General features: G+C 41.7%; 2 protein-coding genes across 2 annotated transcripts; both read right to left on the bottom strand.

Moving 5' to 3' along the window:
• Positions 1–17,567: 17,567 nt before the first annotated feature.
• Positions 17,568–21,719, bottom strand: LOC138904960 (uncharacterized). The gene is made up of 2 exons (XM_070193456.1): positions 21,387–21,719; positions 17,568–17,756 (listed from the first exon to the last, which is right to left on the bottom strand). Exons 1-2 carry the CDS (start codon positions 21,717–21,719, stop codon positions 17,568–17,570), a joined length of 522 nt encoding a protein of 173 aa, XP_070049557.1.
• An 81-nt stretch (positions 21,720–21,800) lies between these two features.
• On the bottom strand, positions 21,801–24,110 carry LOC138904959 (uncharacterized). Its single transcript, XM_070193455.1, has 3 exons — positions 23,529–24,110; positions 23,219–23,295; positions 21,801–22,197 (listed from the first exon to the last, which is right to left on the bottom strand). Exons 1-3 carry the CDS (start codon positions 24,108–24,110, stop codon positions 21,801–21,803), a joined length of 1,056 nt encoding a protein of 351 aa, XP_070049556.1.
• Positions 24,111–72,089: the final 47,979 nt, after the last annotated feature.

Raw genomic sequence — 72,089 nt, 5'->3', positions numbered from 1 at the left:
CTCCGATTCTCACCAAATTTGGCAGACAAGTCATAAATATTATAGTGGACCTATACCGGCTCCGGAACCAAAATACGGACCCGAGGTCAATAAATCCAACATCAGAAATTTCTTAAATCATTAAGCTTTCACGCTTTTAATTTTTCTTCAAAATTACATATCTCGGGCTAGGGATCTCAGAATTCGATTTCGGGCATACGCCCAAGTCTCAAATCATGATACGGACCTACCGAAATTATCAAAATACTGATCCGGGTCCGTTTGCTCAAAATATTGACCAAAGTCAAACCAGTTGAGTTTAAATCTCTATTTCATCTTTTAATCCATTTTTCACATAAAAACTTTCCGAAAAATTGTACGGATAACGTACGCATGTCGAGGAATGATAAACGATTCTTTTCGAGGTCTTAGAACACATAATTACTTATTAAATTTAAATATGACATTTTGGGTCATCACAGTCTCGTAGTTCCAAAATAAATATGCAAGGAGAACTCCCGAGGTACCGCCTCGTAGTCACAAAAGTAAATATACAGGGAGAACTCCCGAGGTACCGCCTCGTAGTCTCAAAAGTAAATGTGCAGGGAGAACTCACGAGGTACCGCCTCGTAGTCTCAAAAGTAAATGTGCAGGGAGAACTTCCGAGGAATCGCCTCGTAGTCTCTAAAGTAAACGCACAGCTCAAACCGATAAGTACCACAGTTAACAGCAAGAGTTCTACGGTTAAGACTGATAAAGAACAAGGAAAAGCAGAAAATCAACTAGGCATGCTTCACAGAGTTCAAATAAGCAGTTAAAGCACCTAGACATGCGATATTAGACTAAACGGGATAACTACACATATTGGAATAGCTCAAATAAGAATAAAAATAGACTAATACTCATTAAAAAAATATAACTCAATTTAAAAGGAAAAACAGCTTGATACTCAGTAAAAATTGGGTTTTACAACAATATAGCCCGTGTACGTACTCGTCACCTCACGTGCACGACGCTCACATATCACAACAATACCAAATCCTAAGGGGATTTCCCCCACATAAGGTTAGGCAAGCCACTTACCTCGAACCAAGCTCAATCAATCGGTAACAATTCCTTTTCCACGAATATCTGACTCTGAATGGCCCAAATCTAGCCAAAATCAAATTCATACCATAAATACCACTATAAGAAACTAATCTAATTAATGAAATCAAAGCTAAAGCAAGAAATTAAAAAATCGCCCCAAAAAGTCTCTCTGAGCCCACGTCTCGGAGTCGGGCAAAAGTCACAAAATATGAACACCCATTCACTTAGGAGTTCACTCGTACCAAAATTATCCAAATCCGATGTCAAAATCCTAATCAAAACCCAAAATCTTAGTTGAAGAACTTTTTCCCATTTTCCCCCAATTTTCCCCCAATTTTCAACCCAAATCCGAAATTTAATAATGAAATTAATGATAGATTAGTGGGATATAATTAAAATCAAGTGTAGAATCATTCCCCAATCGATGTTTCTTAAAATCCAACGAAACCTTGTCCAAATCTGAGCTCCCAAACTTAAGTTTTGATAAAAAAAATGGCCAAACCCTCGTTTTTGAATCTTTATATCGGCCTAGTTAATTCCTTCTTCGCGAATGTGGTCAAAGCCTCGCGTTCGCTTTAAACAAAAAATGTTGACCAGAAATTTCTCTTTCGTGAATTCGAGTGACCTCTTGCGAACGAGTACCTTTCACTGGCGGACCATATGCGAACGCGGGAACCTCTTCGCGAACGCGTAGGCCTAAATGCATGAAGCTCCATCTACATGTACCTCTCCGCGAACGCGAGGACCATGCCACGAACGTGTAGCCTCGAGGTTACACATCTTTGTGAACGCGGGAACCATATCGCGAACGCGAAAAGTAACTCAGCTGGCCTTCCCAGATGCCTTACGCGAACGCAAGAACTCCCTCGCGAATGCGATGAAGAAAATGTCTGCAACAAAACACCAGAAAATCTGCTATCTTCCAAAGTCAAAAAGTGATCCGTTAAGCATCTGAAACTTACCCGAGGCCCCCAGGACCTCAACCAAACATACCAACCAATCCTAAAACACCATACAAACTTAGTCGAGCCCTCAAACCACATCAAACAATGCTGAAATCATGAATCGCCCTCCAATTCAAACTTAAAGAACTTGAAACTTCAAATTTCCACAACTGACGCTGAAACCTATCAAACCACGTCCGATTGACCCCAAATTTTGCACACAAGTCATATTCAACATTACAGACCTATTCCAACTTCCGGAATCGGAATCCGACCCCGATATCAAAAATTCCACTACCGTGCAAATCTCTAAAAATTTAACTTTCGCCATTTCAAGCCTAAATAAGCTACGGACCTCCAAAACACAATCCGGACACGCCCCTAAGCCCAAAATCACCCAAAGGAGCTAACGAAATTGACGGAACTCTATTCCGGAGTCATCTTCACATAGTTCTGACTACGATTCAAATCTTAAGAGTTAAGCCTCTGTTTAGGGACTAAGTGTCCCAAAACACTCCAAAAACCAAAACGAAATCTCCCGGCAAGTCACAATAGCAGAAATATATACGGTGGAAGAAATAAATAGGGGTTCAGGGCTATAACTCTCAAAACGACCGGCCGGGTCGTTACATCCTTCCCCTATTAAAACAATCGTTAGTCCCCGAACGAGCATAAAGACATACCTGAAGTGGTGAAAAGATGAGGATAATGGCTGTGAATATCATGCTCGGTCTCCCAAGTCGCCTCCTCGACCGATTGACCCCTCCACTGAACCTTCATGGAAGCAATGTTCTTTGACCTCAGCTTTCAAACCTGCCTGTCCAAAATAACCACTAGCTCCTCGACATAAGATAGATCCTTGTCCAACTGGACTGAGCTGAAATCCAACACATGAGCCGGATCGTCGTGATACTTCTGGAGCATAGAATCATGGAATACTGGATGGACCCCTGCAAGACTGGGAGGCAAGGAAAGCTCATAAGCTACCTCTCCAACGCGTCGCAACACCTCAAATGGGCCGATAAATCATGGGCTCAGCTTGCCCTTCTTCCCGAACCTCATTACGCCCTTCATAGGCTAAACTTGGAGCAAGACCCTCTCTCCCACCATGAATGTAACATTGCGAACCTTTCGGTCCGCATAACTCTTCTGTCTGGACTGGGCTGTGCGAAGTCGATCCTGAATCACCTTCACCTTATTCAGGGCATCCTAAACCAAGTCTGTACCCAATAATTTAGCCTCGCCCGGCTCGAACCAACCCATTGAGACCGATACCGCCTATAATACAGAGCCTCATACGGTGCCATCTGAATGCTCGACTGATAATTGTTGTTGTAGGCAAACTCCGCAAGTGGCAAGAAGTGGTCCCAAGCACCCCCAAAATCTATCACACAAGCACAGAGCATATCCTCTAGTATTTGAATAGTGCGCTGGGACTGTCCATCCGTCTGAGGGTGAAATGCTATGCTCAACTCAACCCGAGTACTCAACTCCTGATGTACAGCCCTCTAGAACCGTGATGTACACTGCGTACCCCGGTCAAAGATGATAGATACCGGTACGCCATGAAGCCTGACGATATCACAGATATAAATTTAAGCCAACTGCTCGGAAAAATAGGTATTCATCACAGCCACATACCCGGCCGCTGAAGCGACCCACCCGACCGCTGATGCTCATACTTCACTTGTTGGCAATTTAGGCCCCGAGCCACATACTCCACCATGTCCTTATTCATTCTCCTCAACCAATAATGCTGCCTCAAGTTCTGATACATCTTCGCAGCACCCGGATGAATGGAGTACCGCGAGCTATGAGTCTCCTGAAGAATCAACTCACGCAAACCATCTACATTAGGCACACATAGCCTTCCCTGCATCCTCAATATGCCGTCATCCCCAATAGTGACCTCCTTAGCATCACCGTGTCCTTAAGGACAAACAGGTGTGGGTCATCATACTGACACTCCTCGATACGATCATAAAGAGAAGACCAAGAGACCACACAAGCCAACACTCGACTCGGATCAGAAATATCCAATCTCACAAACTGGCTGGTTAAGGCCTGAACATCCAATGCTAAGGGTCTCTCTGCTGCTGGAAGATATGCTAAACTACCCAAACTCTCCGCCTGGCGACTCAAAGCAACAACGACCACATTGGCCTTCCCCGGGTGGTACAAAATGGTGATATCATAGTCCTTAAGTAGCTCCAACCACCTCCGCTGACACAAATTAAGATTCTTTACTCCGATGATCGGTGTAAATCTCACAAGGAACAGCGTACAAGTAGTGGCGCCAAATATTCAGGGCATGAACAATAGATGCTAACTCAAGGTCGTGGACAGGATAGTTCTTCTCATGCACCTTCAGCTGTCTGGACGCGTAGGCAATCACCCTACCAGCCTGCATCAATACCATACCAAGACTAATCCGCGACGCATCACAATATACAGTGTAGGACCCTAAACCTGTAGGCAATACCAAAACTGGGGCTGTAGTCAAAGCCATTTTGAGCTTCTGAAAGCTCTCCTCACATTCCTCTGTCCACCTGAACAGAACATCCTTTTGGGTCAGCCTGGTCATAGGTGCTGCAATAGATGAGAAACCCTCTACAAACCGAAGGTAATACCTCGCCAAACCAAGAAAACTCCGGATCTCCATAGCTAGGACGGTCTGGGCCAACTCTGCACTGCTTCTATTTTCTTCGGATCCACCTGGATCCCATCACTCGATACTACATGACCCAAGAATGCCACTGAGTCTAGCCAAAATTCACATTTCGAAAATTTTGCATATAACTTCTTTTCTCTCAAGGTCTGAAGCACAGTCCTGAGGTGCTGCTCATGATCCTCCCGAGTCCGGGAGTACACCAGAATGTCGTTAATAAACACAATGATGAAGGAGTCAAGATAAGGCCTGTGCATCAAGTGCATAAAAGCTGCTGGGGCATTGGTCATCCAAAAGACATCACAAGGAACTCGTAGTGACCATACCGAGTCCTGAAAGAAGTCTTCGGGATATCTGGCTCCCGAATCTTTAACTGATGATAGCCTGAACGTAATTCAATCTTGGAGAACACTCTGGCACCCTGTAACTGATCAAATAAGTCATCAATACGAGGCAATGGATTCATGTTTTTCACTGTAACCTTGTCCAACTAGCGATAATCAATGCACATATGCATAGAACCATCCTTTTTTTCACAAACAAGACAGGAGCACCCCAAGGTGACACACTGGGCCGAATGAAGCCCTTATCAAGTAACTCCTGTAACTGCTCCTTCAACACCTTCAATTCAGGAGGAGCCATATGATATGAAGAAATAGAGATGGGCTGAGTGCCCGGCAACAAATCAATGCCAAAGTCAATATCTCTGTTGGGCGGCATGCCCGGAAGATCAACTGGAAACACATCTGGATAGTCCCTCATTACTGGAACTGACTCAACTGTAGGGTATCAATACTGACATCTCTCACATAATCTAGATACGCGTCACCCCCCTTCTCAACCATTTGTTGATCTTTAAGAAATGAAATGACTCAGCTGGGAGTATACTCTAAGGTACCTCTCCACTCTAAGCGCGGTAAACCTGGCATAGCCAGTGTCACGGTCTTAGCGTGACAATCAAGAATAGCATAATGGGGCGACAACCAGTCCATGCCCAAGATAACATCAAAGCCTACCATGCTGAGTAATAATAATTCGGCTCTGGTCTCAAAACTACTAAGAGAAATCAAACATGACCGATGCGCGTGATCCACAATAAGAGAATCTCCCACAGGAGTAGACACATAAACAGGGGAACTCAAGGAATCCCGAGATACGCCCAAATACGGGGCAAAATAAGAGGACACATAGGGTCAAATAATACCGATGCATCTCTATGACAGACCAGAACAATACCTATAATGATATAGTCGAAAGCAACTGCCTCAGTACGAGCCGGAAGAGCATAATACCTGGCCTGGCCTCCCCATCTAGGGCGACCTCGACCTCCCCGACCTCCACCTCAAGCTGGCTGAGCAGGTGGGGCGGTAGCTGGTGCTGGAATCATAGCCTGAGGACCCGGTGGAGTACGTGGTGGCTGAGAAGTCTGCAGAGGTGCACCCCTCCTAAGTCTAGAGCAATCCCTCACCATATGGCGGGTGTCGCCATACGCAAAACAACCCCTCGGAGGGTGTGGCTGCTGTGACTGACTCGGGCCATGTCTGCTCGACTGCCCGCTAAAAGCACCCCGAGCAGGAGGCACACTTGATACTGGCGATGGATAATAAGGCTCTGGGGCCTATAAGGGGCTGGAACACCACTGGTGGCTGGAAGAGCTGAATGTACGGGGCGACTCACATAACCCCTACCATGGCGAGCTATTGGGGCACGAGCTCCAGAATATGAACTAGTTTCTCGAGACCTCTTGGCCTCTCTATCCTCTCCATCCCGGGAAAGCATGCCTTCCAATCTCCTGGCAATACTCACAACCTACTGATAAAAAATATCCATTTCTAACTCCCTAGCCATATTGATCCGGATACTGGGTGGAGTCCCTCAATAAACCGTCGAACCCTCTCTCGAACTGTGGCAACCAAGGCCGGTGCATGTCGGGCCAAATCACTAAAGCGGACGGCATACTCTGACACACTCGTAACACCCTGGCGCAGTTGCTCAAACTCCGCGCGCTATGAGTCCCTGAGGCTCTGAGGGACATACTCTCTCAAAAATATGTCCGAGAACTGAGTCCATATAAGTGAAGCTGCCTCATCCAGACTACTCAGCTCATAAGCACGCCACCACTGATAGGTTGCTCCTCTAAGCTAGAAGGTGGTAAAAGAAACCCCACTCATCTCTGCTACGCCCATAGTACGGAGAATACGACGACACTCCTCCAGAAAACCATGAGCATCCTCTGTAGCTAATCCTCTAAAGTTAGGTGGGTGGTACTTCTTGTACCTCTCAAGTCTGAGCTGCTCCGCCTCCGAAACGGTTGTCCCGGTCTCATTCTGGACCGGAGCTACCTGCAGCATAGGAATGAACTCTGGGGCCTGATCAACCTGGACCCTCTGCTCAAGAGTACGGGCTGCGGGAGTCTGTGCCTCTCCCCCGGCCTGAGATGCGGCGGGAGCTAATGGAATCAATCTAGCCTGAGCTAAGGTGTTGAACATGCTCATGAACTGGGCTAGAGTCTCCTGGAGGGCTGGTGCATCAATAGGAACCTCCGGTGCCTGCCCTCCAGCTGGAGCTGCTGGGGGATCCTCTGTCGCAGCTCGCGCGGGTGCTCTGGCTGCACCGCATGGTCATCCTCTACCTCGGCCCCGGCCTCTGGCGGCTCTAGCAGGGGACGCAGGTGCCTGGTCATTAGATCCTCCGGTACGGGTTCTCACTATCTATGAGAAAGAATAGATTACAGAAGTTTAGAATTTGTTTTTGATGCCAACAAATTTCGCACGACAAGGAATCAATGAGGCATAATTTTTCCTAACAGTCCCATAGCCTCCCAAGATAAGTACGGACGTCTCCATACCGATCTGCGAGACTCTAATAAACCGACTTATGACTCACGACACCTATGAACCTAATGCTCTGATAGCAGCTTGTCACGACCCAAATTCTCCCTCCGTGAATCGTCGTGACGATGCCTAGTCTCTACGACTAGGTAAGTCAAACACTTGCAGAAAAGAAATGAAAAACATAAAAATTTAACAACTAACAATAACCGATATTTTAATAAGCAATTGAGATGTCGCCCGGCATATGCAATAATCAACTCTCGAAATATACAAAACACTCCCAAGACCCGGAACACCGTAAGTCACAAGCTTTTGTGGAGTTCTAACTATTCTATATATCAGTTTCTATAGAAATAAGAGAAGAATCAATATTTGGGGATAGAGGGGGACTACAAGGATCTACGGACGCAGGCAGATGTACCTTGAAGTTCTCCGAAAACAGCAACGACTGCAACTAAGGACGAGGCTGGTAAGAGAAACCGGGTTCTGCACACAAAGAATATGTGCAGGAAAGGGCGTGAGTACACCACAACGGTACCCAGTAAGTGCCAAGCCTAACCTCGGTAGAGTAGTGACGAGGTCAGGTGTGTTGTACTATTATTTCGCTGTGTTTTCTTTTTGTTAAATTCCAGTATCTTATTATACTATTATATTCTCCTGCTTTATTTATTATATACTAGTGTAACTCCCGAGCTAAAGCCTCGTAGTCTCAAAAGTAAATATACAGGGAGAACTCCCGAGGTATCGCCTCGTAGTCTCAAAAGTAAATGTATAGGGAGAACTCCCGAGGTATCGCCTCGTAGTCTCAAAAGTAAATGTACAGGGAGAACTCCCGAGATACCGCCTCGTAGTCTCAAAAGTAAATGTACATGGAGAACTCCCGAGATACCGCCTCGTAGTCTCAAAAGTAAATGTGCAGGAAGAACTCCCGAGGAACCGCCTCATAGTCTCAAAAGTAAACGCACAGCTCAAACCGATAAGTACCACAGTTAACAACAAGAGTTCTACAGTTAAGACTGATAAAGAATAAGGAAAAGCAGAAAATCAACTAGGCATGCTTCACAGAGTTCAAATAAGCAGTTAAAGCACGTAGACATGTAATATTAGACTAAACGGGATAACTACACATATTGGAATAGCTCAAGTAAGAATAAAAACAGACTAATACTCATTAAAAAAATATAACTCAATTTAAAATGAAAAACAGCTTGATACTCAATAAAAATCGGGTTTTACAACAATATAGCCCGTGTACGTACTCGTCACCTCACATACACGGCGCTCACATATCACAACAGTACCAAATCCTAAGGAGATTTCTCCCACATAAGGTTAGGCAAGCCACTTACCTCGAACCAATCTCAATCAATTGGTAACAATGCCTTTTCCACGAATACCTGACTCCGAATGGCCCAAATCTAGCCAAAATCAAATTCATACCATAAATACAACTATAAGAAACTAATATAATTAATGAAATCAAAGCTAAAGCAAGAAATTAGAAAATCACCCCAAAAAACCTCCCCGGGCCCATGTCTCGGAGTCGGGTAAAAGTTGAAGAACTTCTTCCCATTTCCCCCTAATTTTCAATCCAAATCTGAAACTTAATGATGCAATTAATGATAGATTAGTGGGATATAACCAAAATCAAGTGTAGAATCATTACCCAATCGATATCTCTGAAAACTCCTCGAAATCTCGTCCAAATCCGAGCTCCCAAACTCAAGTTTTGATAAAAAAAAATGGCCAAACCCTCGTTTTTGAATCTTTATATCTGCCCAGTTAATTCCTTCTTCGCGAATGCAGTCAAAGCCTCGCGTTCGAGTTGAACAAAAAATGTTGACCAGAAATTCCTCTTTCGCGAACGCGAATGACCTCTCACGGACACGTACCTTTCACTGGCAGACCCTACGCGAATGTGGGACCCTCTTCGCGAACGCATAGGCTTAAATGCCTGAAGCTCCATCTGCCAGTTCCTCTCCGCGAACGCGAGGACCATGTCGCGAACACGTAGCCTCAAGGTTCCACTTCTTCGTGAATGCGGGAACCACATCGTGAATGCGAAGAGTAACTCAGCTGGCCATCCCAGATGCCTTACGCGAACGCGATGAAGAAAATGTCTGCAACAAAATACCAAAAAATCTGCTATCTTCCAAAGTCCAAAAGTGATCCGCTAAGCATCCGAAACTCACCCGAGGCCCCCGGGACCTCAACCAAATATATCAACCAATCCTAAAATACCATACGAACTTAGTAGAGCCCTCAAATCACATCAAACAATGCTGAGATCACGAATCGCCCTCCATTTCAAACTTAAAGAACTTGAAACTTCAAATGTCCACAACCGATGCCGAAACCTATCAAACCACGTCCGATTGACCCCAAATTTTGCACACAAGTTATATTCAACATTACAGACCTACTCCAACTTCCGGAATCGAAATCCGACCCCGATATCAAAAATTCGACTTTCGCCATTTCAAGCCTAAATAAGCTACGAACCTACAAAACACAATCCGGACACGCCCCTAAGCCTAAAATCACCCAACGGAGCTAACAGAATCTACAGAACTCCATTCCGGAGTCGTCTTCATACAATTCTGACTATGATCCAAATCCTAAGACTTAAGCCTCCGTTTATGGACTAAGTGTCCCAAAACACTCCAAAAACCAAAACGAAACCTCCTGGCAAGTCACAATAGCAGAAATAGATACGGAGAAAGCAATAAATAGGGGTTCGGGGCTATAACTCTCCAAACGACCGGCCGGGTCGTTACAGTTGAAAAGAGTAGAAGAAAAAGATATTGATTAATAAATACTTGGCTTAAACTTTTCAAATGATTAAACTTTTTTCATAAGAAATTGCTGAACTGCTAAACCTCCGTTTTCTTTTATAACAAGCATTGCTACCTTTATATAACAAATGTGTTTATGTGTTATGAGCATGTAACTTGACAGGGTTCCTACAAGAAAACGATACACTCAAAATTAGTACAGAACACATACAATACGAAATATTATACAATGCAACTTTGAAAAATCATACACACATCCATAAATTATTTGAAGCTCAAACTGATCTGATCTCAATTGTAACTTTAAAATCATGTATATGCTTGTTCCCACATATACATGACTATCCAATAAGGTATTAGAAATTTTTCTCGCAATCTTCTAACCAATTGATATGTTAAATTTAGTCAAAATGAGCATTTAGTGGGTAACACGTCTCGGCTTATCTCAAGTCCTTTGCTTAGACTACATCACAAACCTGTCAACAAGTGTCAATCTACATAATTAGGGATCGTTTGGTTGGTGTATAGAAAGAATTAATTTCAATACAATCTCTCGCATAAGATAATATAGTGTTTGCTTACTGTATATGAATAATTGATCCCAACATAAAGTTTTCCATATAGTGTTTGGTTAATAGTACTAAATATCCATCAATGTTTTAAAAGGCGTTTTCGGGGCGAGGCACACAAAAAATGCACCGAGGCGATGGTGTGGGGCGAAAGTCTCAAGAGGCATACACTCAGCAATTCGGGGCGTACGCCCGGGCGTTTGAGACACATTATTTTAGTGAGGCGTAAGCCCCAAAGGCTTTTTAAAATTAAAATAAAATTTATAGAATAAGTCCTTCATATAATACCCAAATTCTCAAAAGTTAGCTTGGTAATTACTCAAAAGTTTTAAAAAGAACTAAAATGTATTAAATTTAAAAGTCAAGGCATTTTTTTATTGATTGAAGCCCTGATTCATGGTCTTTCCCAATTCTTTATCTTGTCCGCTAGTCTGCTAATATCTCCCAAAAGCAATGAATATTCAATTTATTTTTTACAAATACAAAGAGAACTTCATTCTCCTTCATAGCAGCAAGTTCAAAGTTTAAATTACAGGCTAGTCATCCTTTTTGTTCCTCCAGGTAGAAAACTTTATTCTTTTCGACTCAAGTTACTTGTGCTTCTAAGTAGCTTATAATAGATTGTTTTGACTAGTTTTTTGTGGGGATGGAGCACATTTATATATATCTTTTTTATATATTTATAGTTTTCTTCAATTTTTATGCAATTTTACATGTTTATATTTACTGTAATTATATTATTTTGTAAAATATTAAAAATTAAATACATATGGGGCTTACGCCCCGTGCCTCGAGGCTTATGCCTCGATGAGGCATATGTAAAATGCCTCGCCTTACGCTCACGCTTTTTAAAACACTGATATCCATATTAAATTATGCGGGAATCTAGAATGTGGAATAAGAATACATGTATTAGCAATATAGAAATTTAACTATTTGAAGACAATAATGCGATCGTTTCTCGGACCCTGCGTGAATGTGGGATATTTTGTGCACTGGGCTGCCGTTGCCTTGTACGTCAAACCTATGTTTCGCGATAATACTGTTAAATATACAAAATATTAAAATAAGGGGTCAAATGTACAAAAAATTATATATTGATTCATTGGCATTTAACGAATGTTTTGATTCGTGAAATTGCTTCAAATACAACCATTATTCAACTCTTTTTCTTCAAATGCTTTTTATTTGGAACTGTAAGAAAGCATCGACATGCTTATAATTCCTAAGATGTTTCTTTTCAATTTTTTTTTCCAGGAAGAGAAGCTAGCTTTCTCTGTATTCAGTAAAGAGTTCGTCATTTGTAATTTGCTTATTGGCCTTTTACTTAATTTCTCTCTCTCTGGCATTTGTCAAACATATATACGAAGAAATATTTCTTTTATTTTCATGTGGAACATAATATTTTAGTATATATCTAAAATAGTTCTTATATAGAACGATTTCTTCATATCAAGTACTCCCTCCGGTCCACAATAAGTGACAATCATTTTACCTTTTTTATTTTGGTCAAAAAATAAGTGTCCATTTATATAATCAAGAAGGAATTAATTTTTTTTCCCAAAATTTTCCCTTATTTACATACTCCAATGTGTCAAGGTAACAATTAATTAAGATTAATTTAGTGAATATATTTTTTTTTTTTAGGAGTTCGTATTTCCTTAATGGTGTGCCAAAAATAAAATAGTCACTTATTGTGGACTGGAGGGAGTATCATGTTTCAATCCCCTCATTTTATGAGGTTTTTTCCTTTAAACTTTCTAATGGAATCAAAAGTAGATTCATTCGATGGAAGTGTGGAAACAAAAAATAATGACTCGTGAAATATTAGTTGGGAATATAGTGCTCCTACCACTATGTAAATGTGAATATTCAACAATGACTTTAAAGGGTAGTGTGTTATAAAATAAAACCGTAAAGTAAATAAATCGAAGACAAGTATAGAGAGAGATTGATATATTATTCAATTTCAAACTAAATGTACATAATGAACTGAAATCTCCTCTATTTATAAAAGAAAGGAAACTGTTGTGTAAGCTGCTACTGCAAGTTGCTGTGTAAGCTGCTACTGTAAGCTGCTGTGTAAGTTGCTTGTAAGCTGCTACTGCAAGCTGCTGTGTAAGCTGCTACTCTAAACTGTTGTGTAAGCTGCCACTATACCAGATATAAATGATCTTCTACCATAGGTAATATTTATCCACAACGGAGTACCGAAAGGATAAACTTCTTCAGGAGGCTTATTTCCAATAGAGTACTAAATAGATAAACATATTTATGGTGGGGTCCCATATGAATAAGTTTCTTCAGGAAGATTATTTATAACGGAGTACTAAATGAACATTCATAATATAATATATTTATAACACTCTTCCTTGGATATTCATTAAAAGATATTGTGCCTCGTTAAAACCTTATTAGGAAAAATCCAGTGGGAAAAATTCTAGTGAAGGAAAAAGAGTACACATATTTAGTAATACGCAATTCTAGTTGCCTCATTAAAAACCTTATACCAAAAACCCCATGGGAAAAACCTTAGTAAGAAAAAAAGAGTACAACGCGTATTTCACTCCCCTGATGTAAACCTTGTTCTAAATATTTGAGTCTCTGCATTCCAATCTTGCATACCATCTTCTCAAAAGTTGAAGTTGGCAAAGTGAACAAATCTGCTGGATTGTCACTTGAACGGATTTGTTGTACATCGATGTCACCATTTTTCTAAAGATCATGTGTGTAGAATAACTTTGGTGAAATATTCTTCGTTTTATATACTTTTATAAATCATCCCTTTAATTGGGCTATGCATGTAGCATTTTCTTCGTATAATATTGTATTTTTTTTAATCACATTCCAACCCACATTTTTCTCGAATAAAATGAATCACAGATCTCAACCATACGCATTCCCTACTTGCTTCATGAATAACTATTATCTCAGCATGATTTGAACAAGTAGCAGCAATAGATTACTTTGTGAAGCGTCATGATATGACAGTACCCCCCACATGTAAACACATACCCGATTTGAGAACGAACTTTATGGGGATCGGATAAATAACATGCATCTGCACAACCTTTGTTAGCATTAGCAAGATACATAAGTGCACCAATTGCACTGAGATAGAGTGTTTCAGGACCAAGGAGTTACTCATCCTCTTCTGGAGGTCGTAACTGATCCTTTTTCACTTCAAGTGATCGAACACCCATTGGTGTACTTAATGGGTGTGCTTTGTCCATGTAAAAATATTTAAAGACCTTTTCTGTATAGGCAAATTGATAGATAAAGATCTCATCTGCTAAATATTCAATTTGCAGACCAAGACAAAATTTTATTTTTCCAAGATCTTTCATCTCAAATTCTTTCTTAAGATATTCAGTTGCCTTTTGGAGCTCTGCTGGAGTTCCAGCAAGATTTATGTCATCAACATAAACAACAAGTATAACAAATTCTGATGACATTTTCTTTATAAACATACATGGACAAATAACATCATTTACGCAACCTTCTTTCAGTAAATATTCACTGAGGTGATTATATCACATGCGCCCAGGTTGATTTAAACCGTACAAAGATCTTTGTAATTTGATCGAGTACATTTCTCGAGACTTTGAATTATATGCTTCAAGCATTTTAAATCCTTAAGGGATCTTCATATTGATTTAATCAAATGAGTCGTATAGGTTATGACTTGCATTTAAATAGCATGACATCTTCAGGTATCTGGACTACAAGCCCGATCCACACACAATCTTTTATAATATCGCGCACTATATTGTATCAAATATATCATCGACGATCGTTTTGTATCGGTTCCTAAGTGACATAACTTGTTGAGATCTTATCACTTTCCTTATTTTCAGGTACCTGAACTTCTTCTGGAGTTTCATGAAATGTTATGTCGTGGGCTCTTCTAGAGCCCATTTCCTCCTCATTATGATTATTTTGATCATTTGCGCCTATCATTTTTCAAGGATTGTTACCTTTGGAACCGATCGGTTTACTACGCTTCATGCGTGCAGTAAACTTTATCCTTCAGGGACTTTAATTTTAATAGGAGCATTTGCAGCTGAAATATGATATTTAATTTTGGATCAGCAAATGCTTCTGGCATTTGACTTGAATTATCTTTTAAGTGAGGATCATATTAATGATAATTTGATTCATATAGCATATTTTTTAGCTGTTTATTTCATCCCCCAAATGTTAGAAAAACTAACATATATCCCCAATATTCTTTGTGAAACATATCTTTGTGCATTGTGGTAGAGAAATTAATCATATACCACACATCAAAAGTTATTAGATAGTAAAAATATTTGATTTCTGATCCTAAACCAATTGTGAGGGGAGGACTTATCATATTTTATTGGTTTGATGCATACAAGTGTTGTTGTATGCAATTTAGAAAATCTTAGACTAACACATGAGACTTTGTTCTCATAAGCAATGGTTTAGCCATTAATAGGAGGTATTCAATGCTAAACTAGCTTGGATATAACCAGCATCATCAAGATGAACTATCTTGATTTCATAATCTGAAAATTATGCTGTTAATTGAGAAAAGCAATTTCAAATGCCAAACTACAGGTTGACAATAAACACGCATGTAACCATCTCATATATGCATCTATAAGTGGTTCACATGATAGGTGAATGGGCCTATATTCACCTTTTATATATTCCAAAATTCAGAACTCTTAGTCCCAACTTTAGCTGGTATAATCAATTTATTATGAGAACAAGCAACACAAGAGAATTCTTGAAGAATCTTCTAGTTCTTCAGTATATGCTTATCCGAATTCTCAAATAGCTCATTTAAAATGGCAAATGAAAACTTCAAGTTTATCATGGCATGTGTTATTTCTTAGTAAGCTTCTGGTTTACTATGGCATAAATTGTTGCATTTGTAAACTTCTGATTTACTGTGGCTACTTTTGTATCAGTAAATTTCTGATTTACTGTGATACATGAGAAGAATAAGGCGGGTAACTTCTCACATACATATTATTTTACCCCCTATAATTATGGAAACATGAAGATTTTCAATCTTCCAATCATTTGTAATTTCAATATGATAGCCGATTGTATTAGTAAACTTTGGGTTTACTACAATATATGTTTTGACCATAATCATATAATATGAATAACATATTTCTATATAATCTCTTCGAGAGCCTTCATTTATTATCCACAATCTAATATTTATCTGACACTACTGGTGTCATATGTCTTCTAGACAAACAGTTAGATCTTCAGGAGCTTTTGATAAATTTTGTACTACCAAATATTGTTCAGACACTGCTGGTATTATGAGAGAAAATCATAATCAAATGAACAATATAAAGACAATTCTAAATTTATAAATGACGAAAATTAAGAATTTTAATATATTTTTACCACTACATAATATTTTCTTGCTTCAGGAGGAAATTTTAATTATTTACTACTTCAGGAAAAATCTGAAAAATAAAATATTGAGAATATATTCTCTCAATCATATTACCTCTTTTGGAGGTCAATCGTAATATATTTACATCAAGAGCGCGTTCATATTTAATATTGTCACATTCACTTCAGGAAATGGATTAATATTATCAAAAGTTCTCTTCCTTCAGGAGATAGAACATAATTATCTGAACGTGCATAATCACATCAAATTGTGATGTTTCGAACCTCTTTTAAGATATTTGCTACTTCAAAAATAAATCGATGTATGAATATAATATAAAGAATTTTCTCTAACTTATCTTCATTGTAACCATAGCAAGCCTAAATTATCACTTCTGGTGGTCTTAGGCATATAACACTTCTGGTAGTTAACAAAATTTAGTTACAATGAGATATATGATATATAGCCACTTCTGGTGGCTATACTCTGCTGGAGTTCAAGTGAACCATGAAGTTAAGTCATAACGAGACTTAGGAAATATTACCACTGTTGGTAATTATATATTTCTCATAAACTCTACTGGAGTTTAGATGCATCTGATATTGTTATTCACTTTGTAATCTTTTATGGAGATGAGAACATGATGAAAACAAGTATATAAAAAAAGTAGTTGTTATATGCTAATATGTATACAGAGCACGTAACATAGCAAGTTGATTCAATATCCATTATTTTCTTAGCCTTCAAATTTGTATTTCAAATCACAATATACCTGCAAGTCCTGCATCACTAGTTGCTTAGAATTAGCACGTGATGGACATAGATAATAAGCATAATTTTTAAAGCTCATGAAGGAAATCAAATTAAAATTATAAATTAATAAGCCTTATCTTTGAGAAATGACATCAGAAGGATTTTATCTCTTCATAGAGTGGGAAATTAACAAAACTAACGTGCTGTTCACCACTCCAAGGATGTAATTTTTCTCAAAATGCTCTGAATAAACTCGCTTTGACCACGCACAAGGTCAGTATGTTGCCTCACAGTCAGGTAGTGATGATGAAATTAGAGACTCGTGCTGATAACGTGTTATAAAATAAAGACTGTAAAGTAAATAAATCGAAGACAAGTATAGAGAGATATTGATATATTATTCAACTTCAAACTAAATGTACATAATGAACTGAAATCTCCTCTATTTATAGAAGAAAGGAGGCTGTTGTGTAAGCTGCTACTGTGTAAGCTGCTTGTAAGCTATTGTGTAAGCTACTTGTAAGCTGATGTGTAAGCTGCTTGTAAGCTGCTACTGTAAGCTGCTGTGTAAGCTGCTACTGTAAGCTGCTGTGTAAGCTGCTACTGTAAGCTGTTGTGTAAGTTGCTTGTAAGCTGCTACTGTACCAGATATAGATATTCTTCTACCAGAGGTAATATTTATCCATAACGGAGTACCGAAAGGATAAGCTTCTTCAGGGGGCTTATTTCCAATAGAGTACTAAATAGATAAACATATTTACGGCGTAGTCCCATATGGATAAGTTTCTTAAGGAAGCTTATTTACAATGGAGTACTAAATGAACATCCATAATATAATATATTTATAACATAATGGACCATTTTGGGATTTTAAACCAGAAAAAAAGGCATACATCTTTTGTGTGTAGTACACATATATAGGATTGGAAAAATGAATGGTGGTTCTGTAGTTCATCCTAGGAAATGAAGTTTCAAGAATCAAAGAGGGGCTCACATGGGATGCTTCCTAGTTATTAGTACTAAACTCCAACCTAGATCAATGTTCACATCACAAATTAGTTGAGGTAAATGGGGTGAGCAAATCCTTCTTGCAATTCCAATAGTAATAAAAACCAAAATTTTCACACTAAATGTCACGACCCAATTTTACCATTAGGCCATGATGGCGCCCAATGTCGCCGCTAGACAAACCAACAGTGAACTAACCATGTATTTATTCTTTTTTTAACGATATCGAAATAGTTGATTTTTATTTATTAAGTAAGTAAGAGGTGAAAGATTTAATAAAATAAAGTGTAAACTAATATAAGAACAAGTGTGGTGAAACAAATACTCAAAGCCATCAAATGTCTACTAGCATAATCCCAAGACCTGGTGTCATAAGTGTATGAGCTACTAGTAGAATATACAAAATACTAAACTACTATCTGAAATAGAGTAGACAGAATTAAAGTCAAAAGAGAGACTCCGGGTGCTGCAGAACGGATTCGCGAAGCAACTCACCACTAAGCTTCGGGGTATCGGGTGCGCGCGCCGGTATGACTGCCAGATGCATCCGCCTCAGATCCTGCATGATTAGTGCAGAAGTGTAGCGTGAGTACATAAACAATATTTACCCAGTAAGTATCCAGTCTAACCTCAAAAAAGTAGTGACGAGGGATCGACACCGATACTTACTATGGGCTAACAATAAAATACAGAAATGCTAAACATGCATAGAGTATGTGAATAATAATATTAACACAATGGTAGCAATGATTATATGATTCTTTAACTAACAGTAAATTTCAAAAGTCTTTCACTAACATTGTACTAATTCCAAATAGATTCCGAACAAATAAATAAATTATAACCTCTCAATTCATCAAATAATATCACGTGTATTCGGGCTTCAACCATTAACACGCATGATTTATGCCGAGGTCGTACGGCCCGATCCAGAAAAATGTGTACACTGCCTAGGGTCGAGCAGCACGAACCATAGATGCATCTATTATACTGTCGATGCGTTCGACCCGCTCCACAAGAAGAGAGATTACTTTATGAACATCCGATTTAAAAGCTATTATAAGGCTAATACACAAAGAAACACAATCTCTACTAACGGTCAAGTGACCCGCCAAAACTCAAGTAAGTAAAATTTGGTCTTTACAAATCTTTTAACAAGTTTCAATATAATTTAAGCACTTTAATTAACAAGTAGAGTGCAACCATCACAAGTATTTCATGATTTGGGTCCTAAACTACCCGGACTTAAGCGTATTAGTAGCTACGCACAGACTCTCGTCATCTCGTGCATACGTATCCCCCACAATTAAAATCGAATAGCAATTTAAATCACCTATGGGGTAAATTTCCTCTTACAAGATTAGGCAAGAGACTTACCTCGCCTCAAAGCTCATTTTCCGGCCACAAATTCACTCTTAGGACCCAACATGGTGCCGAACAATCCGAAGCTATCCAAATGTTATTTAAAATAATCAATATACGCTCAAAAGTTAATAATTTAGCTATTAGAGTAATTACCCAACCCAAATTGAAGATTCCTAGAATTTATCCTTGGGCCCCCGTGCCTGGATTTCGGAAAGTTTTGAAGATAATTGTCACCCATAACCTCACGAACTCAAATATATAATTTTCACCCAATTCCATAATCATTTTCATGGTTAAATCCCATTTTTATCAAAACCTAGGTTTTTTAACTAAACCCACAATTTCTACACTTTATATGCTAAGAATCTACCCAAAAACACATGTATTAAACTCATCTCATATAGAAATTTCTTACCTCAAAGTGCTAGGTGAAAACCCCTCTTCAAAGAGCTCCAAAATTTCCTAAGGGATGAAAGAAATGAGCTAAAATTGCTTAAGTCCCAACATAAAAAGACCTCACTGCCTCCAACAATTCCGCTTCTGCGGACCTTGGGTCGCACCTGCGACGCCGCTTCTACGCACAAAGGTCCGTTTCTGCGGATGTCACCAAGCTCAACTTTGGGCTCACCTGCAGAATGGGCACCGCACCTGCGAGCCTACTTCTGCGGCTCGCCCCTCGCACCTGCGGCCTTCGCAGGTGCGGCTCCTGTTCTGCTACTGCGATCTCTAGCCAGCCCACGCCTAACCGCTTTTGCGGAAATTAGCTCGCTTCTGCGTGCTTGCACCTGGGGTAGATTCTTCGCAGGTGCGATTGCACCAGAACCCTGCTGCTTTAGCCTCTCTTCCAAGTCCAAATGAGTTTCGCGCATCGCTCGAATGGCATCTGAGGCCCTTGAGGCCTCGTCCAAACATACCAACAAGTTTGAAATCATAAAACGAACTTACTTGAACCCTCGGAACACGTGAAATAACATAAAAAATAATGATTACACTCTAAATCAAATCAAATCAACTTATGAACTTCAAGTTCTTCCAACTCTCTCCGAACGCGCCAAATCATACTTAAACTACTTAGAATGACACCAAGTTTTGCGTGCAAGTGTTTAATCACCATACAGAGCTATTCCCAGACTCGGAATCCTAAAATGACCTCAATATTACCAAAACCTACTTCAAACCAAATTTAAAGAACTTTAAAACCTTCAATGCGCTAACTTTCAACTTTGTGCGCCGAAATGCTCCCGGGTCATCCAAAACCCAATCTGAACTTAAGCCCAAGTCTAAAATTATCATACAAACCTGTTGGGACCGTCAAATCCCGGTTCCGAGGTCGTTTATTACAATTGTTGACTCAAGTCAAATTTAACCCCTTTAAGCCAATATTAAGGAACCAAGTGTTCCTATTTCAACCCGAACCTTTCCAAATTCCAAACTAACCATTCCCGCAAGTCATAAAACAGTGAAAGCACATACGAGGAGTATTATTTAGGGGAACGGGGTTCTAAAAAGCAAAACAACCGGTCGGGTAGTTACATTCTCCACCTCTTAAACAAACGTTTGTCATCGAACGGGTCTAGGATCGTACCTGGAGTGCCGAATAAGTGTGGATATCTGCTCCGCATGTCCTCCTCGGTCTCCCAAGTTGCCTCCTCCACTAGTTGACCCCTCCACTGAACTTTTACCATAGAAATCTTCTTGGACCTCAACTGGCGAACCTGCCTATCAACAATGGCAACTGGCTCCTCCCATAACCCATGCTCTCATCTAGCTGAATCATGCTGTAGTCTAACACATGCGAACTGTTGGCATGATACTTTCGGAGCATAGACACATGGAAGACCGGATGAACACTCGATAGTCTGGGAGGCAAAGCAAGCTCATAAGCAACCTCCCCAACTCATCTTAACACCTCAAATGGACCTATAAACCTTGGTCTCAACTTGCCCTTCTCCCCGAACCTCATGATTCCCTTCATAGGAGAGACTTTCAAGAGAACCTTCTCGCCCACCATAAATGATAAATCATGCGCCTTCCGATCTACGTAACTCTTCTGTCTGGACTGTGCTGTGCGAAGTCGCTCCTGAATCAACTTTACCTTTTCTAAGGCATCCTTCACCAAATCAGTACCATATAATTTAACATCGCCGAGCTCAAACCATCTGATGGGCGAACGACATCGCTGACCATATAAAGCCTTAAATGATGCCATCTCGATATTGGACTGATAAATGTTATTGTAAGCTAACTCGGCCAAAGGCAAGAATCGATCCCACTGCCCTCTGAAGAAAATCACACATGCTCTGAGCATATTCTCTAAGATCTGAACCATCCGCTCTTACTGCCCGTCGGTCTGCGGATGAAAGGCTGTTCTGAGCTCTACCCGAGTCCCCAACTCACTCTGTACTGCCCTTTAGAAATGCAAAGTAAACTGAGGGCCTCTATCTGATATGATGGAAACAGGAACACCATGCAACCGAACAATCTCCTGAATGTAAATCTGGGCCAATCTCTCTAAAGAATACATGGTCATAACTGGAATGAAGTGTGCCGACTTGGTCAACCTATCAACAATGACCCAAGATGCATCAAACTTCCTCAAGGTCCGTGGAAACCCAACTACGAAGTCCATCGTGATGTGCTCCCATTTCAACTCAAGTATAACCATCTGCTGGAGTAGGCCACTTGGCCTCTGATGCTCATACTTAACCTGCTGGAAATTTAAGCACCTCGCTACATACTCAACTATGTCCTTCTCATCCGCTACCACTAATAATGCTACCTCAGGTCGCGATACATCTTCGTAGCACCTGGATGAATAGAATATCAGGAATTGTGTGCCTCCTCTAGAATCTTTTCCCTCAATCCATCCACATTAGGAACACATAGACGACCCTGGATTCAAAGAACGCCATATCCACCGATAGTAACCTCCTTGGCACCACCCTATAGTACCATTTCTCTGAGAACCGATAAGTGCAGATCGTCGAAATGGCGAGCCTTAATCTGCTCGAATAGTGAAGACTGGGCGACGACGCATGCAAGAACTCGGCTGGGCTCTGAAATATCCAACCTCACAAGTCTGTTAGACCAGGACTGAATGACCAAATCCAAAGGCCTCTCCTCTGCTGAAATGAATGCCAAACTACCCATACTCTCTGCCTTTCTGCTCAAGGCATCCGCAACTACATTCGCCTTGCCCGGATGATAAAGGATGGTAATATCATAATATTTTACTAACTCAAGCCATCTGCGCTGCCTCAAATTGAGATCCTTCTGCTTGAACAAATGCTGCAAGCTACGATGACGGTGTAAACTTCACAGGACACCCTATAAAGATAATGCCTCCAGATCTTGAAGGCATGAAATATCGTGGCCAACTCCAAATCATGTACGTGGTAATTCTTCTCGTGGGGCTTCAGTTGACATGAAGCATATGCAATAACTCCCCCCTCCTGCATCAATACACAATCTAGGCCAACGCGTGAAGCGTCGCAATACACAGTATACATCCCTGAATCGGAAGGCAGCACTAACACCGGTGTTGAAGTCAAAGTGGTCTTGAGCTTCTGAAAGCTCGCCTCACAATCATTGGACCATCAGAACGGAGCACTCTTCTGGGTCAGTCTAGTCAAAGGTGTTGCAATAGATGAGAAGCCCTCCACAAACCGACGATAATAACCTGCTAACCCCAAGAACCTCCTGATCTTGGTCGCTGTGGCAGGACGAGGCCAACTCTGAACTGCCTTGATCTTCTTGGGATCTACCTTAATACCCTCGCTTGATACAACATGTCCCAAGAATGCCACAGAATCTAATCAAAACTCACACTTGGAGAACTTAGCATATAGCTTCTGTTCCCGTAAGGTTTGAAGCACCATCTCAAATGTTGCTCGTGCTCCTCCATGCTACGTGAGTAGATCAAAATGTCATCAATGAAGACAATGACAAATGAGTCAATATATGGCCTTAACACCCGGTTCATCAAATCCATAAATGCCACCGGGGAATTAGTCTAACCGAAGGACATCACTAGAAACTCATAGTGGCTATATCTAGTCCAAAAAGCCGTCTTCAGAACATCTGAATCACGAATCATAAACTGATGGTACCCCGATCTCAAGTCAATCTTAGAGAATACCCTGGAACCCTGCAACTGGTCAGACAAATCATCAACCTGCAGTAACGTGTACTTGTTCTTAATGGTAACTTTGTTCAACTGGCAGTAATCAATGCACATATGCATAGTCCCATCTTTCTTCTTCACGAATAACACCGGTGCACCCCAAGGCGACCCACTCGGTATGATGAACCCCTTTGCTAGCAACTCCTCATGTTGTTCTTTCCACTCCTTCAACTCTTTCGGAGCCATGCGGTACGGTGGAATAGAGATAGGCTGGGTACCTGGAGCCAAATCAATATAGAAATCAATATCATGATCTGGTGGCAATCCTGGAAGATCATAAGGAAACACATCGGAGAACTCCCGGACCACGGGCACTGAATCAATCACCGGAGTCTCTGCAGTTGTATCTCGAACACAAGCTAGATAAGCCAAACAACCCTTCTCGACCATGTGACGAGCCTTCAGTAAAGAGATAACCTGACTAGATGTACTGGCAGACGAACCCATCCACTCCAATCTAGGCAACTCTGGCATCACCAAGGTAATAGTGTTGGCATGGCAATCAAGGATGGCGTGATATGGGGACAATAAATCCATGTCCAGGATGACCTAAAAGTCGGTCATATCAAGCAACAGAAGACCCGCTCTAGTCTTATAACCACAGAAAGTCATGATACAAGACTGATAGACTCGGTCCACAACAATAGAATTGTCCACTGGAGTGGACACATAAATAGGAGTACCTAAGGACTCGTGAGGAACACCAGGAAAGGAGCAAATAGAGATGAAACATATGAATATGTAGACCCTGGATCAAATAGTACCAAAGAATCCCTACCGTAGACACTAATAATACCTGTGATCACGGCATATGAGGCTACTGCATCCGGTCTGGCTAGAAAGGCATAGAACCTGGTTGGAGTGCCACCTAGTTGGCCTTCAACTCTAGGACGACCCCTACCCACCTGCCCTATGCCTTTGGATGGCCGGACGACTGGTGTGGCAGCTGGTGCTGTAATCATAGGCTGCTGACCCTGCTGCACTACCTTGCCCCGAAGCCTGGGGCAGAACATCCTCACATGACCAAGATTACTGCACTCAAAACAGCTTCTCGATACGGTGGACTGCTGACCTGGAGCCTGACCTTGATGGCCTGAAGGCCCACTGGAGGAACCTTGAATGGCTCGCGGACGGAAGGAGCTCTCTGGAATGGCATTGAAATAAGGTCGCACTGGAGCACCCCGAGGAGGCGACGGTGCTGGATATGTGGGCCTGCTAGACTGACCCCTCACAAATGGACCCCCGCCCCCAGCCGAGGCACCACTGAACTCTTCAGAATATCAAAACTGCTTATCCCTCATCGCCTTCTCTCGGTTCCGCTGATGGACACCCTCGATCTTTCGAGCTATCTCCATAACTAGCTCGTAAGAAGTCCCCATCTCAACCTCTCGGGTCATAGTGGTCTGGATACTAGAGTGCAAACCGGCAACAAACCTTCGCACTCTCTCTACGTCGGTGGGAAGTATAGTAGTCGGTCATTGACATCTGACCCTGCTGGAGTTTCTCGAACTGGAATCGCAAACTCTTCCTTCTGAGAGGGTGGAATATATCTATCCAGAAAGATAGATGTGAATTGGTCCCAAGTCAAGGGAGGAGAACCTGCTGGTCTGCCGAGAAGATATGACTGATACCACCTATGGGCCCTGCCCTCCAGCTGGAAAGTGGTAAAGTCCACCCTGTGGGACTCCAATATCCTCATGTTGTGCAATTTGTCCCTGCACCGATCAATAAAGTCCTGGGAGTTCTCATGTCGCTCACCTCCAAAGACAGGAGGATGTAGCATGGTCCATCTGTCTGATAGCTTCTGCAGCTCGCCGGCTGCAGCTGGTCTGGGCTCAGGTATGGCTGCTGCAACTGGATGGGCTCTACCCACGGGTAGTGCGCCCGGGGTCTGATATACGACAGTTGCATGCCTTGGAGCATGAGCGGTAGGGGTATGTGCCCCCTCCCACCTAAGATGTGGATGGGTCTGCTAGAAATAAACCATCCTGAGTCATAGAATCTATGAACCGCAGCATATGGCCCATGACCTCCTGGAATCCCGGCGCGGACATGAAATCCACTAGGGCTGGCTTTGCTGCAGGCACCTCGCCCTGCTCCTCAATAATAGGATCCTCTACTAGATCCACTAGAGGCATAACTGGGGTAACTCTAGGACATCCTCATCCTCTACCACGAGCTGGAGCCATCCCTCGGCCTCTACCCCGGCCTCTAGCAATAGGGGGAGCAACTCCTCCATGATTGGGTAAATCTGCCCCACACGTTCTTACCATCTGTGAGAGAATAAGATAAAGTTACTTAGCACAACATCAACTACACGATAGGAGATGAAGAAAGAGTAGTTTCCTAACATCCTATATCCTCTCGAAGATAAGTACGGACGTCTCCGCACCGATCTGCAAGACTCTATTAGGCCTGCTCATAACTTGTGAGGCCTACGTGAACCTAGTGCTCTGATACCATGTTGTCACGATCCAATTTTACCTATAGGCCATGATGACGCCCAATGTCACCGCTAGGCAAGCCAACGGTGAACTAGCCATGTATTTATTCCTTTTTTAACAATTTTGAAATAGTTGATTTTTATTTATTAAGTAAGTAAGAGGTGAAAAATTTATTAAAATAAAGTGTAAACTAATATAAGAACAAGTGTGGTGAAACAAATACTCAAAAGCCATCAAATGTCTACTAGCGTAATCCCAAGCCCAGGTGTCATAAGTGTATGAGCTACTAGTAGAATATACAAAATACTAAACTACTATCTGAAATAGAGTAGACAAAAATAAATGCAAAAGAGAGACTTTGGGTGCTGTAGAACGGATTCGGAAAGCAGCTCACCACTAAGCCTCGGGGTGTCGAGTGCGCGCGCCGGTATGACTGCCAGATGCACCTACCTCAGATCCTGCACGATTAGTGTAGAAGTGTAGCATGAGTACATAAGCAACATGTACCCAGTAAGTATCTAGTCTAACCTCGAAGAAGTAGCGACGAGGGGTCGACGTCGACACTTACTATGGGTTAACAATAAAATACAGAAATGCTAAACACGCATAGAGTATGTGAATAATAATATTAACACAATGGCGGCAGTGATTAGATGATTCTTTAACTAACAGTAAGTTACAAAAGTCTTTCACGAACATTGTACTAATTCCAAATAAATTCCGAACAAATAAATAAATTATAACCTCCCAGTTCATCAAATACTATCATGTGTATTCGAGCTTCAAGAATTAACACACACGATTTATACAGAGGTCATATGTCCCAATCTAGAATAATGTGTACACTACCGAGGGTCGAGCGGCACGAACCATAAATGTATCTATTATACTGTCGAGGCGTTCGGCCCGCTCCACAAGAAGAGAGATGTTACACCCTGTGCGTCCCAAGGTGACGTAATAAATATGAGACTTATTAATCATAATTTAATTGAGTTTAAAGTCATAATATAATTATATATGATGTTTGGATATAAAATATAAAGTTTGGGAAAAATTGGATTTAAGTTGCGAAAAAACCGACTAAGGATTTGCCTTGTAATGAATCTTTTTGATCAATATATTTTGTGTGTATATGAGGTATTTTTAGGACATAATATATACCAAATTGAAGGTCTTAGAATATAGTTTTTAATTCTCTAAACTGTTCATTCATAAGACATCCGGATAAAAAGATATAAGCGTTAGAAGAAGGGCCAATGCTAGAGTGCCAAGTAGCAGCTTTTTGACTTTTCAACAAAGTGGATATTTATATCCCTTATGTCATATCTTTCTTTATTTTTCCAAAGATCACGACCAAATAAGACCCATAAACTTACCCTTAATCTCTCTACAAGGGTTGCAAAGAAGATTAACAACCCGGGTACGAAATCAAGAAGCGATAATATTATAACGATCCCTACGATATAAGTATCGCTATATCGCCTCTCTTTTTCTTTGTAGTTTGAGTTTTAGAAGGTATTTAATATTTAAGAAAATTCCTATTTATGTATTTAAGAATTTAAATATCAAGGAAGGTTGATAAATTTATTTCCTAATAGTTAGAACTCACGGGATGGTGATCGAAAGCCGTGAGTTCAAGTTATTCGACTTGTAGTGGACTGTTTTGTGGGCTGTTTTGTGTTGTTTTTAGGCTATCTATTTTTCTACTATTTAATGGAGTTTTGGAGCAGAAATTGTGTGTAGAAACACCACATAATATTCGGAGGGGATTAGTCGTTCTTTGTAACATTTTCGGGGTGTTTGACACTACTATAGTTGTCGTTTTTGGAATGAAGTGATTGGGGTATGTTGGGTTGTTGTAAGCTAAATATAACATGGATTTCAACTTGAATCCACTGTATGAGGTAATTATATTGTGTTCTTTCATGTGTTTAAGGTCATCTTGATGTTGATTAAGTTAAATGGATGGGCTAGACATGAACTAGTGAATAAAGTTGCTAATTGAGAATAGTTGGAGTTGTGAATTATTTTCTTTGTTATAAATATATGGTATAAGGCTGGAATAATTGATGAATGACTTCATTATCATGTTAATTATACTGTTAAGTTAAATTAAGATGTCTATAAGGGGTGATATGGCGTATACAGGTTTCAATCAGAGCTTGTCGCTCATCATCAAGTAGTTGTGACTTGTTATTGTTATATGGTGTCTTATTATTGATAATTATGTATTGCTAGATTTCTCTGGTCATTGTTGTTGGTATATGGTATTGGAGGAGGCTCTTGTTACAAGGGAGATGCTGCCAAAATTTACATAAACGAGCTACTAGTTTAAGTTGCGGATTTAGCCTTTACTCAACACTGATTTTGAATATCTTTATGCTATGATAGATTGAGTTGAGTTGTTTGAAGAATTGCTTGAAAGGTATTAAGGACTCAATGGAGATAAGGTATGTTAAGGCTATCCCTTCTTTCCTTTTGGCATGACCATATGATGCAACGAAACGAGCAAGCACGTAACTTTCACAAATGATTCTATTCCTAGAAGTACTAGGGTTGCCTATGTTCTTGATTCCCCATATGTCCTACTATCATATCATTTGTTCATGGGTCTTATGACATTCCAAGAGATCTTATTGACTTACTTCCTTATGCATTGCATTCATTTATACATGTACATTGACACATGACCAGATGACATTATATACGCATATATTATATGTATATGGGGTATGGGGAAAAGTTATGGCGTTATATACGCACCTCCACCTGATCAGCTGGAATACGTTAATGATTTCGCCCACAGAGGCCGATATGATATGATGGGTTCCCTCAGAGGCTTGATGATGTTATGTACGCATATACCTATGCATGATATGACATTTATACGCATATGCATGATATTATAAACGTTTCGTGTTTCACAGAGCTATTCAGGCTTACAATTTGAGTCCTTTACTCAATGTTTCTTTTATGTCTTTTACATACTACTTTCCATGCCTTACATACTCGGTATATTATTCGTACTGACACTCCTATTTCTTGGGGCCTGCGTTTCATACCTGCAGGTACAGGTAGACAGATTGACGGTCCCCCTTCTTAGGATCCTTGCTCAGCGAGAGTTGGTGTGCTCTATTTGATCCGGAGCTGCTATTGGGTTTTGGTACGATATTTTTGTATACATATATGTTTATGACGGGGCCCAATCCCGTCCTTTATGCCGTTGTACACTCTATTAGAAGTCTGTAGATAGTCATGTATAGTTGGATAGTATGTGGCCTTGTTAGCTCGCTCTACCATATGCCGTATATATTTGTACATATGTGTTTTGGGAATATTTTATTGCGTATGTTATTCACATGATTAAGTAGTTTATTGCTAGATGTTATGCATGACCTATACTTATTCCATATTTTATCTTAGACGTATGCTTAGGGGTGTTCGACAGGTAGGCACGGGCACTAGTCATGGCCCATTGGTTGGGTCGTGACAAGAGATTACTTTATGAACATCCGATTTAAAAGCTATTATAAGGCTAATACACAAAGAAGGACAATCTCTACTAACGGTCAAGTGACCCGCCAAAATTCCAGCAAGTGAAATTCGATCTTTACAAATCCTTTAACAAGTTTCAATATAATTTAAGCACTTTAATTAACAAGTAGGGTGCAACCATCACAAGTATTTCATGATTTGGGGTCCTAAACTACCCGGATTTAAGAATAATTAGTAGCTATGCACGGACTATCGTCACCTTGGTGTTCGTAGCCCCCACAATTAAAATCAAATAGCAATTTAAATCACATATGGGGTAAATTCCCTCTTACAAGATTAGGCAAGAGACTTACCTCGCCTCAAAGCTCACTTTTTGGCCACAAATTCACTCTAAGGACCCAGCTTGGTGCCGAACAATCCGAAACTAGCCAAATGTTATGTAAAATAATCAATTTAGGCTCAAAAGTTAATAATTTAGCTATTAGAGTAATTACCCAACCCAAATTGAAATATTCCTAAAATTCATCCCCGGGCCCACGTGTCCGGATTCTGGACATTTTCGAAGATAATTGTCACCCATAACCTCACGAACTCAAATATATAATTTTCACCCAATTCCATAATTATTTTCGTGGTTAAATCCCATTTTTATCAAAACCTAGGTTTTAAATTAAACCCACAATTGCTACACTTTATATGCTAAGAATATACCCAAAAACACATGTATTAAACTCATCTCATATAGAAATTACTTACCTCAAAGTGTCAGGTGAAAACCCCTCTTTAAAGAGCTCCAAAATGACCTAAGAGATGAAAGAAATGAGCTAAAATTGCCTAATTCCCGACATAAAAAGACCTTACTGCCTCCAGCGATTTCGCTTCTGCGGTATAACGATCCGACCGGTCGTTTTGATTTCTAGAATCTCGTTCCCCTAAATAAAACTCTCTGTATGTGCTTGTACTGTTTTGTGACTTGCAGGGGTGGTTAGTTCGAGACTTGGAAGGGTTCGGGTTGAAATCGGAACATTTGTTTCCTTAAGGTTGGCTAAAAAGGCCAAGTTTGACTTCGGTCGACGTTTTGAGTAGACGAAATCGGAATCGAGATTTGACGGCTCCAATAGGTTCGTATGATAATTTTGGACCTGGGCGTATGTTCGGATCGGGTTCTGGATGACCCGAGAGCATTTCGGCGCCTAATAGTGAGAGTTGGTTCTTTGAAGTTCTTTAAATTTGGTTTGAAGTAGGTTTTAGTGATATCGAGGTCTAAGTGAATTCTGAGACCGAAAATAGTTCTATAATGTCATTTAAGACTTGCACGCAAAAGTTGGTATCATTCTGAGTAGTTTAAGTATGTTTCGTCGCGTTGGGAAAAAATTGAAGAACTTGAAGTTCATATTTTGATTCAATTTGTTTGGGGTTTGATTCTTAGTTTTGTTGTTGTTTTGTGTGTTCTGAGAGTTCTAGCAAGTTCGTTTTATGATTTGAAACTTGTTGGTATGTTCGGGTAGGGCCCCGGGGGCCCTGGGCGTTAAACGGACGAGGCTCGGATCAAGTTCATATTTGAAAGCAAGTGCTGAAGCCTTCAGCTTCTAGTGTGATCGCACCTGCACTTGGCTGGCCGCAGGTGCGAGCCCACAGGTGCGTTGGTTGTGTCGCAGAAAGCGGTCAGGGGACGAGTGGCAGTGGACCGCAGGTGCGAGAATTGGTGCGCACCTGCGAACGCGCAGGTGCGAGTTTGAAGAGCGCATGAGTGTATCCCTCCATAGGAACGACCCCATTGCCGTAGAAGCGGGACCGTAGGAGCAGCACTCCCCTCCGCAGAAGTGACCCTCGCTGGCTTGAGAACTCCGCAGAAGAGGCCTAAGCACCGCAGATTCGATACCGCAAATGTGACCAAGGCACCGCAGGTGCAAAAAATCGCTGAAGGTAGTGGGTGTTTTAAATCGGGGTTTGAGCATTAATGCTCATTTCTTACACTTCTTTTGGGGGGGGGGGCGATTTTGGAGCTGGTTAGAGAGGGATTTTCATCAACTAATTGAGGTAAGTAATTCCTATCAAATGTGAGTTAAATACATAGTAATGTGTAGATTATAACATGTAAATTAGTGAAACTTTTGGGGTTTAGGTGAAAACCTAGGTTTTTGATAAAGAGATTTAACAACGAAATTTGTTATGGAATCTAGAAAAAACATATATTTGAGTTCATAATGTTATGGGTAACAATTTTCTCGGAAAATTTTCGGAATCCGGGCACGTGGGCCTGGGGTGAATTTTTGGAATTCTTCAAATAGGCTTGAGAAATCACTTTGATAGTTTAGATATGAACTTTTGAACATGTATTAATCATTTTATATAATATTTGACTAGTTTCGAGTCGTTTCGCACCGATTTGGGGGCTTGAGCATAATCTTTGACCGGAAAGTGGGCTTTGAGACGAGGTAAGTCTCTTTTCTAACCTTGTAAGAGAGAATTAACCCCTTAGGTGAACTCAATTGAAATGTGCTTCTATTTGTGGGGGCTACGTACGCACGAGGTGACGAGAGTCCGTACGTAACTATTATTTATCCTTATGTCCGGGTAGTTTTAGGTTTACACCATGCTTTGTTGGCATCGTTATTTGATTATGCTTATTAATTGCTTTGAGTAGAGCTGAGATTGAGGATTTCTTTCAAGTTTTAAGAGTTCTAATTAAATTTCTTATTTTAGAAAGAATTGAGGAATATTATGATAAGTTGAGAAATTCTATGTTCAACCGCGTCGCAAATATATTCCGTGAGCGGGATAAATTTCTACTACTCTCATAGGAGCGGGCCGATCGCCACGGCAAGTTAATAGATGCATCTATGGTTCGCGTCGTTCGACCCTGGGCAGTGCACACAATATATTTATATGCATTTTGGATTGGGCCGTACGTCCTCGGCATAACTCGTGCGAATGATACTGGTACTCCCATATGTTTGATATTGCTTCATTGGTTTGATAGGTTAAAAGACTAAAGGAAAGAAACTAGTTTGGTAATTTCTATTCGGTGGAAGGATTGGCTATTTAAATTCTTGTTTTTGGGTTCAATTGTCATTTCCGTTTTTTTATATCCCATGTTTAATTAGCAGTTGTATATATGTATATTGTTGGCCCATAGTAAGTGTCAAAGTCGACCCCTCGTCACTACTTCTTCGAGATTAGACTAGATACTTACTAAAACATATTGTTTATGTACTCACGCTACACTTCTGCACTTGATGTGTAGGATCTGAGGCAGGTACTTCTGGATATCATTCCGGCGCACACACTTGATTACTACTGCGAGACTTTGCGGTGAACTGTCTTCCGAGTCCATTCTGCAGCAGCCGAAATCTTCTTTTATTTATTTTTCTGTCTATTTTGTTTCAGACAGCAGTGTAGTACTCTTTTGTATATTCTATTAGTAGCTTATACACTTGTGACACCTGTTCTTAGAAAACAAAATTTATGTTAGTAGACACTTAATGGTTTTTGGGTTATATTTCTTATCTCACCTGTTTTTAAAATTTTGATCTCTCATTTTTGTTTTATTATATAAAAACCTCCATTTCTTATTTGTGCATAATTTAAAAATCAACTAATTTAAATCTTTAAAAGAAAGGTCACAGAGTTAGTTTAGAGTTGGCTTGCCTAGCGGCAACATTGGGCGCCATCACGGCCTACAGGAGAATTGGGTCGTGACAACATGGTATCGGAGCACTAGGTTCACGTAGGTCTCACAAGTTATGGGCATGCCTAATAAAGTCTTGCGGATCGGTGCGGAGACATCCGTACTTATCTTCGAGAGGCTATAAGGTGTTAGAAAACTACTCCTTATTCATCTCATATTGTGCAGTTGATGGTGTACTAAGTTTCTTCCTCTGATTCTCTCATAGATGGTGAGAACGCACACGACAGACGTTCCTGACCTAGGAGGGGCTGCTCCCCCTATTTCTAGAGGCCGAGGTAGAGGCCAGGGGAGGGCACCCGCTCGAGGTAGGGGACGAGGACGTCCCAGAGTTGCCCCAGGCATACCACCAGCCGGTCTAGTAGAGGATCCCATAATTGAGGAGCAGGACGAGGTGCTCGCAGTAGACCCAACCCCGATCGATTTCATGTCAGCACCAGGCTTTTAGGAGGTCATGGGTCACATGCTACTGTTCATGGATACTATGACCCAGGCTGATTTATCACCAGCAGACCCAGCCACATCTCAGGCAGGAGGGGGTGCACAGACCCCTACTGCCCAGGCTCCGGGACATGCAGTTGCCGTATATCAGACCCCGGGTGCACTACCCGTGGGCGGAGTCCAGCCAGTTGCAACAATTGTACCTGAGCGTAGACCAGCTGTGGTCGACGAGCCGTAGAAGCTACTGGATAGATGGGCCAGGCTTCACCCTCCTGTCTTCGGAGGTGAGCGACATGAGGACCCCCAGGACTTTATTGATAGGTGCAGGGACAGACTGTACAACATGCATATATTAGAGTCCCATGGGGTAGATTTCACTACTTTCCAGTTGGAGGACAGGGCCCGTAGATGTTGGCAGTCACATCTTCTCGGCAGACCAGCAGGTTCTCCTCCTATGACTTGGGATCAGTTTACATGCCTTTTCTTGGACAAGTATAATCCACCCTCCTAGAGGGAATAGTTGCGATCTCAGTTTGAGAAGCTCCGGTAGGACCAGATGTCGGTGACTGATTATAAGGCGAGATTCTCTGATTTGTATCGCCATGCATTGATGATACTCCCTACTGAGACCGAGAGAGTACGAAGGTTTGTTGCGGGGTTGCACTCCGATATTCAGTCCACTACGGCCCGAGAGGTTGAGATGGGGACCTCTTACTAGCTGGTTGTAGAGATAGCTCTGAGGATTGAGGGTTATCGTCAGAGGGATCGAGAACAGATGCCGCGGGACAAGCGGTTCCGTCATTCGGGGGGATTCAGTGGTTCTCCATCTAGGGGCAGAGGTCAGTTTGGGAGAGGCCAACCGAGCAGGTCTACATATCTAGCACTGCCGCCTCCTCGGGGTGCTCCAGTTCGACCCTATTTTAGTGCTATGCTAGAGATTTCCTACCGCTCACCAGCTATCCAAGGTTCTTCCAGTGGGTATCCAGGCCACCAAGGTCAGACCTCAGGGAAGCATTCTATTGTGTCGGGAGGTTGTTACGAGTGCGGAGATCTTGGCCACATGAAGAGATTTTATCCCAGATTTCAGGGAAAGGAAGTGCAGTAGGGTCAGCAGCCTATGATTTCAGCACCACCAGCCGCACCAGCCATCCGGCCGCCCAGAAGCGGAGGGTAGGTGGGTAGGGGCAGTTCTAGAGTTGGAGGCCAGGCAGGTGGAGGCCAGCCAGGTGGCGCTCCAGCCAGATTCTATGCTTTCTCGGCCAGACCAGATGCAGTGGCTTCAGATGCCGTGATCACAAGTACTTTTTCCGTCTGCGGTAGGGATGCTTCGGTATTATTTGATCCAGGGTCTACCTATTCATATGTGTCATTTTTGTTTGCTCATTTCCTGGATGTTCCTCGGGAGTCCTTGGGCACTCCTGTTTATGTGTCCACTCCTGTGGGTGATTCTGTTGTTGTGGATCAGATCTATCAGTCCTGTGTGGTCACATTCTGTGGTAACGAGACTAGAGCAGATCTCCTGTTGCTCTATATGACCGACTTTGAGGTTATTCTAGGCATGGACTGGTTATCCCCATATCACGCTATCCTTGATTGCCATGCCAAGATTGTTACCCTAGACATGCCAGAGTTGCCTAGATTGGGGTGGGATGGTTCGACTGTCAGTGCATCTAGTCGGGTTATCTCTTTTCAGAAGGCTCGACATATGGTCGAGAAGGGTTGTTTGTCTTATCTAGCCTATGTTCAGGATACTGCTGCAGAGACTCCGGTGATTTATTCAGTACCAGTAGTCCGGGGGTTCTACGATGTGTTTCCTTCTTATCTTCCAGGCATGCCACCAGATCGGGATATCAATTTCTGTATTGATTTGGCCCCAGGTACCAAGCCCATATCTATCCCACCATACCATATGGCTCCAAAAGAGTTGAAGGAATAACTTGAGGAGTTGCTAGCAAAGGGATTCGTCAGACCAAGTGTATCACCTTGGGGTGCACCCGTGTTATTTGTGAAAAAGAAGGATGGGACTATGCGGATATGCATTGATTACCGTAGTTGAACAAAGTTACCATCAAGAACAAGTACCCGTTATCGTGTATTAATGATTTGTTCGACCAGTTGCAAGGTGCTAGGGTGTTCTCTAAGATCGACCTGAGATCGGCGTATCATCAGTTGATGATTCGGGACTCGGATGTTTCGAAGACTGCTTTTTGTACTAGATATGGCCATTATGAGTTTCTAGTGATGTCTTTCGGCTTGACTAATGCCCCAACGGCATTTATGGATTTGATGAACAGGGTGTTCAGGCCATACATTGATTCATTTTTTATTGTCTTCATTGATGACATTTTGATCTACTCGCGCGGTATAGAGGAGCACGAGCAGCATTTGAGAGTGGTGCTTCAGAACTTATGGGAACAGAAGCTATATGCTAAGTTATCCAAGTGCGAGTTTTGGCTAGATTTTGTAGCATTCTTGGGGCACTTGTATCAGGCGAGGTTATTTAGGTGGATCCCAAGAAGATTGAGGCAGTTCAGAGTTGGGCACGTCCCACTACGACGACTGACATCATGAGCTTCTTGAGGTTAGCAGGGTATTATCGCTGGTTTGTGGAGGGCTTCTCATCTACTGCAGCACCTTTGACTAGATTGACCCAGAAGGGTGCTCCGTTCCGTTGGTATGATGATTGTGAGGCGAGCTTCCAGAAGCTCAAGACGGCTTTGACTACAACGCCCGTTCTAGTGTTACCTTCCGGCTCAGGGATGTATACTGTGTATTGCGATGCTTCACGCATTGGTTTAGGTTGTGTATTAATGCAGGAGGGGCGAGTTATGGCATATGCTTCACGTCAACTGAAGCCCCATGAGAAGAATTATCCTGTGCACGATTTGGAGTTGGTCGCGATTGTTCATGCTCTTAAGATCTGGAGGCATTATCTTTATGGAGTGTCCTGTGAGGTTTACACTGATCATCACAACTTGCAGCATGTGTTCAGGCAAAAGGATCTCAATTTGAGGCACCGTGGGTGGCTTGAGTTACTGAAGGATTATGATATCACCATTATTTATCATTCGGGCAAGGTGAATATGGTCGCGGATGCCTTGAGCAGGAAGGCAGAGAGTATAGGTAGCTTGGCATTCATTTTAGCTGAGGAGAGGCCACTAGCTTTGGACATTCAGTCCTTGGCTAACAGACTTGTGAGGTTGGATATTTCAGAGCCCAGCTGAGTTCTTGCATGTGTTATTGCTCAATCTTCACTATTGGAGCAGATTAGGGCCCGACAGTTTGATGATCTGCACTTGATGGTTCTCAAAGAGACGGTATTACAGGGTGGTGCCAAGGAGGTTACTATCGGCGAGGATGGAGTTCTGCGACTCCAGGGTCATTTATGTGTTCCCAACGTCGATGGCTTGAGGGAGAGGATTCTATAGGAGGCACACAGTTCTCGATATTCCATTCATCTAGGTGCTACGAAGATGTATCGTGACCCGAGGCAGCACTATTGGTGGCAGCGGATGAAGAAGGACATAGTAGAGTATGTAGCTAGATGCCTAAATTGCCAGCAGGTTAAGTATGAGCACCAGAGGCCAGGTGGCCTACTTCAGTAGATGACTATACTTGAGTGGAAGTGGGAGCGCATTTCTATGGATTTCGTAGTTGGGTTGCCGCGGACCTTGTGGAAGTTCGATGCAGTTTGGGTCATTGTTGACAGATTGACCAAGTCGGCTCATTTCATTCTGGTTGTCACTACGTATACTTCCAAAAGGTTGGCTCAGATTTATATTCAGGAGATATTTCGGTTGCATGGTGTGCCTGTTTCCATCATATCAGACAGAGGCTCTCAGTTTACCTCATATTTCTGGAGAGCAGTACAGAGTGAGTTGGGGACCCGTGTAGAGCTCAGCACAACATTTCATCCACAAACTGACAGGGCAGTCGGAGCGGACAGTTCAGATCTTGGAGGACATGTTCAGAGCATATGTGATTGACTTTGGAGGGCAGTGGGATCGATTCTTCCCCTTGGCCGAGTTTGCTTACAACAGTTATCAGTCCAGCATCGAGATGACTCCATTTTAGGCTTTATATGGTCGGCGATGTCGTTCTCCCATCGGGTGGTTTGAGCCCGGCGAGGATAAGTTATATGGTACTGATTTGGTGAAGGATGCCTTGGAAAAGGTAAAGTTGATTTAGGAGCGATTTCGCACAGTACAGTCCAGACAGAAGAGTTACACGGATTAGAAGGCGCATGATTTATCATTTATGGTGGGTGAAAAAGTCCTCTTGAAGGTTTCGCCGATAAAGGGAATCATGAGGTTCGGGAAGAAGGAAAAGTTGAGCCCAAGGTTTATAGGCCCATTTGAGGTGTTGAAACACTTTGGGGAAGTTGCTTATGAGCTTGCTTTGCTGCCCAGTCTATCGGGAGTTCATCTGGTTTTCCATATGTCCATGCTCCAAAAGTATCATGCTGACCTGTCACAGGTGTTAGACTTCAGCACGATTCAATTAGATGAGAGCCTGGGTTATGGGGAGGAGCCGGTTGCCATTATTGATAAGCAGGTTCGCCAGTTGAGGTCCAAGAGGATTTTCGTGGTAAAGATTCTGTGGAGGGGCCAACCAGTTGAGAAGGTGACTTGGGAGTCCGAGGAGGACATGCAGAGCAGATATCCACACTTATTCAGCACTCCATGTATGATTCTAGACCCGTTCGAGCACGAACGTTTGTTTAAGAGGTGGAGAATGTAACGACCCGATCGGTCATTTTTCTTTCTAGAACCCTGTTCCCCTAAATAAAACTCTTTGTATGTGCTGGTACTATTTTGTGACATGCGGGGGTGGTTAGTTCGAGATTTGGAAGGGTTCGGGTTGAAATCGGAACACTTAGTACCTTAACATTGACTTAAAAGGGTTAAATTTGATTTGAGTCAACAATTGTAATAAACAACCTCGAAACTCGGATTTGACAGTTCTAACAGGTTCATATGATGATCTTGGACTTGGGCGTAAGTTCGAATCAGGTTTTGGATGACCCGGGAGCATTTTGGCGCCTAATAGTGAGAGTTGGTTCTTTGAAGGTTTTTGAAATTCTTTGAATTTGGTTTGAAGTAGGTTTTGGTGATATCGAGGTCCAAATGGAATTCCAACACCGGGAATAGTTCCGTAATGTCATTTAAGACTTGCATGCAAAATTTGGTATCATTCCGAGTAGTTTAAGTACGTTTCGTCGCGTTGGGAGTAAATTGAAGAACTTGAAGTTCATATTTTTATTCAATTGGTTTGGGGTGTAATTTTTAGTTTTGTTGTTGTTTTTGTGTGTTCCGAGAGTTTGAGCAAGTCCGTTTTATGATTTCAAATTTGTTGGTATGTTCGGGTAGGGGCCCAGAGGCCCCGGACAATAAACGAATGAGGCTCGGATCAAGTTCAGACTTGAAAGCAAGTGCTAAGGCCTTCTGCTTCTGATGTGATCGCACCTGCGCTTGGCCACCCACAGGTGCGAGCCTGCAGGTGCATTGGTTGTGTCGCAGAAGCGGTCAGGGGATGAGTGGCAGTGGACCGTAGGTGCGAGAATTGGTGCGCACCTGCGAATGCGCAGGTGCGAGTTTGAAGAGCGCAGGAGCGGCCCCATTGCAGCAGAAGCGGGACCGCAGGAGCGGCACTCCCCTCCACAGAAGCGACCCTCGCTGGCTTGAGATCTCCACAGAAGCGGCCTAAACACCGTAGACGTGCTACCACAAATGCAGCCAAGGAACCGCAGGTGCGAAAAATCGCTGAAGGCAGTGGGTGTTTTAAATCGGGGTTTGAGCATTTTTGCTCATTTCTTACACTTCTTGGGGGGGAGGGCGATTTCAGAGCTGGTAAGAGAGGGATTTTTCATCAACTAATTGAGGTAGGTAATTCCTATCAAATGTGAGTTAAATACATAGTTATGGGTAGATTATAACATGTAAATTAGTGAAAATCTTGGAGTTTAGGTGAAAACCTAGGTTTTTGATAAAGAAGAGATTTCACCACGAAATTTGTTATGAAATCTAGTAAAAATCATATATTTGAGTTCATAATGTTATGGGTAATAATTTTCTCTAAATATTTCCGGAATCCGGGCACGTAGGCCTGGGGTGAGTTTTAGGAATTCTTCAAATAGTTTTGGGAAATCACTTTGATAGTTAATATACGAACTTTTGAACATGTATTGATCATTTTCTATAATATTTGACTAGTTTCGAGTCATTTGGCACCGAATTGGGGGCTTGAGCACAATCTTGAACCGAAAAATGGGCTTTGAGACGAGGTAAGACTCTTTTTTAACCTTGTAAGAGGGAATTAACCCCATAGGTGATCTCATTTGAAATGTGCTTCTATTTGTGGTGGCTACGTACGCACGAGGTGACGAGAGTCCGTACGTAGCTACTATTTATGTTTATGTCCAGGTAGTTTTAGGTTTACACCATGCTTTGTTGGCACCATTGTTTGATTATGCTTATTAATTGCTTTGAGTAGAGCTGAGATTGAGGATTTCTTTCAAGTTTTAAGAGTTCTAATTAAATTTCTTATTTTGGAAATAATTGAGGAATATTATGATAACTTGAGAAATTCTATGTTCAACAGCGCCGCAAATATATTCCGTGAGCAGGATAAATTTCTTCTACTCTCATAGGAGCGGGCCGATCACCTCGGCAGGTTAATAGATGCATCTATGGTTCGCGTCGTTCGTCCCTCGGCAGTGCACACAGTATATTTATATGTATTTTGGATCGGGCCATACGTCCTTGGCATAACTCGTGCGAATGATACTGGTACTCCCATATGTTTCATATTGCTTCATTGGTTTGATATGTTAAAAGACTAAAGGAAAGAAACTATTTTGGTAATTTCTATTCGGTGGAAGGATTGGCTATTTAAATTCTTGTTTTTGGGTTCTATTGTCATTTCCTCTTTTTTATATCCCATGATAAATTAGCAGTTGTATATATGTATATTGTTGGCCCATAATAAGTGTCAAAGTCGACCCCTCGTCACTACTTCTTCGAGATTAGACTAGATACTTACTAGGTACATGTTATTTATGTACTCACGCTACACTTCTGCACTTGATGTGTAGGATCTGAGGCAGGTACTTCTGGATATCATTCCGGCGCACACACTTGATTACTACTGCGAGACTTTGCGGTGAACTGTCTTCCGAGCCCATTCTGCAGCAGCCGAAATCTTCTTTTATTTATTTTTCTGTCTATTTTGTTTCAGACAGCAGTGTAGTACTCTTTTATATATTCTATTAGTAGCTTATACACTTGTGACACCTGTTCTTAGAAAACAAAATTTATGTTAGTAGACACTTAATGGTTTTTGGGTTATTTTTCTTATCTCACCTGTTTTTAAAATTTTGATCTCTCATTTTTGTTTTATTATATAAAAACCTCCATTTCTTATTTGGGCATAATTTAAAAATTGACTATTTTAAATCTTTAAAAGAAAGGTCACAGAGTTAGTTTAGAGTTGGCTTGCCTAGCGGCAACATTGGGCGCCATCACGGCCTACAGGAGAATTGGGTTGTGACAACATGGTATCGGAGCACTAGGTTCACGTAGGTATCACAAGTTATGGGCATGCCTAATAGAGTCTTGCGGATCGGTGCGGAGACATCCGTACTTATCTTCGAGAGGCTATAAGGTGTTAGGAAACTACTCCTTATTCATCTCATATTGTGCAGTTGATGGTGTACTAAGTTTCTTCCTCTGATTCTCTCATAGATGGAGAGAACGCGCACGATAGACGTTCCTGACCTAGGAGGGGCTGCTCCCCCTATTTCTAGAGGCCGAGGTAGAGGCCAGGGGAGGGCACCCGCTCGAGGAAGGGGACGAGGACGTCCCAGAGTTGCCCCAGGCATACCACCAGCCAGTCTAGTAGAGGATCCCATAATTGAGGAGCAGGACGAGGTGCTCGCAGTAGAGCCAACCCCGATCGATTTCATGTCAGCACCAGGCTTTTAGGATGTCATGGGTCACATGCTACTGTTCATGGATACTATGACCCAGGCTGATTTATCACCAGCCGACCCAGCCGCATCTCAGGCAGGAGGGGGTGCACAGACCCCTACTGCCCAGTCTCCGGGACATGCAGTTGCCGTATATCAGACCCCGGGTGCACTACCCTTAGGCGGAGTCCAGCCAGTTGCAACAATTATACCTGAGCATAGACCAGCTATGGTCGACGAGCCGCAAAAGCTACTGGATAGATGGGCCAGGCTTCACCCTCCTGTCTTCGGAGGTGAGCGACATGAGGACCCCCAGGACTTTATTGATAGGTGCAGGGACAGACTGCACAACATGCGTATATTAGAGTCCCATGGGGTAGATTTCACTACTTTCCAGTTGGAGGACAGGGCCCGTAGATGGTGGCAGTCACATCTTCTCGGCAGACCAGCAGGTTCTCCTCCCATGACTTGGGATCAGTTTACATGCCTTTTCTTGGACAGGTATAATCCACCCTCCTAGAGGGAATAGTTGCGATCTCAGTTTGAGAAGCTCCGGCAGGACTAGATGTCGGTGACTGATTATAAGGCGAGATTCTCTGATTTGTCTCGCCATGCATTGATGATACTACCTACTGAGACCGACAGAGTACGAAGGTTTGTTGCGGGGTTACACTCCGATATTCAGTCCACTATGGCCTGAGAGGTTGAGATAGGGACCTCTTACTAGCTGGTTGTAGAGATAGCTCTGAGGATTGAGGGTTATCATCAGAGGGATCGAGAGCAGATGCCGCGGGACAAGCGGTTCCGTCATTCGGGGGGATTCAGTGGTGCTCCATCTGGGGGCAGAGGTCAGTTTGGAAGAGGCCAACCGAGCAGGTCTACATATCTAGCACTACCGCCTCCTCGGGGTGCTCCAGTTCGACCCTATTTTAGTGCTATGCTAGAGAGTTCCTACCGCTCACCAGCTATCCAAGGTTCTTCCAGTGGGTATCTAGGCCACCAAGGTCAGACCTCAGGGAAGCATTCTATTGTGTCGGGAGGTTGTTACGAGTGTGGAGATCTTGGCCACATGAAGAGATTTTATCCCAGATTTCAAGGAAAGGAAGTGCAGCAGGGTCAACAGCCTATGATTTCAGCACCACCAGCCACACCAGCCATCTGGCCGCCCAGAAGCGGAGGGCAGGTGGGTAGGGGCAGTTCTAAAGTTGGAGGCCAGGCAGGTGGAGGCCAGCCAGGTGGCGCTCCAGCCAGATTCTATGCTTTCCCGGCCAGACCAGATGCAGTAGCTTCAAATGCCGTGATCACAGGTACTATTTTCGTCTGCGGTAGGGATACTTCGGTATTATTTGATCTAGGGTCTACCTATTCTTATGTGTCATTTTTGTTTGCTCATTTCCTGGATGTTCCTCGGGAGTCCTTGGGCACTCCTGTTTATGTGTCCACTCCTGTGGGTGATTCTGTTGTTGTGGATCAGATCTATCGGTCCTGTGTGGTCACATTCTGTGGTAACAAGACTAGAGCGGATCTCCTGTTGCTCTATATGACCGACTTTGAGGTTATTCTGGGCATGTACTGGTTATCCCCATATCACGCTATCAAGAAGTGATAACATTATAACGATCCCTACGATATAAGTATCGCTATATCGCCTCTCTTTTTCTTTGTAGTTTGAGTTTTAGAAGGTATTTAACATTTAAGAAAATGACTACTTTATGTATTTAAGAATTTAAATATCAAGGAAGGTTGATAAATTTATTTCCTAATAGTTAGAACTCACGGGATGGTGATCGAAAGCCGTGAGTTCGAGTTATTCGACTTGTAGTGGACTGTTTTGTGGACTGTTTTGTGTTGTTTTTAGGCTATCTATTTTTCTACTATTTAATGGAGTTTTGGAGGAGAAATTGTGTGTAGAAACACCACATAATTTTCGGAGGGGATTAGTCGTTCTTTGTAACATTTTCGGGGTGTTTGACACTACTATAGTTGTCATTTTGGGAATGAAGTGATTGGGGTATGTTGGGTTGTTGTAAGCTAAATATAACATGGATTTCAACTTGAATACACTGTATGAGGTAATTATATTGTGTTCTTTCATGTGTTTAAGGTCATCTTGATGTTGATTAAGTTAAATGGATGGGCTAGACATGAATTAGTGAATAAAGTTACTAATTGAGAATAGTTGGAGTTGTGAATTATTTTCTTTGTTATAAATATATGGTATAAGGCTGGAATAATTGATGAATGACTTCATTATCATGTTAATGATACTGTTATGTTAAATTAAGATGTCTATAAGGGGTGATATGGGGTATACAGGTTTCAATCGGAGCTTGCCGCTCGTCATGAAGTAGTTGTGACTTGTTGTTGTTATATGGTGTCTTGTTATTGATAATTATGTATTGCTAGATTTCTCTGGTCATTTTTGTTGGTATATGGTATTGGAGGAGGCTCTTGTTACAAGGGAGATGCTGCCAAAATTTACATAAACGAGCTACTAGTTTAAGTTGCGGATTTAGCCTTTACTCAATACTGATTTTGAATCTCTTTATGCTATGGTAGATTGAGTTGAGTTGTTTGAAGAACTGCTTGGAAGGTATTAAGGACTCAATGGAGTTAAGGTATGTTAAGGCTATCTCTTCTTTCCTTTTGGCATGACCATATGATGCAACGAAACGAGCAAGCACGTAACTTTCACAAATGATTCTATTCCTAGAAGTACTAGGTTGCCTATGTTCTTGATTCCCCATATGTCCTACTATCATATCATTTGTTCATGGGTCTTATGACATTCCAAGAGATCTTATTGACTTACTTCCTTATGCATTGCATTCATTTATACATGTACATTGACACATGACCAGATGACATTATATACGCATATATTATATGTATATGGGGTATGGGGAAAGGTTATGGCGTTATATACGCACCTCCACCTGATCAGCTGGAATACGTTAATAATTTCGCCCACAGAGGCCGATATGATATGATGGGTTGCCCTCAGAGGCTTGATGATGTTATGTACGCATATACCTATTCATGATATGACATTTATACGCATATGCGTGATATTATAAATGTTTCGTGTTTCACAGAGCTATTCAGGCTTACAGTTTGAGTCCTTTACTCAATGTTTCTTTTATGTCTTTTACATACTACTTTCCATGCCTTACATACTCGGTATATTATTCGTACTGACGCTCCTATTTCTTGGGGCTTGCGTTTCATACCTGCAGGTGCAGGTAGACAGATTGACGGTCCCCCTTCTTAGGATCCTTGCTCAGCGAGAGTTGGTGTGCTCTATTTGATCCGGAGCTGCTATTGGGTTTTGGTACGATATTTTTGTATACATATATGGGTATGACAGGGCCCAATCCCGTCCTTTATTCCATTGTACACTCTATTAAAGGTCTGTAGATAGTCATGTACAGTTGGATAGTATGTGGCCTTGTTAGCTCGCTCTACCGTATGCCGTATATATTTGTACATATGTGTTTTTGGAATATTTTATTGCGTATGTTATTCACATGATTAAGTAGTTTATTGCCAGATGTTATGCATGACCTACACTTATTCCATATTTTATCTTAGCTGTATGCTTAGGGGTGTTCGACAGGTAGGCACGGGCAATAGTCATGGCCCATCGGTTGGGTCTTGACAAGAGATTACTTTATGAACATCCGATTTAAAAGCTATTATAAGGCTAATACACAAAGAAGGACAATCTCTACTAACGGTCAAGTGACCCTCCAAAATTCCAGCAAGTGAAATTCGATCTTTACAAATCCTTTAACAAGTTTCAATATAATTTAAGCACTTTAATTAACAAGTAGGGTGCAACCATCACAAGTATTTCATGATTTGGGTCCTAAACTACCCGAATTTAAGAATAATTAGTAGCTATGCACGGACTATCGTCACCTTGGTGTTCGTAGCCCCCACAATTAAAATTAAATAGCAATTTAAATCACATATGGGGTAAATTCCCTCTTACAAGATTAGGCAAGAGACTTACCTCGCCTCAAAGCTCACTTTTTGGCCACAAATTCACTCTAAGGACCCAACTTGGTGCCGAACAATCCGAAGCTAGCCAAATGTTATGTAAAATAATCAATATAGGCTCAAAAGTTAATAATTTAGCTATTAGAGTAATTACCCAACCCAAATTGAAACATTCCTAAAATTCATCCCCGGGCCCACGTGCTCGGATTCTGGACATTTTCGAAGATAATTGTCACCCATAACCTCACGAACTCAAATATATAATTTTCACCCAATTCCATAATCATTTTCGTGGTTAAATCCCATTTTTATCAAAACCTAGGTTTTTAAATTAAACCCACAATTGCTACACTTTATATGCTAAGAATATACCCAAAAACACATGTATTAAACTCATCTCATATAGAAATTACTTACCTCAAAGTGCTAGGTGAAAACCCCTCTTCAAAGAGCTCCAAAATGACCTAAGAGATGAAAGAAATGAGCTAAAATTGCCTAAATCCCGACATAAAAAGAACTCACTGCCTCCAGCGATTCCGCTTCTGCGGTGTAACGATCCGACCGATCGTTTTGATTTCTAGAATCTTGTTCCCCTAAATAAAACTCTCCGTATGTGCTTGTACTGTTTTGTGACTTGTAGGGGTGGTTAGTTCGAGACTTGGAAGGGTTCGGGTTGAAATCGGAATATTTGGTTCCTTAAGGTTGGCTAAAAAGGCCAAGTTTGACTTCGGTCGATGTTTTGAGTAGACGACATCAGAATCGAGATTTGATGGCTCCAATAGGTTCGTATGATAATTTTGGACTTGGGCGTATGTTTGAATCGGATTCTGGATGACCCGGGAGCATTTCGGCGCCTAATAGTGAGAGTTGGTTCTTTGAAGTTCTTTAAATTTGGTTTGAAGTAGGTTTTGGTGATATCTAGGTCTAAGTGAATTCTGAGACCGAAAATAGTTCTATAATGTCATTTAAGACTTGCACGCAAAAGTTGGTATCATTCTGAATAGTTTAAGTATGTTTCATCGCGTTGGGAATAAATTGAAGAACTTGAAGTTCATATTTTGATTCAATTTGTTTGGGGTGTGATTCTTAGTTTTGTTGTTGTTTTGTGTGTTCTGAGAGTTCTAGCAAGTTGTTTTATGATTTGAAACTTTTTGGTATATTCGGGTAGGGCCCCGGGGGCCCTGGGCGTTAAACGGACGAGGCTCGGATCAAGTTCATATTTGAAAGCAAGTGCTGAAGCCTTCAGCTTCTAGTGTGATCGCACCTGCGCATGGCCGACCGCAGGTGCGAGCCCACAGGTGCGTTGGTTGTGTCGCAGAAAGCGGTCAGGGGATGAGTGGCAGTGGACCGCAGGTGCGAGAATTGGTGCGCACCTGCGAACGCGCAGGTGCGAGTTTGAAGAGCGCATGAGTGTATCCCTCCACAGGAACGACCCCATTGCCGCAGAAGCGGGACCGTAGGAGCGGCACTCCCCTCCGCAGAAGTGACCCTCGCTGGCTTGAGAACTCCGCAGAAGCGGCCTAAGCACCGCAGATTCGGTACTGCAAATATGACCAAGGCACCGCAGGTGCAAAAAATCGCTGAAGGTAGTGGGTGTTTTAAATCGGGGTTTGAGCATTAATGCTCATTTCTTACACTTCTTTGGGGGGGGGGGCGATTTTGGAGCTGGTTAGAGAGGGATTTTCATCAACTAATTGAGGTAAGTAACTCCTATCAAATGTGAGTTAAATACATAGTAATGTGTAGATTATAACATGTAAATTAGTGAAACTCTTGGGGTTTAGGTGAAAACCTAGGTTTTTGATAAAGAGATTTAACAACGAAATTTGTTATGGAATCTAGAAAAAACATATATTTGAGTTCATAATGTTATGGGTAACAATTTTCTCGGAAAATTTCCGGAATCCGGGCACGTGGGCCTGGGGTGAATTTTTGGAATACTTCAAATAGGCTTGAGAAATCACTTTGATAGTTTAGATATGAACTTTTGAACATGTATTAATCATTTTATATAATATTTGACTAGTTTCGAGTCGTTTCGCACCGATTTGGGGGCTTGAGCACAATCTTTGACCGGAAAGTGGGCTTTGAAACGAGGTAAGTCTCTTTTCTAACCTTGTAAGAGAGAATTAACCCCTTAGGTGAACTCAATTGAAATGTGATTCTATTTGTGGGGGCTACATACGCACGAGGTGACGAGAATCCGTACGTAACTATTATTTATCCTTATGTTCGGGTAGTTTTAGGTTTACACTATGCTTTGTTGGCACCGTTATTTGATTATGCTTATTAATTGCTTTGAGTAGAGCTGAGATTGAGGATTTCTTTCAAGTTTTAAGAGTTCTAATTAAATTTCTTATTTTAGAAAGAATTGAGGAATATTATGATAACTTGAGAAATTCTATGTTCAACCGTATCGCAAGTATATTCCGCGAGCGGGCTAAATTTTCACTACTCTCATAGGAGCAGGCCGATCGCCACGGCAAGTTAATAGATGCATCTATGGTTCGCGTAGTTCGACCCTGAGCAGTGCACACAATATATTTATATGCATTTTGGATCGGGCCCTACGTCCTCGGCATAACTCGTGCGAATGATACTGGTACTCCCATATGTTTGATATTGCTTCATTGGTTTGATAGGTTAAAAGACTAAAGGAAAGAAACTAGTTTGGTAATTTCTATTCGGTGGAAGGATTGGCTATTTAAATTCTTGTTTTTGGGTTCTATTGTCATTTCCTTTTTTTTATATCCCATGTTTAATTAGCAGTTGTATATATGTATGTTGTTGGCCCATAGTAAGTGTCAAAGTCGACCCCTCATCACTACTTCTTCGAGATTAGACTAGATACTTACTAGGTACATGTTGTTTATGTACTCACGCTACACTTCTGCACTTGATATGTAGGATCTGAGGCAGGTACTTCTGGATATCATTCCGGCGCGCACACTTGATTACTACTGCGAGACTTTGCGGTGAACTGTCTTCCGAGCCCGTTCTGCAGCAGCCGAAGTCTTCTTTTGCTTTATTTTTCTGTCTATTTTATTTCAGACAGCAGTGTAGTACTCTTTTGGATATTTTATTAGTAGCTCATACACTTGTGACACCCGGTCTTGGAAAAAGAATTATGTTAGTAGGCACTTAATGGTTTTTGGGTTATTTATCTTATCTCACTTGTTTTAAAATTTTTGATCTCTCATTTTTCTTTTATTATATAAAAATCTCCATTTCTTATTTGTGCATAATTTAAAAATCAGCTATTTTAAATTGTTAAAAGAAAGGTCACAGAGTTGCGTAAAGGGCACCGCACCTGCGAGCCCGCTTCTGCGGCTCGCCCCTCGCACCTGCGGCCTTCCCCGCTTCTGCAATCAACTCCTTCGCACCTGCGCGTTCGCATGTGCGGCTCCTGTTCCGCTTCTGCGATCACTGGGCAGCCCACGCCTGACCGCTTCTGTGGAAATTAGCTCGTTTCTGCGTGCTTGCACCTGCGGCAGATTCTTCGCAAGTGTGATTGCATCAGAACCCTGCTGTTTTAGCCTCTCTTCCAAGTCCAAACGAGTTCCATGCATCGCCCGAATGGCATCTGAGGCCCCCGAGGCCTCGTACAAACATACCAACAAGTTTAAAATTATAAAATGGACTCGCTCGGACCCTCGGAACACGTGAAATAATATCAAAGCTAAGGATTACACTCCAAATCAAATCAAATCAACTTATGAACTTCAAGTTCTTCCAACTCACTCCGAACACACCGAACCATACTTAAACTACTCGGAATGACACCAAATTTTGCGTGCAAGTCTTAAATCACCATACGGAGCTATTCCCAGGCTCAGAATACCAAACGGACCTCAATATCACCAAAACCTACTTCAAACCAAATTTAAAGAATTTTAAAACATTCAATGCGCCAACTTTCAACTTTGTGCGCCGAAACGCTTCCGGGTCATCCAAAACCCGATCCGAACTTACGCCCAAGTCCGAGATTATCATACGAACTTGTTGGGACCGTCAAATCTCGGTTCCGAGGTCGTTTATTAAAATTGTTAACTCAAGTCAAATTTAACACTTTTAAGTCAATATTAAGGAACCAAGTGTTCCGATTTCAACCCGAACCCTTCCAAATCCCGAACTAACCATCCTCGTAAGTCATAAAACAATAAAAGCACATACGAGGAGTCTTATTTAGGGGAATGGGGTTCTAAAAAGCAAAACGACTTGTCGGGTCGTTACACTAAGTTCCCAATTAAATTCCAAGAATGCATAATTGCACAACTCATTGAACTCATTTCATGGAAGATTTTCATAAAGCAATTGATTAAAGAAAGTACCTTTGGGTAATCGGATTTCCAACTTGGGTTTACATAAAGCAGAGAAGGACGGCAATTGAGATATGGAATTAGATGAGAATGTAAACCATTTTATTTCCAACTTGGGTTTACATAAAATATGGTTTTTATATTTACTTGGAATGTAAACCCAAGTAAAATCTTTTTACTTGCTCTTTTACATTTAAATACAACTTTTTATGAAACGATTACATCTATTTCAATTTGTTAGGAACAATTAATTATTATTTGAGGAGACAATAATTTATCTTTTGATTATTAGTTTTAAAATCACTTTAGAATATTTTTACTATAAAATATATTAATTATAAAATATTTTGTATAGTTGTAGTTTCTAAATACGTAATATCAAAAAGAATTATTTTAAAAGAAAAATCATAAGAATCGAATCATACTTATTGTGGAGGAGGCTCCCATAAATACCACTTGACCGAAAGTCTCTATAATATGTAAGGATTATAGAATCAATATTCAAAGACACCATTTAAAATGCAACACATTATGGTTTAACCTAAAAATTGTACTTAATAGATGAAGAAATTAAATTTGTATGAAGGGCCACAAGCAATCGATTCGATTCAAAAAATATAAATTTTCATTAATACATGTGATAGATAAATTAAAAATGAATTTAATGACAGATATATAATAAAAATAAAGCAAAGAAGAAATAATTCTTATTGGATGATTCTCGATAGAATGATGAGCGGAAAAGAGGTTGATGAGCCGAACTATGCCAGGCTAGGGGGCAAGTTGCTATGAATTACAATGTACAGAACTGTAGAGAAGAAAATAAGATGATTACAGTGGTGGTAAAATATGCCTATTTATAGGACTAGTTCCAGGTAATCACCTCCATTGAATTATGAGTCCATTATGGGCATCAACTAAACCCATCCGTTATTTTACGAAGACTTGTAACTGCTGAGTTAATGCTGAAATTTCGTAACTACTGAGTTAATTCTGTAACCGTTAATTTAATTCATGTGTTAATTTTGTAATTAATGAGTTAACTCCGTAATTGTTGAGTTAATTCCATAATTAATGAAATAATTCCATTACGGTTGGCCTGTTGATCTTTCTTGCCCGGAGCTAAAGACTTCCCGGGTACTTGATCACCTTCCTAGAGACTCATGATGGTTATCTCCGGAATAACACCACTTGATTCTGATCCAACTATTCAGTTGTATGTTTTTAACCGACCTTTCGGTTTGATCTGGAGCTGACTAAAATATACTTGTCGGGTGTCCTCTTTCATGTGGGTCACATATTAGGTCATATTTCACCAATACAGTTATAAGAGCTAGATGTCGTTGAATTGTCACGACCCAAAACAAATCCGTCGTGATGGCTCCTATCATAGTACTAGGCAAGCCGACTACTCAGACATTTCCAATACTTTAAAACTTTGAAAGATATGAAAACAACTTAATTAAAGGAAAATCTTTTAAAACAGGATAGGAAGTCATAACTCAATACAAAATCTCTCCCAAAATCGGGGTGTCATCGAGTATATGAGCATCTACATAAAGATGTAGTCTGGTACACCTTCTAAAAAATAAAACTGAAATAAATAACATGAAAGATAAGGAAGAAGAGTCAAGATCTGCTAACGCCCAGCAACTACCTCGATGATCTCCAAATGCCAGGACTCTACAATCAATGATCGTCATGCCCGAAAATGCCTGAATCTGCACATGAGGCGGGATGTAGCGTAAGTACAACCAACTCAGTAAGTAACAAGACTAATTATTGGACTGAAAGTAGTGACGAGCTCAGCAGGTACAGTTCGATATAAAATTTATAGTACAGAAATGTAGGCATGCTTTCAAGTTTAACAGATAACTCAATACAAGAAAAAAATAGATCAACTCATAATGATATGAGGAATGTGACATCTCTATATCTACATGCCAATGTACATGTTGTATGGGATGTACTACTATGGAAGTCCGGTGAACTCACACTATCAGAATACTCAAACACTCAGTACTGTATAGGGCCAATCCAGCCCAGGGATGATCCATCCCTCAATATAAAGATCAACTGACAGTCAATCACTTAATACTATATAGGGCCTATCCAGCCCAGGGAAGATCCATCCCTCAATATAAATAATTAGGAAAGATCCATGTCTAGGTAAGATCCATCCCTCAATATAATATTAATTGTGCTCAATGTGAGTGTGCAGACCCCGAGGGGCTCCTTCAGCCCAAGCGCTATAATGAGCCAAATTCAGGCATAAATCAATAAAACATGTTGTGGCATGCAGCCCAATTCCATGAATATCACTCAAAATCAGGCCCTCAGCCTCACTCAGTCATTATCCTCTCCAGTCTCTCGGGCTCACAATGTCATGAAAACTAGCCTGACATGATGATATGATGTATCAATGAATGGCAACAAAGATTGAAATATAATATGCAATGATAGATATGATTGAGTACATAATTATAAATTAAACAAGTAATTCAACATCAACAGGACCTTTGTGTGTCCCAAAATAATATCGGCACCTGGCCTAAGTATGATTTTAACATGAGTCTCAGCTCAATTTCTCTAACATGTGGAGGGTATGTAGGTATTGACATGATTATTTAATTATGCAACTCCACTGGGACAATTTAAGTCACAATTTCAATGGTGCACGCCCACACGCCCTTCACCTAGCATGTGTGTCACCTCCACACCAATCATATAACACGTAATTCAAGGATTTATACCCTCAGAACCAAGTTTAGAAGTGTTACTTACCTCAAACCGTGTAAATCACTACTCTAAGATGCCCTTCCCTAGCGAATCGGCCTCCAAATGCCTCGAATCTAACCACAAACAGTTCGATACAATTAAAATGGGATAAAGGAATAAATACTATAAATAAATACTAAGCTATTAATCAAAAATCAAAAAGTTGACTCAAAAGCCGGCTCCCGGGCCCATGTCTCGGAATCCAATAAAAGTCACAAAATCCGATCACCTATTCAATCACGAGTCTAACCATAATAGATTTTCCAAAATCCGACATCACATCGCCACTCAAATCCCCAAATTAAACTCTCCAAATCCCTAGCCTCAAACCCCCAAATTACACCTTAAAACCACGCAATCTAAGCAGAAAAATCAATGGGCAAACAAATTATTGATCAAATTAAACAACAAGTGACTTATTGATCTCGTACAATTCCACTCCTCTCTTTGAGGTTATGAAAATGGTCGATGCAATAGTAATACCCAATAAGAGCCGGGGTCGAATTCCGTAGAAAGCTATATGAATGGGTGTCTGTAGTATATATCTTAGCGTGTGAGTTTGTATATCTAAATTTACACTTTCGCAATATTTGGTTTTGTTTGAAAATCTAAATTACACTACGATTGCAAGTGAAAGAATGAAACTAGGGAATTGTTTTTGTTGTTTTTTCAATGATATAAAAGGCCTAGGGCTATGACCTTCGCCTAGGTGTTTGCCTAATGGGTTGTAAACTTTAAAGCTTGTTTTATTGGTCGGGATGTATTATAGCTATCAACACTCAAGTGCCCACTCAATACCTCTCGGTCAAAGAGTGATTTTGCCCAATTTGGCCTTCGCAAGTCCAAATGGATATTGAACAAAATAGTTGATAAGAAGCTCAAGTCGGGTTTTACTATCTCTAGGTTCAACTCTTTAATTGGGCTTATCAATCTCTCGATTGACCCAATTTCTTGCTAGCCAAATTTTTCTAGACTAAGTCTCTCTTCCTCAAGTAGAGACCAAGTGAAATAGGCATGAATTAGTGTTTGCAACCATTAATTCTTCAAATAAAAGCAAGAACAAGGCTAGATAATAAACACCCAACCATAAACAAGCAATAAATCAAACACAAATTAAGTTTACACACTAGAGTTGGGTCCCAACCCTAGTGAAAATTTAGCTACTCATGCTTAAACTAGAAGAAATAGGAGAAGAAATGATAATTAAACCCATATTGATATATAAGATGACAAAATCTATGTTCAAATAATTCAAAATAGAAAAACTACTAAAAAGAGTAAAAGAAACCGTCTACTGTAGCAGCTGATGTCAAAAGTTAACCTAAAAAAGTAAAACTCTTCTATTTATACAAAGCTGGAATTTTCGGACAAAAATGCCCTTTCGGAGGTTCTGCGGCCGCACAATTCCATGTGCGGTCCTCACTTTTCTTCAGCTTGACAGGAGTGGAAATCTGTGGCCGCATAATTCAGATATGCGGCCGCACTGCTTTCTTTCTGTGGTCCGCACAATTCTGAGTGCGACCGCACCTTGTTCTTCTGCAGTCCGCACAAATGTAAGCGCGGCCACACCTTGTTCTTCTGCGGTCCGCACAAATATGAGTGCGTTCGTGTGGCTCTTCTTCTGCGGCCACACAAAAATTGTGCGGTCTGCACTATGAGATACAGGTTACCTGAACTTTTTCTCTAACCCAGCTTCTGCGACCGCACAATTTATGTGCGGCCCGCACTTTGTACTTTTCTCTGATGGGAATTTCTTCACGACCTGCAGCCGCAGATGATATTCTGCGGTCTGCACTTCTTAGCTTTTGTGCCTGCTTGTCCTTGAGTTCAAATTACTCATTCTTGAGTTCGATTTCATGTCACGCCCCGAACCTAGGAAGGAGACAAGCACCCGGTGCCTCACCTAACCTGGCGTACCAAATTGTGACTAAGGGACTTTGAACACATAATGTCATACTTTGGCCATGGGGCCACCTTGCAAGACAATTTGCGAAGCAAAATATAAAACTGAATGGAAACTAGCGCTAACTAAACATCAATATAAAGCTAGGCTGAAAAGGCCGTCATAGCTACTATAGCTGACAAACCACCAAATTATACATACCAGGCCTACAAACCCAACATACTGCACTAACCAACAGGATATGTCTACAAGCCTCTACTGATAGATATATTGTGATCGGAACAGGGGCCCGACCTACCCATATTATATATATAAATACATACATAAGATGCACACAAAAACCTAGACCCGATAACTCCGAAGGATGTGGAGCTTACCGATCAGGCTAAACTCTGGAAACACCTACTGAGGAGGTCTACTCGTCTGTCTATCTGAACCTGCATGCATGAAATGCAGCGTCCCCGGAAAAGGGACGTCAGTACAAAATAATGTACCGAGTATGTAAGGCAATAACATAACTGAAAATCGAAACTGAACTGATAATATAATAATTGGAAGTAACTGGGAGTCAAAGATGATCTGGAGATATACTTACCTGCTGATAGTGACTAAACTCCTTCAATATAGTAAGTAAAATAAATGTCCGGCCCTATAAGGCTCGGTACGTGTAAATGCTCGGCCGTAGTAGGCTCGCTCATAGGCGCTCGGCCATACTGGGCTCTGTATCTTGGCCATCCTGGGCTCGCTCATAGGCGCTCGGCCACAGTAGGCTCGGTATATGTAACTTACCATCTGATCAGAGGTTGCCCAATAGGGGCCTGCCCACCGATTATAGCTCGATGGTGGTGAAAATAGTGTAATACTGTATATATATATATATATATAGACCCTCTGCTCTCTTGACTGAATAAAGACAAAACTAAACTAAATATGAAGTCCCGATAAGGAATAATATTGTAACTTATGAGACTAGAATAATGTGAATAAATTCATGAATACGAACTTCTCTTTATGTCTCATTATTAACACATGTAGCTACGAGATCATGCCAAAATGAAGGAAGGGCTTAGCCTTAACATACCTTATCACAATATTTTGAATCACCAAGTTGAACTCACCTCTTTCCACCTTAATCTTATTTGTTGGATAACTCAGCTCTTATCTTGGTTCTTCAAACTCTAGGTTTTACCTCCAATTAGAACTTGAAAGGGAGAGAAAATCAATTAGGGTTTGTGGAAAATTTTTGGGAGGATTCTTTGCAGAGCTTATGTCTGGTTATTATGCTCTATTTTAAGTCTAATATATGAAGAAAATAGGCCCTTAAAAGGCCTCTTTGGACGACCCGAAATGGCCCATTTTTGGGCTTTCATTTAAGCAAGTAGGTGACACACCTACTTGTCACCTAGCAGCTTGCGCAGTATCGCAAAAATGCACATATCTCTCTACTCCGATGTCGTATTGACAAATGGTTTAATGCGTTGGAAAATAGACTCATAGATCTTTAATTTGATGGGTGGAACACCCCATAACTCTAAGTATATTGGGAGAAAATTGCAGTTACATTTGACCCAAAGTTTCAGTAAAACTTATGAATGTAACTTGTGATGACTTTCATCGACTTTTGTTCCACAACTCGCTTGACTTCAAAACATAACACACGGATGTCATACGACTAATATAAATCATAACATAATCTCCTTATCATGTTAATCACCCTAGTCTCACCCCAAAGGTACATGTTATAACATTCCCAACTTGTCGACTTTCGACGAAACATTATTTTATTTAATTGCTTTAGCTTCTGAACTGTCCAACCCTCTTTGTACTTGTTGTTCATGATCTTCAATATTTGTAACCTCAGAGGTAACATGATTAACTTACTTTATATACTTTTAAATATTATCTCATTTTTGGTCCTACATTAGTTTGCTTACGACGCATTTTTACGTACGAAAATATAGGGTGTAACATCACTCCCCCTTGGGAACATTCGTCCTCGAATGTTTACTCTTAGAGACTTTGGAAAATTTTGCCAAAGTATCCTTTGTACACTAGGTTAAAACCAACCTGCACGTAGCCAGAAAACATACTATGCATGCCACACATGGCCAATCTTTATAAATAGCAGCAATTTGCCTCACCGACCGTAAATCATAAATATTGAAAGTGAAAAATAAAAGCTTACCTGATGACCTGCTAGCCTACATAGAGCTATGTTGTAGCGTCCCATCTCAAACCATATCTTTAGTTTGAAATAGGTGGGGGTATTTAGACTTCATTTCTTCCTCCGATTCCCACGTCATCTCTTCTACATTCTTGCTCCTCCATAAAACCTTTACGGAAGCTACCTCCTTATTTCGTAGATTGCGGATTTGTCGGTCTAGGATGGCAACTGGAATTTCCTCGTATGACAAGTCCTCTGTAATCTGTACATCATCCGTGGGCACCACTCGGGTAGGATCGCCAATGCACTTCCGTAGCATAGATACGTGAAAAACCGGATGGACAGACTCCAATTCTGAGGGCAACTCTAACTCATAAGCTACTTGGCCCACTCTCCGAATGATCCTATAAGGCCCAATATACCGTGGGCTAAGCTTGCCTTTCTTGCCAAACCTCATCACGCCCTTCATAGGTGATACCTTTAAGAATACCCAGTCATTAATCCTGAACTCTAAGTCTCGTCGCCACACGTCAGAATATGACTTCTGACGACTCTGAGCTGTCAATAGTCGCTCCCGGATAATCTTTACTTTCTCTATGGCCTGCTGAACCAGGTCTGTCCCATGTAACCGAGATTCTCCAACATCAAACCACCCTATAGGAGATCTGCACTTACGCCCATACAAAGCCTCGTACAGAGCCATCTGGATACTGGAGTGGTAACTGTTATTATATGCAAACTCGATAAGAGGTAGATGTTCATCCCAACTTCTTTTAAAATCCAACACACATACTCGTAACATATCCTCGAGCGTCTGAATTGTGCGCTCGGCTTGTCCATCAGTCTGTGGATGAAAAGCTGTGCTGAGATTCACCTGAGTCCCTAGACCTCTCTGAAATGACCTCCAAAAATGTGCTGTAAACTGAGCCCCACGGTCAGATATAATAGAAACTGGTACTCCGTGTAGCCGCACTATCTCCTTAATATATAACTTTGCATAATCTTCTGCTGTATATGTAGATCTGACCGGTAGGAAGTGAGCTGATTTCGTGAGCCTATCGACTATCACCCATATGGAATCGAACTTACGATTAGAACGAGGTAAACCCGTGATAAAGTCCATGTTTATCGCCTCCCATTTCCATGTCGGGATCTCTATAGTCTGCATTAGCCCTCCAGGCTTCTGGTGCTCTACCTTCACTTGCTGGCAACTAGTACATTGGGCGACAAACTCAGCAATGTTCTTCTTCATATCATTCCACCAGTACACATCCTTAATGTCATGATACATCTTCGTCGACCCAGGATGGATGGAATACCATGAATAATGTGCCTCTGACATAATCCTGTCTCGTAGCCCTGCTACATCTGGAACACACAAACGACCCCTATATCTGAGAACCCCATCTCCCTTTAGCTCTAACAGTGGCTTCTTCTGCTGCGGAACTCGCTCTCTCAGCTCGACCAACTCTGGGTCCTCGTACTGCCTTTCCTTGACTTCCGCTATGAGGGATGATTTTGTAGTGTTTTGGAGTACAACTCCACCATCCTCAGAATCTACTAACCGAACCCCCAACGAAGACAATTGATGAATCTCTCTAGCTAATTGTCTTTTCTTGGGCTCTACATGTGCTAAGCTACCCATAGATCGGCGACTTAAGGCATCTGCTACAACATTAGCTTTCCCTGGATGGTAGAGAATGTTAACATCGTAATCTTTCAATAACTCAAGCCATCGCCTCTGTCGCAAATTCAACTCTTTCTGCTTGAAGATATATTGTAGGCTTTTATGATCAGTAAATACATCAACATGAACACCATATAAATAATGCCGCCATATCTTAAGTGCATGGACAACCGCAGCTAACTCGAGGTCGTGGGTCGGATAATTCCTCTCGTGCTTCCTCAACTGCCTTGAAGCATACGCAATTACCTTCCCATGTTGCATCAGGACACATCCTAACCCGACACCTGATGCATCACAATACACGGCATAACCCTCTAGACCCTCTGGAAGTGTTAGAACTGGAGCTGAGGTCAACCTGTTCTTAAGCTCTTGGAAACTCCGCTCGCAAGCCTCTGTCCATTGAAACTTAGTTTCTTTCTGTGTCAACTTCGTCAATGGTGCCGAAAGGGAAGAAAAACCCTCTACGAACCTCCGATAGTATCCTGCTAAGCCTAGAAAGCTACGAACCTCTGTCGGAGTGGTAGGTCTAGGCCAAGATTTCACGGCCTCAATCTTCTGAGTGTCCACCTTTATCCCTTCATCTGATACAATATGCCCCAAGAATGCTACAGACTTCAACCAGAACTCACATTTAGAAAACTTAGCATACAACTTACGATCACGGAGGGTTTGGAGTACCGCTCGCAGGTGGTCCGCATGCTCATCCTCTGAACGGGAATAAACCAGAATATCATCAATAAATACTATCATGAACAGATCTAAAAATGGCCGGAATAGGCTATTCATCAAGTCCATAAATACAGCGGGTGCATTAGTCAACCCGAAGGACATGACAAGGAACTCGAAGTGGCCATATCGGGTCCTGAAGGCTGTCTTCGGAATATCTTTTTCCCGAACTCTGACCTGGTGGTACCCCGACCTCAAATCTATCTTTGAAAAGCATCTAGCCCCCTGCAACTGATCAAACAAGTCATCGATCCTTGGAAGTGGATACTTATTCTTAATAGTTACCTTGTTCAGCTGCCTATAATCGATACACATCCTCAGCGAGCCGTCTTTCTTTCGCACAAATAGTACTGGTGCACCCCAAGGTGAGGTACTGGGCCTGATGTAACCTTTCTCCAGCAAATCTTTTAACTGCTCCTTCAACTCCTTCAATTCGCCAGGTGCCATTCTATACGGAGGGACGGATATTGGTTGAGTTCCTGGAAGCAAATCGATGCTAAAATCAATCTCTCGCTCTGGAGGAATACCTGGAAGCTCATCTGGAAACACATCTGCATACTCTTTGACTACGGGAATAGACTGAAGTGTAGGTATCTCAGCATCTACATCTCTAACTCGCACAATATGATAAATGCACCCTTTTGCGATCATTTTCCTCGCCTTCAGATAGGAAATAAACCTACCTCTGGGTGTTGGTGTATTACCTACCCATTCAAGGACTGGCTCACCCGGAAAATGAAATCTGGCTGCCTTTGCTCGGCAATCAACTGTGGCATAGCAAGCTGCCAACCAGTCCATGCCCATGATAGCATCAAAATCCATCATCTCTAGCTCAACTAGGTCAGCTGAGGTCTGACGACTACAAATTTTCACCGTACAACCTCGGTAAACCCGTCTAGCAATAATCGATTCTCCGACCGGTGTAGATACCGCAAAAGGATCACTTAGTATTTCAGGCACTATACCAAACTTCCTCGCGACAAATGGGGTAATATACGATAAAGTAGATCCTGGGTCTATCAAAGCATAAGCATCGTGAGAGCAAATGGTTAATATACCTGTCACAACGTCTGGTGAAGACTCCTGGTCCTGTCGACCCGCTAAAGCATAGATACGGTTCTGATTACCACTTGAACTGGAACCTCTACCTCTGCCTCGACCTCTACCAGCCGAAGACTGAGACTCGCGCCTTGAAGGATGCACGGACATAGATGATCCTGTTGCTGAACTCGCTGGTTGTGCCATTCCCCCAGAATCTCTATTTGGGCAATCTCGCATCATATGCCTCGGACGCCCACATGTATAACAAGCATCAGAACCTGCTCGGCATTGGCCCAAGTGTCCTCTACCATAGATGTCACACCGTGGAGGAAATGAGCATATCTGCGCAGATCCTCGCTGTCGCTGCAAACCCGACGCCCGTGAGCTCTCACCTGGTCCTGACTGAGTATAGCGGTCATACCTGTAACCCTGTAACTGAGGTGGCGGAGGCCTAGGTGGCCATCCGATGTACTGGGTCCTATAACTACCCTGATATTGCTCCTGAGACCTAGGAAATCTCATCCTTTTACGTTGCCCTTGCTCAGCCCTCTCTGTACCCTGCTGCCGACGCCTACCCCTTTCTATATTCTGGGCGAATGCCTGAATTCGGGAGATATCCATACTATCCTGCAATGCAGCGGTGGCACATGCCTCGGTTAACTCTGGGGCTAACCCTGCTATAAACCTGTGAATACTGTCCCACATAGTAGCAACTATGGATGGTGCATATCTGGCCAATGAGTCAAAACGGAGACTATACTCTCGAACATTCATATTACCCTGCTTGAGGGCTAGAAACTGATCGACTCGAGCCTGTCGGATCTCCCGTGGTAAGTACTGGTCAAGGAAGGCATCTGAAAAATTCTCCCAAATAGCTGGAGGTGCATCACGTCCCCTAGACCTCTCCCATCCCTCGTACCAAAGGATGGCTATATCTCGGAGTCGAAAAGCTGCTAGCTCAACTGCCTCTTTCTCCGTGGCATGCATAACACGAAAGATCCTGTGAAGCTGATCTATGAAATCCTGCGGGTCCTCCCTCTGATCTGTCCCCGTGAACTCTGGGGGACTCAAAGCAATAAACTCTCGGACCCTTGAACTCCCAAACCCCTCAGAAGTTCCTGTACTAGCTGATGCCCTAGCTTGTTGCTGGGTAGCTACCAACTGTGTCAACAAATGCACCACACCCGAAATGGCCCATTTTTGGGCTTTCATTTAAGCAAGTAGGTGACACACCTACTTGTCACCTAGCAGCTTGCGCAGTATTGCACAAATGCCCATATCTTTCTACTCCAATGTCGTATTGACAAACGGTTTAATGCGTTGGAAAATAGACTCATAGATATTTAATTTGATGGGTGGAACACCACATAACTCTAAGTATATTGGGAGAAAATTGCAGTTACATTTGACCCAAAGTTTCAGTAAAACTTATGAATGTAACTTGTGATGACTTTCATCGACTTTTGTTCCACAACTCGCTTGACTTCAAAACATAACACACGGATGTCATACGACTAATATAAATCATAACATAATATCCTTATCATGTTAATCACCCTAGTCTCACCCCAAAGGTACATGTTATACAATTTCCAACTTGTCGACTTTCGACGAAACATTATTTTATTTAATTGCTTTAGCTTCTGAACTGTCCAACCCTCTTTGTACTTGTTGTTCATGATCTTCAATATTTGTAACCTCAGAGGTAACATGATTAACTTACTTTATATACTTTTAAATATTATCTCATTTTTGGTCCTACATTAGTTTGCTTACGACGCATTTTTATGTACGAAAATATAGGGTGTAACATTTCATCTTCAAATATTCCTGTAATTAAGCATATTTTATCAATTTTTGGGTACACAATTTAAGAGCTTTTGGACTAAAACAAAAGCTAAAGAGCACTAATAAATAGTCAAAATCCCCACTTATCAACTCCCCCAAACTTAAGCATTTGCTTGTCCTCAAGAAAATAAAGTAATTTCCACCTCCACAAGTTAAGAGCCATTCCAGCTAATCAAAGGTGAATCAATCACACATCAAGTGGGACCAATAATTACTCACACCACTTATGAATTATCAACAAGGCAACAAGTTAAACATTTAAGCACAAATAGTTCTAGTGTGACACTTAAGCATCAAGAGTTGACTTTATTCACCAAGGAAGATAGCTCTTTCATGTAGGTCATTGTGGATCCCAAACTCCTCCTCCTCTACTCTCCGTTTGCCAATCTCACTTAAAAATTTAGCACTAAATCCACAGATTTTTTTAAAGGTTCGCTCATCTCTCTCAAAAGAATGTCGCAAGCACGACTTTAAGTACCATAGGCTTGCCCCTCATGTAAATCACCACTAATGTAAGCTTACTCGGCTTGAAATCATGTAGGGCTTTTTCGGAATGCAATGAAGGAATTTGGACTAAGGTTGAATATGCTATGATAGAATGGGTTCATCTTTCCTGAAGCACTCTATTTTCTTTTATCGGCTCATGTTTTGCCAAATCTTTGAGGCATTTTCTTTTCCTTAGGGGAACTAGAGAGACTTAACATCACTCTTTCTTGGTCATAATATTAATTTTCTCCTTCTTTTCTTTTTCCATACTTTGCATCATTACTTTTCTTTGAATCCCTTCAACTTTCAACTTATTCACTTTCTTTTTGCATTTTTCTTTTTGTTCTTTCTTTTTCTTGCCTTTCTTTCTCCTCATTTATTTTCTCTTTTGTACATTGATACCTTTTTCAAACTCCTCTTCTCTCCCCAAAACTTAAGTTTTTAGCCAATTGTTTCACAAGAGTGTTAAGGAAAACTCGGGTGCCAAGAGAGGGTCACGACAAAATGGGTAAAGGCTTGTAACATGGTTATCAAATGAGAAAGGTTTTAGGCTCAAATGGGTTGACTAGGGATAACAACATTGGTGGGCAATGGAAAATTTCAAGAAGGTCAAGGAGAGCCTACAATCACTTCTCAAGCCAAGCAAAACTTAAAATTTTGCCTAGAAACACTTTCGGGGAAAGTTCTAGACCATTCTCACGGGTACTTGAACTTGCAACAACAACGTCTCACCTATCATGCCGCTAGATTGTTAAAGAGGATAGAGTCGGGGGACGGCAATGACCATATTAAAGATTCAAAATCACTATGGTTCGACTAAACCACTCAATGATTGCCTAAGTCAACACAAGAGTCAAAAGGTCACTAACTAGAGCTATTTCTTTCCAAATACCTTGTTTTTAATCATAAACATGTAGTTAAGTGTGTTGGTACCAAGTGAAGCATGTTTGACTCTTTGAGCATGAATTAATTAAGTATTTTTATTCATTATTACTACTATTCTTACCTAAACACCAAAAATGGATCCAATCCCTTACTAAGGTTGTCACGCCATCCATCGTTGGGAAGCATCACCCGGTTCACACAAAACACCTTTGGAAAAAACCGTGGCATTAAAAAAACCAAAGGCTTATTATCCACTAAAATATAAAAAGAAGCTATTAAAGTAAAAAGAAGCTACTGATTCAAAAACCAATTCCAAAAGAAGCTACTAAGTCAAAAGGAAGACAAAGAAAAAGATAAAGAAGCTATAAAACAAAAACTATTGAAAGCTAAACGAATATACACAATGAGGGAGTAAAGAGATTATATACATAAAGATAAAGGAGAAGAAAATAGTAATAAGTTAATTACATGCCAAATGTGTCATAGTTATCAAAATACAGAATCAAAATCATCAAAATGTCAAAGAAATTCCACCCCTGAATAAAAATAAGCATTGTCCCCAATGCTTAACCAAATAAGAGTATAAGAAGGGTGAGAGTGAAGAAAACTCCCTATGGCTCTGTGGCCATATCTGTGTCCCCAGCAGTGGCACCGACCTCAGTCTCCAATTGGATCTCATCATCCTCAAGTCCGGGAGTAGCTGGGTTGGTGAACATCTGACAGACTGCCTCAGCAGTGTCAGCAACAAGGTCTGGCTCCTCAGACTGGCCATCTGCTGTGGTGGGCTATGTGGGAACTGGGCCTGGGTGGTGCAGGTCTATCAACATGTCGAATGGAATGTCTCCGGTTGCTGCAAACTTGGTGACCTGTCGCCGGAGCTTATCCACAAATTTCTTCGAAGCCTGTGAATTCTGCATCTTCTTTACTTCTTTGCCCAATTATTCAATCATGGACCCATGTTGTACCAGAGTAGCCATGATAGTGTTCTAGTTGTCCAGGATCTTCTTCAATGTTTCTTCGACTGTGGGAGGAATCTGGAGTGTCGGAGAGGATGGCTGTGCTGCAACATGATTGGATATGTTAGTCAGTTTTGCAGTAGCTGTCTGCATCCAGCTGTTGAGGCTCGCCAGTGATTGGGAGACTCGCAGTGCAGAGAGTGGAGCAGATGGCATCAGTATCGGCTTCAAAGCCGAGGTAGGAGATACTGAGGCTGATGGTGGACGCATGGCAGCTGCACTGGTATAAGGCTTTACTGAAGTGGATGGCATATCAGTTGTCTCTATACCCACCACCGATGGCTCATCAGAATAGCCTACGATGGTAGTCGGCTGACCCTTTCTCTTGGGATTGTGTGCAACCATCAGAGAATACCAAGAGAAGGGTTTCTTTGGCCGAACCTTCATGTCATAATATCTGGGCTCTACCTGTGCATCCGTAAGGTACTCAGTGATGGTGTTGGGATATGGGTAGGAAGTATTAGCCTGCCTTGCGACCACTGACATGTTGGATGACATCACGGCACCCACATTGATTGGGTACCCGGCCATAATAGAGGGTACTAGAACTGCCCGTGAAATAGGTAAGTTTGTATCATTCTGGCATGGGTCTAATCTGCTGCATACAAAGGTCTGCCATCCCTTCACCTCGAAATTTAGGGTGTTCCATTGAATAGGAACCCCTGTAGTGATCCATGGTGGTGGTGGCCCCGGGGCTGCAAGAAGCTCAGCTAGCCATGGGCGATCTACATCACCCATCGCCAGCTTCCCCAAGTATTGCACTGGCTCCACATCCTCAAACCCCAAGTAGGAGTTCAGTGTGTACTGGTCGAACCGCACCTTCAGATTTCTTACTTTTGTAACTTTGGTCCCTTTCTTGATCTGTGCCACATTGGCATAGAACACCTGGACCAAATACTCCTTGGCATCTGCAACTGATTGGGTGAACCATATCTACCCCTTTCTCTCTCTGAACTATTTCAACACTTCTAAATTGTACTTAGCAAGGTCTTGAAGTAGAAACGTTCGCTCAAGAGTGAGCGATCCCACCGGCCACCACCCACAGAAGCTGGTGAAGGCAGCTAGACTCATAAACCGGTTCCCCCAGACCTCTCTCTTCTTTGACCTCTCAAGGCCGACAACTGTAGTATAACCCCCTCGGACATCGTCTATAATATCATCAACAACAGCTACTGGAGCCTCAGGGACATGTGTAGCAGAGGGCTCTGAAGCCTGACTTGCACTCTACGAACCCTCGGAAATGCTATGTGAGGAGGAAGGTTCGTCTCTAAGTTGGTACCTTCCCTGTGGCTACTGTGGCTGTGATTGAACAGCAGGTTGCTCTTGCACTGAGTCGCCCTCTGATGCTTCCCGAATGGCAGATATGAACTAGATTCGGAGGGCTTAGGCTATCGTCCTCGTCCTATTGTAGCTTTCTTGGTGATTATCTTCTGGAGGGTGAGGCTAAAGTGCTTTTGGTTCGGCCTCTAGAAGGTTCACCCCTCCCATTTGAAGTGTCACTGCGGCCACGAGATCTAACCATTTTCTGTAACAAGAAATAATAGAAGTTAGTTTTAATTCAATTGCATATAGTTAGCATATCACAGTGTAGAACATGAGTGTAGGATGGGGAAGTACGGTCTGCACAATTACAAGTGCGGCCGCAGACTGGGTTGTGCGGACCGCACAATGTGGAAGTGCGGCCGCAGAGACGGAACTGCGGTCTGCACAATTTTGAGTGCGACCGCATAATTGAAGTGCGGTCTGCACATTTTTTAGTGCGACCGCACATTAGACATTCCAAAAGTTCCAACTCTCTAATGACAGAGATTGGCCTGATCTGCGGCCGCACACACTTTTCTGCGTCTGAGGTGGAATTTCTGCAGTCCGCACAATTTCAAGTGCGGCCGCAGAATCTTACTTGAACAAGGACCCTAGATCTCAACTCTGCAGACCGCACAATTGCTTGTGCAGCCACAGATTTCATAATCAACTCGATCAGACCTCTAGGGTTTTCAAGTTTTAGCACAGTTTCAACATGGTATTAACAATTACGCATGCAAATCAAGTTACCCAGTCCCCATAAAGAAATTAGTAGTTGACCCAACATAGATTAACCCCCATATGGTAGTAAAATTGAAATCTATTGACAAATGGCCTAAAACTATCTAACAAATGATAAATTTAACTAAAAAGTGAAAAATTCTATGAGAAATTAAACATACCAGATACGAAGGAGTGCAACTAAGTGATCACAGATGTGTATGGAGTGTGGCAGATGATTGAACAGATGATTTCCAAGTTTTAGAATTTAGAGTGCTCAAAGAGGGAAAAACTTGTACAGTAGCCCAAGGCTATTATTTACACCTAGATGCAGACTTGGGGAATCAAAGGAGGAGTGCGGCCGCAGAATTCATTATGCAGTCCGCACTCTGTTCCCTGAAGGCTCAATAACCTTGTTGATATGCGGTCAGCACAATTTATGGTGCGACCGCAGACTTTGGCTGCGGACCACATAATTCGATGTGCAGCCGCAGAATGGCCAATTCTCTAACAGACCAAACTTCAGAGAGTTTGCAATTTTCCATCTCACTTCAAATCCAGTTAGTACAAAATAACACATATCTACAAAAGAAGAAAAGAAAAAGAAAAAGAAAATATGGGTTGTCTCCCAAGAAGCGCCTGATTTAACGTCGCGGCAAGACGCGGATTACCATCACTTCAAATGAATAACTGCCACCGCGTGGCCATCATCAGCTTGACCCAAATAATGCTTCACCCGGTGACCATTGACTCGGAATACCCCATCATTTTTATTCTTCAAGTCCAATGCACCAAAAGGTGTCACATCCACAATTTCATAGGGACCACTTCATTTAGATTTCAGCTTTCCGGGAAACATCTTCAATCATGAGTTGAACAACAAAACAAGATCGCCCACCTTGAACTCCTTGTTTCAGATGTATTTGTCATGAAGGTACTTCATTCTCTCTTTGTACAAGGACGAACTTGCATATTCATGGTACCGGAACTCATCCAATTTATTCAAATGTGCAACCCGCAAGTTGGCGGCTGCATCCCAATCAAGATGCAACTTTTTTAAAGCCCACACGGCTTTGTGCTCAAGTTTCAATGGAAGATGACAAGCTTTGCCAAACACCAATCGGTATGGAGACATCCCGATAGGAGTTTTGAAAGAAGTCCGATAAGCCCACAGTGCATCATCAAGATTCTTTGACCAATCCATCTGGTTAGCATTCACTGTTTTGGACAAGATATTCTTTATCTCTCGGTTAGAGACTTCCACTTGACCGCTAGCTTAAGGATGATAAGGAGTCGTAACTTTATGAGTGACACCATACTTGCTAAGCAAAGTGTCAAAAGCTTTGTTACAAAAATGTGACCGCCCATCACTTATTATAGCCCGCGGAGTACCAAATCTTGTGAAAATATTCTTCTTCAAAAATGCCACCACACTTCTCGCTTCATTTGTTGGGTAGAGAAACGGCCTCAACCCATTTAAATACATAAGCAACCGCGACTAAGATGTAAGTGTTTCCACAAGAACTCACAAAAGGACCCATGAAGTCAATACCCCACACATCAAAGATATCAATCTCCAATATGGTAGTGAGAGGCATTTCATTCTTCTTCGAGATTCCACCGGCCCGCTGGCATTCATCACATCTTTTCACCATATCACTTGCATCTTTGTAAAGAGTCGGCCAATAGAAACAACAACTTAGCACTTTAGCCGTCGTTCTCGCTCCACCATTGTGACCACTATAAGGCGAAGAATGGCAAGCCTCAAGAATAACATTTTTCTCTTCATCCGGTACACATCTTCTAATTACCCCATCCGTGCAAATCCGGAAGAGGTAAGGCTCGTTCCAATAATAGTCTTGACAATCCCGTTTTAGGTTCTTCCTTTGATTTGAAGAGAACTCATCGGGGATGATTCCGCACACAAGGAAGTTTGCTAGATCGGCGAACCATGGCACCTCCTTCATTGAAATAGCCACGAGTTGCTCATCGGGGAAGGAGTCTTTGATTTCAAGGCCATCATGCGGCCTCCCTTCCTCCTCCAAATGAGACAAGTGGTCTGCCACTTGATTTTCACTCCCCTTCCGATCTTGAATGTCAATATCAAACTCTTGCAACAATAGCACCTATTTCATCGACCTAGCTTTTGAATCTTTCTTGCTCGTAAGATACCGAAGTGCCACATGATCCGTAGGAACAATAACTTTTGCACCCATTAAGTATGGGCAGAACTTCTCAATAGCAAACATAATGGAAAGGAGCTCTTTTTCGGTAACGGTGTAATTGACCTGGGCATCATTCATGGTCTTACTAGCATTGTAGACCGGATGAAATATCTTGTTTATACGTTGCCCCAAAACTGCTCCAACCGCTACATCACTAGCATCACACATGAGCTCAAAAGGAATACTCCAATTAGGAACGGTGATAATGGGAGTAGTTGTCAGCTTGAACTTTAGCAAATCAAAGGTTCTCATGCAATCATCATTGAAGTAAAATTTAGCATCTTACTCCAAAAGCTTGCACAAGGGGTTCACCACTTTGGAAAAATCCTTTATGAAGCGCCGGTAGAACCCCGCGTAACCCAAGAAACTTCTCATGCCTTTCACGGATGTTGGAGGTGGAAGTTTAGAAATCACCTCTATTTTTGCCTTGTCGACCTCGATGCCCTTCTTTGAAATCTTGTAGCCATGGACAATGCCTTCCTCGACCATGAAATGGCATTTCTCCCAATTCAACACCAAGTTCGTTTCTTCACATCTTGCCAATGCTTTATCCAAATTTTCCAAGCAATTATCAAAGGAATCCCCGACTACCGAAAAGTCATCCATGAATACTTCAAGGTAGTCCTCTACCATATCCGTAAAGATCGCTATCATACACCGTTGAAAAGTGGCCGGTGCATTGTATAAGCCAAATAGCATCCGCTTGAAAGCAAAAGTGCCATAGGGACAAGTGAAAGATGTTTTCTCTTGATCTTCTGGGGCAATAAGGATTTGGTTGTATCCCGAATATCCATCTAGAAAGCAATAGAAAGCATGACCGGCCAACTTATCAAGCATTTGGTCAAGGAAGGGGAGTGGAAAATGGTCTTTCCTTGTGACTTTGTTTAGATTCCGATAGTCCATACACACTCTCCACCCAGTCACCGTTCTTGTTGGAATCAACTCATTCTTATCATTGGTAACCACAGTTATGCCCCCCTTTATCGAAACACATTGCACCGGAGAAGTCCACGAACTGTCGGAAATAGGGTAGACCACCCCCGGCATCCAATCATTTGATAATCTCCTTTTTGACCACGTCTTGCATGGCTTCATTGAGTCTCCTTTGATGTTCAATGGATGGTTTGTCATCATCCTCCAAGTTAATCTTATGCATGCAAAATGCGAGGCTTATTCCTCAAATATCCGCCAAAGTCCACCTAATAGCTTTCTTCCTCTTGTGGAGCACCGCCAATGTAGAGTCAATCTGCATGTTAGTCAAACAAGAGGAAAGCATAACTGGTAATGTAGAACAAGGGCCAAGGAATTCATACCTGAGATGTGGAGGCAATGGATTCAACTCCAAGATAGGAGGCTCTTCAATTGAAGGCTTTGTAGGAGGAGTTTTCCTATTCTCAAGATCCAAGGAAAGCTTCCGGAGTGCATAGTTGTACGACCCCATTCCTTGCAAAGAATTAACATATTCCATGAAGCCATCTATCTCGTCATCATCAAAATTTAGCAAGACGGCCTCCAAAATGTCACCCACATTAATCGTGGCACTTGTATCATCAATAATCACATCGGTCACCAAGTCCACGAACGAACACACTTCATTGCTATTCGGTTGCCTCATAGATTCGCACACTGGAACACCACCTTCTTATCACCCACTCAGAAAGTGAGTTCTCCGGCTTCCACATCAACAAGAGCCTTCCCCATAGCAAGGAAGGGTCTACCAAGAATAATCGGCACCTCATAGTCCACTTCACAATCAAGAATAACAAAATACGTCGGGAGAATAAACTTGTCAACTCAAACCAATACATCCTCAATCTCCCCCAACGGTCTCTTCATTGTACGATCGGCCATTTATAATATCATAGATGTGGGTCTTGGTTTCCCAATTCCCAATGTCTTGAAAACCGAATAGGGCATCAAATTGATACTCGCTCCAAGATCACAAAGAGCTTTTGCAAACTCGGCACTTCCAATGGTACAAGGGATTGTGAAAGCACCTGGATCTTCCAACTTAGGAGCCATCGAATGCACAATTACACTCACTCGGTGAGTGACTTTGATAGTTTCAAAATTTATCGACAGCTTCTTAGTCACCAAGTCCTTCATAAACTTTGCATATCCCGGCATTTTCTCCAAGGCTTCAACTAATGGCACATTTATCGAGAGACTCTTCATCATATCAATGAACTTTTTGAATTGATTCTCGCCCTTTTTTCTTGGCAAGCCTTTGAGGATAGGGAGGAGGTGGCTTAGGCAATAGTGCCTTAGATTTTTGCACTACCAGTTCCGGTATGTCAATCACATGATCCCTAGACGGGTTCACATCCTCTTGAGTCTCTTCCACCATGTTATCAATGTCAATCCACACTTCATCATTTGTGTGCACAACATTGTTTGGGATCTCCTCTTCCTCCACAAATTTCTCATCATCCACAAGTTGCCTTTGACTTGAGGTAGGTGCATTCTCACCTCCTCTGCTTCTTGTAGTAACGGACATGGCATGTCCCGTATTGTTCCCACCCTTCGAGTTCACCACCGTATCACTTGGTAGTTCCCTCTTAGGACGAGAATTTAAAGCTTGAGAGATTTGACCCATTTAGACTTCTAAGTTTCGGATTGATATGTTGTGTGAAGCAAGTTGGGCATCGAAATCGGCATTCTTATCCATCATTTGCTTTAACATGTTCTCAATACGACCTATTTCATTGTTGGAGGAATTAGGACCATGAGAAGGATAAGGAAGTGGGTTGCTCGGTTGTTGATTCATCGGGGGCCTTTGAAAACCCGACCCCTGATTTTCTTGGTTGTTGTTCCACCCGCCTTGTTTGTTGCCTCCCCAATTTCCTTGGTTATTATTGTTTTGCCAATTCCCTTGGTTATTGCTTCCACTCCAATTGCCTTGATTATTGTTATTCCAATTGCCTTGAATGTTTTCACTATTCTAATTACCTTGGTTGTTAGAATTCCAATTGCCTTGATTATTTGAAGGTCTCCATTGTTGTTGACTAGGGCCTTGGAAGTTGTTTCTTTCCTATTGAAAGTTGTTCACATATTGGACCTCTTCTTCTTGATCATTGTAAGAATCACCTTGATCAAATCCACTATCATCTTGCACAAAAATTTCCACTCATTGTTGCACTTGTGTACTTCTTGTTCTTCTCTTGTTTACTATCATATTGACTCCCTCCATAGCATTGACTTGCCTCCAGTTTTGTACTTGTTGAAGTTGAGCCTTTGCCAATTGGTTCATGGTGGCTGAAAACTCGGTTATGGCTTGCCCATGGTCATATAACTCTTTATGAAGAAGAATCACAGTTGGATCACCTTGTGGAACATTGGATCTAGATTGCCACGCCGATGAAGTATCCTCCATCTCATCC

Source organism: Nicotiana tomentosiformis, chromosome 2 (assembly GCF_000390325.3).
Source record: "Nicotiana tomentosiformis chromosome 2, ASM39032v3, whole genome shotgun sequence".
Taxonomy (NCBI): Eukaryota; Viridiplantae; Streptophyta; class Magnoliopsida; order Solanales; family Solanaceae; genus Nicotiana; species Nicotiana tomentosiformis.
Note: the sequence above shows the minus strand (reverse complement) of the source record. Positions and strands in the feature narration are given on the sequence as shown.

Bases quoted from the DNA above. Each gene is read 5' to 3' on its own strand.
- LOC138904960 (XM_070193456.1), bottom strand. From the start codon at position 21,719: ATGGTTCAGATCTTAGAGAATATGCTCAGAGCATGTGTGATTTTCTTC. The intron at 17,757-21,386 runs GTTCTCTTGAAA...TTATCTATTTAG, and splicing joins CATTTATGGTGGGCGAGAAG to TACTCTATTGGAAATAAGCC.
- LOC138904959 (XM_070193455.1), bottom strand. From the start codon at position 24,110: ATGGATTTATTGTCCCCATATCACGCCATCCTTGATTGCCATGCCAAC. The intron at 23,296-23,528 runs GTATTCTCTAAG...CTACTCACGTAG, and splicing joins ACCAGTTGCAGGGTTCCAGG to CATGGAGGAGCACGAGCAAC. The intron at 22,198-23,218 runs GTGTGAGTTTTG...CTATTCATCCAG, and splicing joins CTATATGCTAAGTTCTCCAA to GTGCTACGAAGATGTATCGC.